The following is a 72,089-nucleotide window of genomic DNA, read 5'->3' on the forward strand; positions in this document are numbered from 1 at the left end:
TTTGAAATGGATTTGGTGAACATCCCATGGTAAATATCCCGGTCCGAAAATATCCGAACTTAGCATGGATCGGGTTACACACAACTAGGACCCACCATGGTAAAGGTTATTAAAACTCAAATCTAGGTCTAGTTTGGTTTTTAGTTTTTCAGGAATTGCTTTCACAATGTTAAAGCTCAAATGTCTTCATAAAATGTTACTTCCTTATTTACAAAATTGGTAATTATTTCACTTTATTGGCATTTTCCAATATTGAAATAACTGAAACAATGTTTAGAAAATATTATGTATTAAAATTAATACAGTGCAATTTTTTGTATTTTAATGCGTAAAATTGCCTTCTCTTTTTTCGATTTAATATTGTTCAGTTAAGTGTTCTGCATTCACTGTTGCTTTAGCATACCCTTGAAGCTTAACAAATGTCTTGCTGAGTGATATTCAATGTATCTTTGATAAAAAGTGTAGTTTATACATGTAAACATGTTTTATAGTCAATTTCATTGATGTTTTATATGCACAGTATGTAAGATTTAAACTGTGTGTTTAATTAGAACTTTGAAACTTTGAGTGTATTAAAACATGCATTAATAGCAGTTTAAAAATGTCATGTAAATGATATAAATTTTCAATGTTTTTATGTTGTTCTCTGATTTTTACCCTTTAAGAGTATGTATTGTGACTGTTTTCCTTTTTTTTTTTTTTTTTTTTTTCGACCGCCCGGTGGACATTTTTCCCAAAAATTCTTGTAAACCAAAAAATAAAAAAGGAGTGGCCTTATTAACTGATGTAATAGTATTATCTTCTTTTTTTTCCGCCATTTGGCTGAGTAGCCTCAAGCTACTTAAAATTCATCATTTTGTAACCAAAACAAAAACAAGAACGAGAAAAGTGTTTACTTAATAAACGTCCAAGTGTTGGGCAGATGCTTAGATGCTTATTAATTGAATACTACAAATGCTAAGCACGTGGAATGCTGTGATGTCACCAATTCATGTGTAAATATACGAAAGCCAATATTTAGAATGTTCATTCAGGATTTGGAAATTGTTGATGAAGAAATTTGGAAATTTTGAAGTTTTGATTCACCAGCACTTGGGGTAACTCGCAGATGCAATTCGTGACAGTGTGACACGGCCATTAAATCAAATAATAAATAGAAGTAGTTCAGGAGATGGCCTTATTGTGTTCTGAATGGTCCACAGGATATGTTTTCCATTTAACTGATTAATATTTGCAGACCGTTCTGTTGATTTATTTTAAAATACTTTTCAACCTGTATTGGTGTTCGCACTTATTTGTGGGCCACTGACAATCAAGGATTTATTCAATTTACTGTAGCTCAATTTCATGTAGAGAAGATGCGACGGTGAATTAAACATTTTTACGAAGTCATCCCAGTAAAGTTCTGTACTATGCAAAGCATGCCAAAGTTATTCTTATAATCTAAATATCAACAATATGTTGACCCCAAAAAAGTTACTTCTTTCTCGGCCTGCGCCCTTAATTGCTGCGCTCGCTGCATTTTCTGTTGATCGCAAAAATTAACTCTATCATATACATTGTAATAGACTAGTTATTCTTATTAAAAGAGTAAATCAGGGTTCATGTCATACTGCACTTGCTTTCATTTGTTTTGTTTTTTTTGCACGTCTCAAAATGTGCACAAGATGGACATTACTGTGAAGGTGATTTAATGATGCTCTTGTCAGTAAAATTGGCATTCTGAAGTAATAATAACTTTTGCCATAAAGGTATACTGTCTGCTTGTCTGAAAACATTTTATGGCCATGATGACAGTATTTGTCTACTGATGTCAAAGTTTTTCAAAATTTTAAATGACTACATAACTCAAATCTTGTCATAATCACAATATATTTAATTGGTTTGTTCGTCTTGTTACAAGAACATTCTAAATATAGCTGAACGGTGGCTGGTAGAGTATGAACTAAAAATTCAGCAAGCAAGCAAATAATGCCAGAAGACAAATATGCCATTTAACCATTTTTATGTAAACCATCAGTTTGCCTTTTATTAGACAATCCCATTAGGTATATGTTATAGAAATCTGTGAAAGTTATGAATTTATTATGTAATAGTAATGATCTGGCCTGCAGTACATCTCTGTTGTAAACCATTAACCTTTCAAAAGCATTATAAGACCAAGATGGTTATTTCGCAGGTGTTTTACATTATAGTGTAATGAGAAAGCTTGGCTTCCTTAAGGTTATCTCAGAAAAGACTTCATACGCACTCTCCTGACAGCATTATAACTGTGATGCCTTTTTACTGACCGCAAAAACTCTGTCTTAGGACTAGAAAGCAATTGGTAACAGAATGGAAATGTCTTAGGACTAGAAAGCAATTGGTAACAGAGTGGAAATGTCTTAGGACTAAAAAGCAATTGGTAACAGAGTGGAAACAATAGGTCAGCAACACATAGGGATGCAGGTTTTAACCCTTTTTATTTTACAGGGAGTCTTTTATATATAAGCCTCATCCGGTAGGAAATATGTACTAAAGTCGCATATTTCCAAGCACTCAACTTTCTGGACAATAAGAGTGTTAGTTACTCTTTTTTGCAAATACCATCCTTCTGGTAACATCAGTCTTGTCCTTACAGCTCTCATTCAGACAGCATCAACACTCAGGAGAGGTTAAGCGAGAAATCTCATCGCTCTACCACCAATGTTATAGTAAATCTTGATCAAAACTCTGCAAGGTATTCAGCATGCTGAGCCTCTTTGTCATGTTGTCACCATTAAGTTGTAGTATTTATTATATATCTGTATTGTGTTTGTTGTATTGAAGTCCCTGCACTCACATATTGCCTCCCTTTTCTCCTTGAAGTTTCATGCAATAGGTGTAGTAAAATTATGCTATTTTAAATTACACTAAGTTGAAATATTGTAAGAATTACCATTCTGTCTAGATGATACACACTAGCTTTAACAAGGTTTATGCGTAATTCCATATGTATCTAGTGTTAGTAGCCTCTTTATATTGTTACATATCAACATGTCATTCTACAATTCTTGTATGATAAAGTCAGTATGGTTATATTTAGATTTTGAATTCAATTGTTGGCCTCTGATGTGATATATGTGAAACTAATAAGCACAAGCCCAAAGTTTGCACTTTTTTCACTGATATATCTTTACATTTAGCAAAAAGAATCATCATTTTTTTTACAAACAGGTTATACATTATTGACACGCATTATATCGATAAGTGATGTGTATGTTACAGGGATGATGCAGAGTCGGACACGGTGATCGAGATGACAGAAAATAGAGGGCACATGGAAGATAAAGAGAGACCTTCCCACAATACAGCACAGCCTTTCACACGTGCCAGGTACACCAGGGATCTCAGGGATGGGATTTCAGAGGGGACGGGGTGGGTGGGGGGTCTTGCTCTGTTGACTAGGAGTTGGGTCTTGACTTGGCTGCAGGCTTGCCTCTAACTTGAGGAGTTTGAGTTGGGATTTGCTATATTGACCCACTGTTCAAAGCATGTTCTTAGGTTGGACTTGCCTCTAGGCTTGTCTTGCAGCCTTATTAATTGCTGTGGGAATTTGGGCTTGTCCTTAGCTCTGATCCTGCATTCAGGCAGATTGGACGAGATCTGACCCATGGCTTGCCTATTAAGGGTAGATTTGAAAGCTATGTTGGCACAAGTATTTGGACAGAAATTTATATGGGGTGACTTATGGTTACAAATTTTTAGCAATTTTTTCATCTTATGTTTAATTTTTGGGAAGGTATTAATCAGTCTTGTTTTTTTTTTTTAAATTAGCCACGGAGCATATAAACAATGCTTGTGCTAGCATAGTATTCAACAATGTATGCTGTTGTATAACCAGTATTTAAATATTGTAAAATGCATACGATATGTTAGCATTAGATGTTGTAACTAATATTATAGAAATATAAAGGAAGATAATTTTTATTTCTTTTTTACATGTTTTAAAAAGTAGCCAATCAACAAAAAAAATTAAACTCATCACCCAGAATATTTCTAGAAATTATTTTCTTGCATGTCTGATTTAATTTTGTGATTGTGTTGACGTGCATTCATGCCACAAGGTGTACTTTAAATGAGGAATAATTGTCTGATGGATATCTGAAAAAGCTGTAAACATAATGTGTTGTCAGAAATAGTTCATCTGGACTTTTTTTGAAAACTAGAGTTGAGTTTATTTGAATAATAAATTGCACACCAGTATTAAGTTAATATGCCTTTCAGTACAGGATGAGGAAACTTGTTTTCTTAGTGATGTTTTTATTGAAAAAAAAAATAAAGTGCTATTATATATATCTATTTTTAACCAGAATCTTGATTATATCTTGTTTTTCTCTTTGCTTGCATTGGTAAGTGGGTGCACATTCATGGCTTTGTAAGGATTTTTACCCTATTTTGTTTCTGTTTCCTATTCAAAATGTTGAAAATCTTCAGGAACTGAAAGCTTATAGAATAGTGTTTATATTTCAGTAATGTAACTGAAAATGCAGGGTCAACAGCCCTTGCTCATGCTACGTAAGTCTCAGTGAAGTGAAAATATGCTTGCAGGCTCTGGGATAAGAAATAAAGGCTCCAAACATCATCTAAGTTTTATCTCAATTTTTGCTCAGTTTTGAAGGTTTGTGGAAAATGATCTTGTTAAAAAAAAATCTTACCTTATTGAGATAAAACTTAGATGCAAGCTAATTTTTGTGATTCTTCTCATGTGTTGGCGCAAACTTAAGGCAATACTAACAAAAAATACTTGTTGCCTTTAATAATGCTTATTTCTCAATAGATCCATAGTGCTAGTCAACCCCAAAGTGTGATATTTGATTAACTTTAGCATAACATATTTCTATTGATTTCACTTTTCCAGATTTTTAAACCAAAATGTTGTTAAATGCTTGATCTTTGAGTCTTATTTCAGTGATATTCTTAATTCGGTGATGACAAATTCATAACAATGTTTTGATATAATTATAATTAATCAATGAAAAGAATAATATACAACTGCATTAAGGCTTATCATTCTGTTTTAAATGCATCTTTCTGATAAATTGTGTAACTATTTGTTTTCTTGCAAAAAGGACAAGGTAAATATATGAATACAGTAGTGCATCATAACTTCAAACTTTTTCATTTACTTTTGGCGTCTGCTGGAAGAATTACCAATGATTTAGAAAACATCACAGGCAATTTGCTAAATCATGCATTATATTCATCTTTATTTGAATCAATGTTAGTTTGTTTCCAAGAAGTACACACATCATAGAAGAAACAGGTCTCACCTTTTAGTTCACCTATTCACTTTGTAGGGGACCCATGTTTGACAAGACATGACAGAGATAACTCCTTTGTGTAAAGGGATGCATGGAAAGTTGTGTATATTGAATGGATCAAATACAACTTGAGTAGATCTAAATGAAAGCTGTAACAAATGTAGAAAGTTGTAGTCTCCAAGGCTTGTTATGAAGTAGACACCATGGTATAATCTCAAAATTCATTCTTTAAAATGTACTCCACAATTGTGTTATCTGAACAGTCACAACATGGTTATGGTTCATACTTTCTTTACTTGCTCACATTAATAATACCATACCCTGCGAAAATTTATTTAACTTTGTATACTAAGATGTAATGACAATTTTTATTATTTGTTAATATCTTAAAACTGTTCAAGATATTAAGTTCAAACCTCTTGACTTGCTCACAGTAGTGATAAGCTTTTTTTGACAAGGTATGTAATTCATGCTGAAATAGTGTCAGATCTAAGGCCCCTTGCATACTAAGAAATTCTGAACTGTTGATATTGGGTGTGTGGGACTATTTTAACTGGATTGCAGAATGTCTCAGACATTTCCATTGAACATTATTATAGATAATTGTACAAAGTTAAACGTCATTAAAGATAAATGCGCAAAGTTAAACGTCATTTTCTCATTTTGTTAACCAAGACACTGATCAGTAAAGCTTAAGTTGTCATAACGATTTGTCCATATTCACTTCACTTTAGTTTAGCATAGAAAGACCTCAAAGCCTATTTCATTTCTTGGCTTTGTTAACTATGTTTTGTGTAACTGTTTTTAATGCTCCATTTGGGTTCTTGTAGAAAGCGTTGTTTCCCACCCTATCTTAGATATGCTCTTGGGACTAAGATAGATAGATACATACATGATTGATGTGGCAGCTTAAGTATCACCACCAGACTTTAATAGTAAATCACTGTCAGCCTCTAGCTGGAAAAAAGGCTACATATCCTACAAAGATATGCTCTATGCAAAGACTTAGATACCAAAATTAGCAATTATAAATGTTATAGCACAACTTTCTTGACTTAAAATATCAAGGCATACCAAGTGATCTAATATAAAAAATGGTATGCCAACTTCATGATATATACCAACAACCAATTGACTGAGAAAAACAGGGATTTAGTAAATCCAGTCATTCTTAGTTTAATTCTATTCTAAAGAATTTGTTCATGTTTGCAGGTTCCGCCATGCTGTTGTGCGGTCACTCACGGGGCAGAAACCCAGAGGTGTGCCCAAGAAAACCATGGCAGATGTTGTACAGACAGCCATCACTCAGGAGAAGCGCAAGCAGGAGGGCAAGGCTCCAGAAGGTGGGTTCCAAACTGAGTTGTAAGAGTGAAAGTCTATGAAACACCTTTACAGACTGTATTGGCATACAGATTGGGAAACTGCCTTATAGCAGGGTTCGAATTTAACTTTGAGGAGCACTCGCAAAATTTTGCGAGTGCTTTCTGAGGCAACTCGCAAAATGAAAAATCGACTTGCAATTTTATTATTTGCTTTATTACCTTATAATAGTGTCTAACTTAAGTAGAAATTTACACCTAAGACAAGTTATGAATATTTAAACGTATCAATCTTGAGTAACTCGACTACTAGAACTTGCTGATGGCTTAATCTTTTTGGGGGGTACGGAAAGACTAATCGGATGCTGGCCGCTTTTTGATTACAAGACATTGTTTATTTTGCATATTTACCCTCGCCAGCCGGTAACATCCATACGGCAAACACGGTACAGATTTCATGAAGTCTATAAGTATTAAAAACAATAACATTATAAATTTTAAATAAATAAAAGCAATGGTAGCGAGGATGCTCTAGACCATGAAATATATCGATCGACAAAGTCTATTCACTTTGACAGTTGGCCGAAATATATTCAAAGGTTGATGGGGTTTACATATTTGTAGTGCGCGAATGCTCTAAATTTGTCACTTTGTATTATGCACGCCTCGGAGCAACCTGGAAAGATTCGAGATAAAACTTGGCATTTTCTGTATTTGTTATATTTTTATACGCCCGAAGGGTCGTATTATGTTATGGCCTCCATCGTCTGTCCGTCTGTCTGTCCGTCTGTCCGTCCGTTAGCAATTCCGTGTCTGGGCCATAACTTGGTAACTAATAAAGCGATTTTCAAATAACTTTATACAAATCATCACTACATTAAAAGGATGTGTCGCGCACAATTTCCAGGTCCATACCTCAAAGACTAGAATCACCATGGGGGTGCGTTAGCAAATCCGTGTCCGGGCCATAACTGGGTTACTTTACTACTAAAGCAATTTTCAAATAACTTTATACAAATCATCTCTACATTAAAAGGATTTGTCAAGCATGCTTTCCAGGTCCGTACCTCAAAGGCTAATTTCACTGGGGGGCATTAGCAATCCGTGTCCGGGCCATAACTTGGTAACTAATAAAGCGATTTTCAAATAACTTTATACAAATCATCACTACATTAAAAGGATGTGTCTCGCGCAATTTCCAGGTCCATACCTCAAAGACTAGAATCACCATGGGGGTGCGTTAGCAAATCCGTGTCTGGGCCACAACTTGGTCACTAATAAAGTCATTTTCAAATAACTTTATACAAAGCATCATTACATTAAAAGGATGTGTCGCGCGCAATTTCCAGGTCCATACCTCAAACACTAGAATCACCATGGGGGGGGGGACGTTAGCAATTCCATGTCCAGGCCATAACTGGGTTACTACTAAAGCAATTTTCAAATAACTTTATACAAATCATCTCTACATTAAAAGGATTTGTCAAGCATGCTTTCCAGGTCCGTACCTCAAAGGCTAATTTCACTGGGGGGCGTTAGCAATTCCGTGTCCAGGCCACAACTTTGTGTTACTACTAATAAAGGAATTTTTAGAAAACGTGTCCTAGCCACAACTTTGTAACCAATAAATCAATTTTTGGATAACTTTATACAAATTATTGCTACACAGGGCTTTTTCTATAGTACCCACGGGTCCGACTATCGAACCCATTCCCAAAGCTAAATATAAAATATATTTCCCAATCTTCAGAAAAAAATCCCAATCCAAAAAAAATATTTTTTTTTTTTTTTTTTTTTTTTTTTAGAAATTCTTTTTACCTGTAATGGTTCTTTTTCAACATCCTAATAAATTATGTGATGTGAAGTTTTTTAGTAATTGAACTCAGAAATCATTGTTTTCATCTCATTCAGAGATATGAAATATTATCTGTCATGATTTATTATGAGATATTTCAGCCATTGTGGGTCTTTTAAAGGGAAAATAAACTAATATCCTAATCATTTCCTAATTCACAGGAGACTAGAAAGCTTTTTCTTTTCACTGTAAAATTTCCCAATTTTCTTATTTTCACGACGCAAAATTTCCCAAAATGTCTAGGGTCTTTTTCCCAAAATGGGCAGAAAAAGCCCTGCTACATAAAAAGGATGTGTTGTGAGCACTTTCCAAGTCCTGCTACTTTTAAACTTAGTAAGCAGTATACTAGCATAACCTAAATGTTTATTAAAGTATTTTTATACTGGTAGTGTAAACATGCCACTTATAGGCTGTTTACACTCTAGTACGCAGCAGAGTTAAGTTCATGTTTATTCTACTTCCCTTTTCACATTTTGTGGTCTAGAAAAGGCCACTCGCACAATTTTGCGAGCTTGAATAAAGGTCACTTGCAATTTGCAAATGTCGCTCGCATTTTGTGAGTATGCGAGTCTAAATTCGAACCCTGCTTATAGTTGGTGCTATAAGTTTTTATCCATTAATACTCCATGAAGAAAAAATAACTATAACATGACATAAAAAATGAGTTAAGTCTCCTAGCTTAAGTATAGCAAGAGTCTTTGTGGAACTATTTTTAAAGCTGAAGACTTTGGGTATTATGAAAGCTTTATTTAAAACACTTAAATGCTTTGTTCATTAATTTTAGTGAGTATATATTTTTTTTTTTTAGATGAAATGACTTGGCTTACTTTACACAATGTGTTTAACTTTAATCTCATAAAAATTGTTCAGGTGATTTGCTGGGAAAGTTTACTTTCTCCTCTGATCGCTATGCTGTGCTGGAAAGTGCTGGGTTCCTTGAAGTGGACATCCTCTTCCACAGAAATATTCCGTAAGTATATATATCTAATAAGTCATTTTTAGTTTTGTATATGTGAATAGGAGTGTTAGCATCACTTGTGTAAGATGGTTTATTATTCCTCATTGAAAGATTTGGCTTCCATCCATCAGTTCGTCTATCTTTCTGTCAGTCCGACAGGTTCCATTACTATGTAACCACTCAACAGATATTAATGAAACTCATGTCAAGTATGTGTATAACCATAGTGCACTGCTGCATGGGCAAGATTCATCTTGATTAGGTCATTTGGAACACAGGAGTGATTGCCCTTAATTAATAAAAAATAGCTGAAATATGTCTGTCTGCTGCCATTTTATGTTACTCATTAACAAAAATTAATGAAACTTCTTTGATGTGTGTATAACCAAAGTACACGCTGCCTAGATTATTTCAGTTACACATGGGTAAAAAATGCCCTTTAAGTAATGAAAAATAACTAAAATAAATATCCAGAGGCATTGCCTTAAAAGTTATTGACAAAAAGAAATGAGCCATATGTAAAGAGTGTACATGTGCAAAATTCGTCCTGATCTGGTCAGCTTTGCACTAGTTATTGACCATTTAGTGAAAGCTTTGATTTGGATAGAAATTGAAGAAAATTACATGAAATATATATTGACGGTTGATGGTGCATGTGCAAGATTCACTTAAATTTGGTCAGTAACACAAGAGTTATTGCCCTTTAATGAATGAAAAAACCCATCAACTTAGACTTCTTGGAACCATAATATATAACTAATTGACAGAAGGATGTAATTGAAAGAATTTTATGAGACTTGAAATGTGTTTGTACATCCATAGGGCGGTGTTAATGACTCATATGTTGTCCTAGTACCATCAGAGTTAAGGCCCTTTAATTAATGCAATGATCATACATGAATTCATCCTTTTGAAGAGATAACTCTTGTTTTAGCTGATTTAAACTTTATGAAGCAAATATCTATCAATACTATAAAGAAATTGTTCAGATTCATAAATACTTACTATAAATCTTGGTTGTGTTTGGAGTCTTTAAATGTTTGGTTGTTTACTAATGAATCATTTGGGCGGGGGATTTCAATCTCATATTTGCTTGTTTTCGGACACCTTTAGTGTTCAACTGGCAATTAATGAATGCTGTCACTCATGGTCACATTGCATAAATTCTGGGAGTACTGCAAATTTATTTCTGGAAGGTATGAATGAAGGACATTTTATTTCTGAAGTTCTAAACCCCATTCTTAAGAGTTACCTCAAAGTTTGAAACCCATAATTTATAATAGTGCTTATAAATGTCATTGCAAAAACTTGTATGATTTAAAATCATACTGTGATCTCTATTTTAAATTATATTTTATCATTGAATGAGAACAAAAAAGAAAAGTCTATAAACTTGTCATAATGTTGTTTTACTGTTGTCAAGGAAATAATTGCCAATTTAATTGCAGATTATTTCAACTCCGCTATTTAATGTTTGTATTAATTACCATGTTATGAGGAGAACTTGAGGATTCAGAAAATGTTACAAGGAATTTATTTGCAGTATTTCTCATCAAATTTTGATAAGTACTTTTATTTTCACTTTATTACAATGACTAAGTTAATTGTCTGCATATGAAAGCACAGTATATATTTTCACTGTTTCCACAGTCATCTGTATTTGATTGCCAAAACAGCCCAGATATCATTGGTAAAAACCATTTCAGGACTTGGCTATCCTATCACAAAGATAGACCTGAGGAAAGGAAGATGGATTCAGAGTAAAACATGTTCACTTTTTCAGCACTTAACGTTGTATTTCCCACTCACTGTCTGTTTTGAATGTGCATCTCAATTTTTGGATTAAAATTTTGATAGCCCCTTTTTGTTGCATGATCCTGCTATATATGGAAGCTGATACAGTTGAATCAAGTTCCAATGTTCAAGATAGTTACAAAAGAAATGCTGGTTTCGGTTTTCCTACTCTAAATTTTAGGCAGTGCCCTAAATCTTTTGGGTAACCTTGAGATATGTTCACTCTTTGATAAATTGATGTTTTGGTCTGTCTAAATTTTGAAGTTTTAAGGTTTAAGCTGCTGCAGACTCTCACAGATTGAATGTTTTGATAAGTTTAAAATTTTTTTTTATCTTGGAATGACATTTTTGCTTAAATACATGGAAACCAATCATATAAGACTGCTGACAAAACAGACCGCAGGTTTTCATATTTATGTTCATAAATTGTTGTTTTATGCATTTTTCTTAAAACGTTAGTCACAAATTTCGCCATAAAACACTAAGTTTCGATGGAAATATGAATATATGCAATCTGATCTTTTATCAGCGGTCTTATATTGTTAGATATAATTGCAAAGATTGGCTCATTCCAAGACCAAAAAAGTTGCCAAAGCAGCAAATCTGTGAGAGTGCATAATTAAGTTACAAGTTTCATATTTCTAAACATCTTCATAGCATTTTGGTGGATATAAAATAACCCCCTCCCCCTTGAAAAACACCATAACATAAAAGAATTGAAATCAAAATAACTTGATTTAAGTTTAAGGGGCTAAGTTTAAGGGGCTAGCGACCAGAAACCAACATACTTGTATATCAATTTTATGCCTTCTAAAAACATTTAACATTATTCTGAACATTCAAAACTATTATTGTCCAAGATAATTGGCGCATTCTATGTCACAACATTTTTTTTTTTTTTTTTAAAGAGAAATAAAACTTGGTCATCTTCACTTTTGTCCAAAAAACCCAAAACAGCACGACTGCTGTGGCCAGAGAGTGGTTTTCACTAGTTTTGCTTTCTCTTTTTGGTTGTGGAGCATTGTTTACAAGGCCTAGATATGAGTATTGATTTTTGTTACCCACTTCTCCTGCACATTTCATCATCTGTACCAACAACACACAGGTACATTATAGTACTGCCATTCTAACTCTTAAGTTAATTACAGCATCCCATTTCTTCTTGGCTTCTAAAGAAATAAAAATAACTAAATTAAGCTCTCCATTTTATCACCTTTGAGGATACTGACTTGGGAGCAGTTCCTAGTAATTAGTGTCTCTACGGAGGTATTTTGCAGTGAATCTATGTAGTGTATGACTTTAAAGATGTCATTTCGTTTCTACCCTATATGTAACATTACAGACATTTTATTGTTAGCCTTAATGGAATTGGGTTTTTGTTAGAAACTCATTTCTTATTATACATGTACATAAGCTTACTTGCGAACAAACATTGTAATATTAATGAGAACTTTTCTACTGAATTAAAACTAATTGCAGAATGACTAAATCTTTATGGAAGAGCTCGCATACCAACAATCTTTAAACTTAGGTACTCAATTCTTTAAACTAAGGTACTTATACTTGCTATTTCAAAGAGATAACTATTTTCATAAAATTTTGTGTAGTTTTGGGGCAAATCTTCTTGCATTACTATGCATGGAAGTATTATGTTCTATAAGTATTAAACATTATGACTGTATAGGTTATTGTTTATATGAAGGTCTATATGAGAAACTTATCGTTCAATTCTTGCACAGCCAGACGAGTGATATACAGTCGAAACTCGATGGCTCGATATTCTATGGACCGGCCAAAGTACTTCGAGCCTCGAGAATATCGAGCCAAGCGGGATTGCTTACAGAATGTTATTTTTTCATTTGTTACACAAATCCTTATTTACCTCGTTTGTTATTGGCTACGCTATCTCCGCAAGAGAAGGAAGAGTATTTATTGGGCATAGTTACGCACCCTAAATTTCGTAATAGACTTATTCGATTATTAGAAAATATCATTTTATTTTTTATTTATAATAAAAATACATTTATGCGAAAACAAGCAATTGTAAACAGTGGGTAACACAAACATAGCTTAAAAGTTATATCAAAATGCATAGTAATTTAGGGATGGATAACAATTAGAGACATAACTTAAAGTGATGGCATGTTTATTCAAACTGTTAAACCATTTAAATTCGATAATAATTATAATATCAGTCAAGCAATTTTAATCGATTAGCGCCTTGTGCTAAATGAAGCCAATCAAACAAATCAAGGCGTGAGATTCTTAACTGAGCCCGTGAAAATGACATCGACCCAAGCAACCAAATCAAAGTGTGAAATTCTTGTTTGGGACTGCGAAAACTTGTTTGTTTTCAATTTATTTCTCAATAAATCATTTTAAAGTAAACATTCAATATATTTCTGTGTGTGTTAACTTGCGTGATTTTAACTAGGTATGTCAGTTGTTCTCTTTGGTGACGCAGTACAGATACTTACTATTACCGCGTTCTTCCCCGGTCCGATATTTTCGACCTGAAATGGACTTGGAAAAAACCCAGATGAAATTCTAATAGCATAGAAAGGACGCAGGCAATTTTTAAGACAAGAATTGGTGGTAAAAAAGTGCGTCCTATGCATGATATAATACGGTATTTGTACGGCAAGTAAAACATCGATCAGTATGAAAATTGAATGATGGATAATTTGAAAATACTGTCTGTGGGGCATTTGGACTGGAAGACATATTTATATTGTAGACTGGCAAATGCTTTTTGATCCAAAATCTGATAAAGTCATCTTTTGTAAAATTTGGTCAACTCCTTATTACCCCAAAACATGTGTTTTTAATTATCCCAAAACATCGTAAAAGATGAATTTTGTACTCATGAAAAACATCATCAAACCGAGTGACTTCACCAAAATAAAAAGAAAGTAAATTTCGCTAGAAGTAAAGTTTTAGATATCGTCATGTTGTGAATTTTTTTCTATATCATCTAATTATTCATTTTTGTCATAATCTGACTTAAAATGATAAGTTATCATCACATTTTAACCTATTTAGGGTACTACATTTCTGCAATGCATGCTACAGAATTGCTTTGTAAGTCTGTGGTATTTGGTATCATCGGGGCAGGTAAAACAAGTAGATTTTTTTGTTTTTTTTATTAGGCCTAAAAAAAATATATCTGTTTCCCGTAACATGCTGAAAAAAGATGGGTAGGTTGGTAGGGATTTTTTTTTTTTTAATGTTTTAAAATGTCAGAATGATCCAATATTCATGTTTATTTCAGGTGAATTATTTTAAAACAAATTCAGTGTGATATATAGATTCAAACTTTCTGCCATAAATAAGCTAAAACTGCTAGCTTGACAGCCGTTGTACATGTATTTCAGTTGTAGAATGCATCCTTTTGAAGGGCAAGCCATGGGTTCGACTCCCAGTGGTGGCAACATTATGTGCAATTTTTAGCATTGTCAGTATTGTTCACCAGGGAAGCAGTTCATCTTTACACTTTGCAAACCCAGTGAAAAAGTGAATCAAATAACATTTAGATAATTTATTTTGGGCAAATGTTTTAAACAAAACTTTTAAAATGCATACATTTTGTAGTAATAAAACATTATATTATTGCACAAACTATTTTAAAATAGAATGTGTATTATATGAAGTTGTATTACAATTAAATGTACATGACAACTATTATGAAATAAAATGCTGTTACAACAAGAACTGGCAAGAATCTCCACAAAACATATATAAATCAATACTTTGAATGATAAATGACTAGAATCAATGACTAAACCATTTAACTCTAATATAGAGCGCTGTCAGAATTGTACAGGTCTTTGGGACACTGGTCACTGCTTGAACACTTGAACCTTACCTACTGACTCAGCAGGGAACAGTGTAAAATGATAGATTGGACTGGAATATGTTTAAATAGACTAGAATCAGTATCAAAAAAGCTTAAACTGACTGATAAAAAATAATACCATTTTCTTTTTTAAACAGTAAAACAGCAAAACTAGTACACATACAGTACTTTCATTAAATAATTTCCACAACTTCATGTTTTTTTAACAATTTCCAGTGTTTTAAAAAGATCTGCTGTATTAGATCCACTGTTCATTCTGTAACAATCTCAAGCACTATGAAAAATAATCAATATCACTTTTAATAGAATACCTTGTCTTATTTCCTTTTCTGGACTTGGAAAAATATGTTCTGACTCTGACGAACGTATTATTCAGTTAATGTATCTTCGTTATGTTACCCAATGCATCCTTGTCAAATTCCAATAAGCACCAGCGATTGTTTAGTTGCAACGACATCTTTCTTACTTTAACTTTCAGTTTCACTTTCACGTTTATCTTTTTAGCTCACCTGTCACTTTGTGACAAGGTGAGCTTTTGTGATCGCCTTTTGTCCGGCGTCCGGCGTGCGTCGTGCGTCAACAATTTACTTAAAAGACATCTCCTCCTTAACCTATGGGCCAATATTAATAAAACTTCATAGGGATGTTCCTTGGGTGGTCTTCTATCAAAGTTGTTCAAAGAATTTAATTCCATGCAGAACTCTGCTTGCCATGGCAACCAAAAAGAAAAACTTGGACTAGAGCTTAGATATCTGGCATGATTCATCGTCTAGTGGACCTCTACAAAGATTGTTCAAATTATGGCCTTGGGGTCAAAATTGGCCCCGCCCCGGAGGGTCATGGGTTTTCTCTATATGTTTATAGTGAAAACTTCAAAAATCATCTCCTTTGAACTTATGTGGCTTAGAGCTTAGATATTTGGCATGATTCATCGTCTAGTGGACCTCTACAAAGTTTGTTCAAATTATGGCCCTGGGGTCAAAATTGGCCACACCCCGGGGCTGATGGGTTTTCTCTATATGTGTTATAGTGAAAACTTAAAAAATCTTCTCCGAACTCACAAAGACAAGTTACATCTTAATTTAAACTGGATAACATATTTAGTACACATACCAATTTTCAATATGGGCCACATACAACCGTTAATAACAAATATACATATATGGATACACACGTAAAATCAAGTAGTGACAAGAACAGACATATTTATTTTTTAGGCCTTACTGGAAAAAAAAGCATTTAATAAAAAGAATCTCATCCTCATCAAACAGTACACAATTTCATTCAACTTATCCAGGCAATATATAATCACCTGGTCAAAGGCACCCTTTCTAACAAATTTTCCGAAATGGGTGAATAAGATAGTGCTTTTAATATGTCATTTGTGATAGATCCTATATTTATAAAGTAATAAGACCGTCTGTCTGTCTGTTCAAAGGTCTTTGGGTTAAAGGTCGTTTTTACCTCCAGCTGATAATCTGTTTCTGTATTAAAAAAGTTACTGAAGAATCCTTCGGCTGAGAAACCTCAAACTGGGTAGGTAGGTTGGTAGTGAGCAGCAGCTGAACCCAAATGATTTTAAGGACAGTGGGTCAAAGGCAAGGTAGTGGTGACCTCGATCTAAAAACTGTATCTAATCAAAAACTTAAGTATGCTTAGGCTCATAGACCTCAAACTTGGTGGGAAGGTTGATAACCAACACATGAATCCATTTGATTTTGAGGTCAGTGGTTTAAAGTGCAAGGTTATGGTGACCTTAAGCTTTAAATATGTTTCTGATCAATAACTGAAGAACCTTACATGTAGGTAGAGAGACCATAAACTTTGTTGTCAGGTTGGAAATGACCAGCAAACGAACCCTGTTTATTTTGTAGATCAGTGGGTCAAAGGTGTAGTGACCTTTAGCTTCTAATCAATAACTGCAGAATGCTTAGGCCCAGTTGACATCCACTGCAGGGACTTATACTTTCCATGTATATACTTTGCTCATTTAAATGTTTCAGATTGATATTCCAAACATTATGAGAGGTAGCGTAGGTCATCATGAAAATATGTTACAAGTCTTTCAGGGGAATTTGTCATATTTTCTTGGTAAAAATTTGCCTTTTTTAACCTTATTCTGACAATGACCAAAATATGGAGATGGTTTTGGCTTGTTTATATATTGTTAATAACCGTTAAATAAAGCAATTCTGTTGTGTTTACCTATAAAAGAAACATTGTTGTATTATCAAGGGAATGCACTGTTCAAACAATTTTCCTTCCTATGTCTCTTTTCCTCATTTTGATACTTTTGGAGTGGCCTTAACAGCATCAGTTGTTATGCTATTAACACCACTACAAGAAATACTATTTCCCCTTTGAACATGCATGTAACTTCTATATGAAACAAAAGTTGTTTGTTAAGCACTGTTGTTTTTTAGAAACAAGTATTTACAACTGAGTAGGAGAAACAATCATTCGGCTTTCATTATTTGCTAGACTTTTTCACAGTCTTATAAGCATGGTTATGCCATAGCATAGTTTTGATTAATATTTACCCGATTTCCAAAAGGATATTCAATTCCAAAGGGATATTACTGATTTTTGTCTTTATTCTTACAGGCAAGCTGGAGCAGCAAATGCTGCAACATCCAAAAATGTTCCTGTAAGTTGTTTTTATTATGTTCTGTTTACTTAATTTGTTGTTGATATTAATATCTCAGAAAAATGTTAAAGCAGATATTTGTATAAGCATACTTTTTTACTTAATAATATATACAAATTGTCGAAAGTGATCCAGATGCTTATGGATCCAAAGAAAAATTAACTAATTTTTATTCACATGTTTTTAAATATTCATACCACAAACTGTGCAAACAATTGAAACCTAACTGAATAATTAACGAATAAAAACAAAAAACATTGAATTTTTGTTTAGTATACTGATATCTGTTTGTTTTCTCTGAGTAATAGTTAATTTCCAACTTGCATGTCCAAGAACACAAACATGTTTCAGCAAATTGATATAAGAAAACTGCTTTTTATATGCAATTTTGAATAAGTATGCATCGTATTATTGGTGTATATCAATTATGTATAGTATTCTTTTTATAATTGGTAATGCATGTAATTATTTATAATATGACTCTTATAGTTGATGATTGCATTTCAGTAACATTATATATGTAAATGCATCTTATAAATTTAATATATATCAAACACTTTTTGTATGTACAATTTTGGTGATGCAGTTGAATGATGATTATGAAATTATTTGATAAACATTGATTTTTCTCACAATTTGTGTTCCATATCATTTTTTTATATAATAATGCACAATATTATTGATGATGAATTTAAATAATTGTATGTTTGCTTCTTATAATTATGATAATATTATCTAATAGTATTACATGCCCTTTAATTGCTGATGCATATTTAGAGTTTTATATATTTTAATAATGTGCTTCATTATTTTTACAGAATGGGAATGCAGGGTTAGGAAACGGGAAAGTGCTTCCAAACTTGGACGCCGTACCTGGAATTGTGAGCATCGAGTATGAAACACGGGAGGCCTCGGCAAGGGCTGGAAAAGACTTCAGATTCATCGGTGACTCTCTGGTACTAAACTTAATAGAACCTTGTATACGCTAGGGGTGATGAAAGGCTTGATAAAAAAGAGACTTTATTTTTTATTTGTATCGTCCTAGTCCCTAAAATCGCGACCAACCTTGATTCGCGGCCATCTTTGTTTTTACCTGGTTATCACGTGAAATGCACGTATCTGCAAAGCTATGACGTCATTTTTACTACAAACTATTTACAAGAGTAGATGCTTTCCAACTCACGATAAAATATCTTTAAAACAGATAAATTCACTTGAAACAATGGTTAACACTGCAAACAACGTAGTTTTACTAATCCCAAATTAATTGCCATAGAAACCAATCATATTTGCCACATAACATCCTTAAAAATTCGCTGGTTATTTCGTCTGCTTTGTATACATTTTATCAATGACGGTCACGTGACCTAAATTCTTGTAGGAAGGCAAAACAAACTTATAATATGTGTTTTCATGACCCATAGTCTTAGTGTCAAAATAAAGAAATTAGTGAGTGTTAATTTCTGTTTTAGGTGCATCCCTAAGCAGTGATAAAGCAGTACATAATTTATTTCCATCTGCCCTTAAACATGCTTATGTACAAAATGATCAGAGAGGAAGGCACTTATGTCCTCATCTAGAATGTTTAGTGTTCCTGAAAATACACTTAAAGAGACAGTTTTATCTTTGGGTTAAATTATACTTTCCCCCACTACGAGTAATTTGACATGATTTAATGTTTTATGTTTACAAAATACTGTAAATCTTTTATTACAAGTTGAAATTTTGAAATTAACATTTTTAAAGATATGTTTGACTGTTTTTCTCAAAAAACAATTGATCAAAATAGTGTTGGCCTAATTAAAACGTGCTGACCTAGATTACGTCAGAGCTCGCGAATCAAGGTACTAGAATCAAGATGGCGGCCTAGTTTCAGTGTCTGTACTCTGTTGACATTATTTACGTGATCTTTTGACCGTTTGTTCTTAAATACTTGTGGAAATATGGATAAATAAATGGCATGTCTGACAAAAGTAGTTAAATTATTTCATTGTTTTGCTCAACTTTATTATTTTTTATTTATTCCTTACATCCGCGTATCATGGTTAGTCGAGGATATACTTGTTGAATGGTTGCTAAGGAACAGTCATGTATCTTTTAGTGCTAGAATTTGGTAAAGGTTTTTAAATACTGCCATTCATGGTTTTAATGTTTAAAATTTAAAACTGTTTTTTTATTTGATAGTAATTGTATATCTTTGAAATCAACTGGCCTCAAATGTTACCTTACCATACTTATTTGAGCATTGATAATTTTGCTTATTCCCTTTTTTATGAACTTATTGCTTTGATTATAACAAGAATGAATTTCAAAATATTGTCTGTTAAAGGTTTTTAAAGAGTCAGAGTACAAGAAGACAATATCAGTCCCCATCATAAATGACAACCAGTTTGAAAATGATGTGACATTCTACATCGTCTTGAAAAACCCAACCGGAGGAGCAGGCATTGGTGACCCAAGTGTTGCCACAGTCACGATTGTGGATGATGATGGTAACTGACCACTGTCTTTAAAGCAATTTAGCCTGCTCTTTTTGAACGTTGTTGTGAAACTTCCAGAAACTAACATTTTCTGATGTTTGAGAGTTTTGGTATAGCAATGTTTATGTAACAAATGGAAAGTATGTCCATGGTAGATTTAGAACCTTGCACATTTTCCAGAAATAACCCTTTTGTCATTGGTATTTTGGCATGAAATGATATCCAAAGTGTGATTCTATGTGACTTTCTTTCATCCTTGCTACCCCGCACATTGTATTAAAAAATCATATCAATTACAAAATCTCCATTACTTTACAAAGAGAAATGCCATTAATGTCTTAATGTAACATGTTCTAAGATTTGACTACCGTACATTTAATGTTCTGTAGAATAAATTCAAACTTTAGTACTTTTACTTTTAATTCAAAAAGTCGCCATTGTATAAGATGCAAGTATCATTAACTAAAAACTAGAATACTTCAGTTTAGTTATGTTACACTTATGGAATGAAGTGGGTACAGCTGTTCCTTTGCACAAAAAGAGGCCCAATTACAACTAAGTGGGCAACACTTGACTAACATATATCTTTGAAATTAATACATAATAGTGCATCTTTTAGTTGGTGTGGTGTCTAAATACACATTGGTTGTGAACTATGTCTCATATATGTCTCTTTAATTGTTACAGGTAGTAAAGGTAATGTAAATTGGTACACCTAGAAATAGTTCAGTAGTTGAAATGTTATTTTAGACAAGGCCTATGTCACTGAAATCAGGCTCTTTATTGAAAAGGATATTTTCATGATTTCAAATTCACTTTTTTTTTATATATCCAAATTATTTCATATTTTTGTCACAGGCAGCTTTATGTATGTTATTTACCTACCTTATGCTTATCTTTACTGTTCTTTTTAGTGGCAGTTTCAAAATGTTTTTCATAATTGACTATTGGAGTTTTAAGTCTGTAACTCAGAACAATCCATGCGCACATAGCCAATTTCAGTAACATTATGGTTTGTCAATCTAGTTTTCAGTTACATTTTATGGAATTTTGGCAAAGACAAAATGTCTTTAACTCTCCTGACACAATTTATTTTCTACTGTTCCCAAGATATATATATTTTCCTGATTTCGTTAAAATGCTATTGCATTTTTTCCAAAACATTTTTAAAATACTATTGGTTATTTTTGTGCTCCACCTTATGTTTGTAGTAAACTAGGTGTGGGTATTTGTAAAACTTCACCCATATGTAAGCCTAAATGTGTAAATCTGTGCTTTGACATTCACTTATTCAAAATATGCAAAACATATAAATATTATCTTAACAGAGTTTTACCTTTTTCAAGTATCAAATTAGTAAACATATATATATATATATATATATATATATATATATATATATATATATATATATATATATATATATATATATATAAACCATTTTCACAGTCAAAATTACCTAGTGTAGGTTTATACATAAGCAACTTTGAGGAAGTCATTGCAATTAATATGAGTTAAGCAATTAACTGTTAAGTAAATTGTACTTTTCTGCAAAAAAGTGTTCAGAAAAGATTTTTTTACACTAGATATTTTAAAATGCAATTAAATATCACACAACCATATCTCAACAAAGCATGGCTTCATGCATGCATTTCACTTACATAAATTATGTTCTTAACTTGATGAAAGTTTTGGAATCCTAACTCAGTCTTTAAAGTGTTAAATTTGTATAGTTTTAAGCGTATTTTTTGTTGTCTGTTTATATGTTTTCTATCTTTCTATCTTTTTTTTAAACTTTACTTTCAGAACCTGGGGAATTTCAGTTTGAACAGGATCACTGTATGGCTGACCTAAGTGCAGGAAAACTCAATACCAAAGTCACCCGAGAGCATGGTTTTGATGGCAATGTCAAAATAGAGTACCATACAATGTAAGATTTTTTTTAGGGGGGGGGGGGGAATTCATAGAAATATTTACATGAAAAACTACAGAAACAAGCCCAGTAGCCAAAAGTTTAAACATAAACCCATTTTAATTGCGCAGAGTTAAGGACAAAGACATAGAACACACAAACAAAAAATCTCAAACAAGAAACATGGGACAACAGCTTAAAACTCAACAAACAACACAGTGCATATACACTATATAAAAGCTTGATGTGTTTATCAAAGATTGTTAGACTTCATGTTTTATCAGAAAAGGTAAAATTTATTTGAAACTGAGTTACTGCAGATGTGTATAGTTTGGAAAAAAAACAGTTATTTTGTAATTATATAAGTAAGTACAGTCACATTTTTTGTTTTGCAACAAATACCTTGAAGGACAAATAATGCTGTAGACATTGATATTGTCACTAAAAGATTTACTGATGTTTTTGCAAATATCTACCTCAGAGATGGGACAGCTACTGGAGGGGAAAACCTCGCTAAGAATTGTGATTATGTGCACCAGAAAGGCTTCCTCGAGTTCTGTCATGCTGAAACTTCAAAAGTCTTATCCATTGATATCAACAAAAATGCCAAAGTAAGTAGAGGATAAGAGATCTTAGATCACACTTTCATTAAAAAACATCTATTTGTAATCTAAACTTCTGTTTTTGTTTAAGATATAAACCTATATACAATACTATATAAACAATTGACCCTTGTTTGCAAGTCTTATATTGATGAATCTCCATAAACAACTAGAAAGCATACATACTAAAATGCATTGCTTTTAGTTAGGATGTTGTACATTCACATCTTGCTGTATGAGTCCTTCAATTTAAAGGATGCATATGCCAATATGAAAAATGCTTATGTATGTCTTGTTATTTGGAAACATTATCTTCTTTCACATGTCTTTTCAATGTTTGAATCAGTTTGTAAATAACAACAGTGTACCCTTTTTGTACAAAAATAGCTAGTATGAATTTGCATTTTTGATAAAGGTGTCCTCGGTATTGTATAATGTTAAAACATTTCTTTTGTTTATGATTTGCAAGTCATTATACTTTTGCTTGAACTTATTGATAAAGCATTACATTTGTTTATTCCTTTAATATGATTCATGCATGTTGTGTTAGGGTAGAGATCATGTCATGAACAATACCTAGTCAACAGAGCAACAACACCATTCTTCAAGGGTAAAGATAATGATTGTCAATAAGTAAATGAGCTGCAACAAACTGTTTCATGTAAAACAGTTTCCAATTTAAAACAATTGCTTTCTCCCTATCTACACTATTATGGAGGATAGTGCTACTGTAATAAGTGTTCTGTATTTTTTTTTAAATCAATGTAGATTATTACAAGATATCTATTATTGTAATAGCTATGAACTGAGCCATGTACTTTTTATTGTCTGATAATGGTTTTGTTTGCCAACAGCTGATTGATATTAACAACAAAGACTATCAAGTAATGTATTATAATTTTGTTGTGATGGTATTTCATGTCAAATATTGCTAACACTGAAATTTCTTCTGATTTAATAACCTAATTCCTATGTTTTTATCTATGATGGACTAAACTGACATTTGCTTTATTTATTATAGTACTGTTTGCTCACTTGCCTCTATGGATGTGCGTATGATACTTACATTAACATTTGTCTTTGCCCATGTATGCTTTAAGTTGCCCTTTTTTAGACCAAATACACATAATAAAGGATTGTCTGGGTATCAGTGTAAAATGAACTTCTATGTCTTATGGTTGTCATAATGGCTGAACAAAATATGAAATAATGCAGAGTGCTCTGTTTATTGACCAAGCGGGTACTAAACAAGCTTATTCTTGTACTTCTTTCAGATAGAGGTAAGTTAAGATATGGTAGAGGTCTTTGTTTTAGTACACAGAACATATTTTGCTCTAGGTTTCCAGATTTGTGTTGGAGCATGCTATTGTGGATGCACACTGTTAAGTCTGTCTCTCTGCATGAATTACATGTACATGTACATAAAGATATTATCTTCAGACCACGGATTGTCATTAACAGCAGGATTTGCTATTTACAAAACTCAATTTATTGTAAACCAAGTACATTTTGTAGAAGCAATGAATTTAATCGTTTGAAGGTCTACACTGTTTAAATATTTTAAAAAAGGTCATTTATTCCCTGTTTTTAAAAAGAAGTCGCAAACTATCAGTGTTATTTTTAGCAGCTGATACTGTACTATTAGAATATTCCCAAAATTAACACACAAACAACAAAGCATGTAAGCGTGTAACTGTTGTGATGCAACTTTGTCATCTTCATGTGGTTAATTTGTCTTTGCATTTATTCTGAATCTAACACTTTTTTCTATAAATACATTTAATAGACACTTAACTTTTGCCAATTCAAATTATTGCATTTATATTTTGATTAAACAAATGTGAACACATTAACTAATTCCGTTTTCTAAATGAGTTGGATACATGACAGTATAATGCTTTTAGTTGATTTAGTTTCTTTTATCTAAATTTATACACATGCACATTCTATACATGTTTGCTTAAACTGCGTTTATGTTGCTTCGAATGACAATGTTGACAATTTAACTATTAGCAGATTTAATACTAATTATAGTATTTTTTTGCATGGTTTTCGTAACTATTGGTGTCTTATCATTCTTTTTTGTTTTGGTTAAAAAGAACTGTTATGTCTTATTGTTTTGGCTTTGTCATCCATTGTCTTGATAAGCCTGTTGTTTGCTTTCCAGGGACCAAAAAACTTCATCATCGTTCTGAAGAACCCGAGCCTTGGTGCCAAAATTGGCACCCGAAGTGCAATTGTTTGTAACATAACGAAAGGTAAACTGTTTTTCTATATTATATAAGCAAGCATTATATTGACAAAGCATTTATTCCATTAACATACTGCTCTGACTCAAGTTACCAGTTGAAGAGAACAAAGATGTTTCGAAACCTAACAGAAAAGTGAGTTTTACAATAAGGCATAGAAACAACGTGCTCCATATCTGATGATTGCTCTTCACTCTTTCTATACATGCTTCATGTTTTGTTTCTTCAGATGAGCTTGGAGACAGGTTGGCTGATGTTGTCTCTGAGGCAGAAGAAGAAACAACCTGGAGGGGACAGTTTGTGAGGTCAGTACATAATTTAATAATTTTGATCATTATCTATGTACATGCTTTCAAATAACTAATCTAGTTTGTGATGATTTCCCATGACGAAATTGTTATTTCACATTTCATTATTCAATGCATTGAATTGTTTCAGTGCTATGACCGTTGGAGGTGGTTCAGATGATGATGGTAATGACACAGACCCTACATGGTTTGACTACTTCATGCATTTTCTGACCTTCTTCTGGAAGCTCATGGGAGCATGTGTACCACCTACGTAAGCTATCAAGTCTCTGTTATTTGTCGAAGTATAAATGTTGAAATTAAATTTGAGTTATCTTATGATAGGACTTTACACCTTGACCTTTAAAATTGCATCATGTTACACAAAATTCGTACCGGTATGTTAAAGAATTATTTACTCATTTTGATTTATTTACATTTATGTTACAGAAAGTACTTTGGTGCCTGGCCAACCTTTTGTTTATCTCTGTTGTACATCGGGCTGTTAGTGATAGTTGTAGAACAGGTATACCACTTTTTCTCAATTATTCTATATTCATGTATCTCAATAAAATGTGACAATCAGATTTTCATTATTGTATCATACCATGCAACACCAGTAATGAGTGTATCTCTAAAACCAATTAAATCTATGTAAAATATTGTTATTGGAATCAAAACATATTCAATTAGCGGTATGACTAAAATACGAAAATATTACTAAAGCATATTTTAGTCATACCCTTCAATTAGGATATTTTTATTGTTTTACCAAATTCATTAACCTACTAGTATATCACGTATGAAATGATTTATTTCCAGTTGGGTCATTTAATTGGTTGCGTCATAGGCCTACCAACAAGTATAACTGGCATCACAATAATTGCTCTTGGAACCAGTTTACCGGACACCTTTGCTAGTCGTTCTGCTGCTCAACAGGATGAGAATGCTGACGCAGCGGTTGGCAATGTCACTGGTTGGCTATTTATTATTGTAGTCGACTTGTAGTTGTGTACTGTTTGGATAATTCACTCTAAAGACTGTAAATTATATTGCATGACTTATTGCTATACATACAATTTCTTTATTAAATATGACGTACATTTTGTAAATGAATTTTAGAAGGTGGCAATGAACTGCAGATTCAGTTCATATTGATTTCTTTTTGACAAGAGTGTTACGTTTAGTCGTCATTGTAGACACAAAAACAATGCAGAAACAACTTGGTCAGGAACTAAATATTCCCGCTATGATACATTTATACTAGTATCTACCATCAACTATTGCAATAATGTAAACTAATTACTTCAGGGAGCAACTGTGTGAACGTGTTTCTTGGTTTGGGCATTCCATGGGTGATGAGCACGATGTACCATTTAGCTAAGGGCACCGAGTTTAGGGTGCAGTCCGATAACCTTACACAGAGCGTTATCGTCTTCAGTACTGTTGGTGCTATCTGCATTATTGTGCTGCTGCTCAGAAGAAAGGTAATGGTTTAGATGAGATATCATAAGGCTGGTATATTTCTCTACCTTTAAGATAACTCCCACCATGGAAGAGGTGTTTGCATTTTATAAAAACTATATAAAAACTACATTTTCGAGGAATTATGAAGGTTTTGCTGGTTAATTTTAAGATAAAACGGTATTATATCAGCTTCATGCTCTTCAGAGCAAATTTACTTCCGAGCATGCTTTTGGGTATGACATATGTTAAATATCTGCCCTAAAGAGCATGAAGCGAACCTTTTCGGCAAATAAAATCGATCCATTTACAGTATTTTTTCCTGTAAAAATGTAAATTCTAACAAAAAATGTGCTTCACAAGGGTTTTAAATACCCATACTCACAATATCTGTTCAGCTTCAAAAAACAAATAGTACTGCTTTAAAGCAAATCTTGGAGCTTTCGCATGTTTACTGGTTGGATTAAACATTGATGGTTTGAATCGACTTTTAATATCATTTTAAAATAACAATTAGCAGAAATATCATGAAAAAACTAACCTGTTGCATACATAAATATTGCCATATCGTGTTGTTTACGTCTCTCTATGGCAACCATTTCTGGTGTACGCTGATCGACCTTCATACATGTTGATTAATAACAATGACATTCCTTTATTCCAGTTTGTTGGAGGTGAACTTGGCGGCAAGAACCCATTCGTTCGCTGGGGAACTAGTATTTTCTTGTTTCTGTTGTGGGTTTTGTATATCATAATTGTAAGCCTTAAAGCCACTGACAGACTTAAGTGGGAAGTATAAAACATCTGATAATTTATAAAGCAGGGTGTGGACTGTTGCATGACTTAGTGCACTGTAAGATGTTTTTGTCAATTTGGGTATGGATGAAACTGTAGAGCTCGTTTTGGACGATCAAGTCAGCCATTTTGTGATGGAGGCCTGGTGGTTTACATTCACATGCCTTTACCTGAATGATGTGCTTTTCTTGATAGAATCGCAGTTAGAACATACTTGTGATCATACTAATCAAGCAGATACCTATTGTAGATCTTTTAGAATAATTTAGACAAAAACAAATGGTGAGTTTGAGTTTATGTTTGTGTAGATGATGTACTTTATTTAATGGAAGGACGATTGTTTATTTTTTAAGTTTGAATTGTTTTCCTTTTTACTCAAAATATTGTGTTTTGCATTTACGTTATATTCAGTTGTTATTTTGCTCAATTCTAAGTTTCCCATTTACTTTATTTCATAAACATGGGCGAAATTAAAGATTCTAGGATGTCTATTAGTTTGGTTTGAAAAAGTAAAACTATATTTACACAGCAAAGTATAATTGTGTATAAATGACATGTATAGGAAATAACCATGTTCATATGAAAATGTATGCACAATATTTGAAAACGTTTTACATTTACAACATTACATTTTCCGAGCAATAGATGGGTAAAACTTCTATGCTATAATTATCTAAATAATACAAGGTCGTCCAGAATTACTATGCAAAAACATGAACATTGTTTATCTTTTGTTGTTGTATTAACTGAAGAACATTGTTTCTCTTGGTATTCAACTTAAGCATTACTGTTAATGGCACTACATACTTTTTGGGTCGGTTCTTTTGTTTTCGTGATTAAACTGACTTATGGCTGCAAACGTCATAAGTCTTACTTAAATGGGTGTTCGTATGAGTGAACATCTTTTATCAGTATTAGGAGGAAGTGCTTGTTTCAAGGAACTACAGAAGTTCTGAAAATTTCCGTTATGTTTTGTGCTAGATACTGAATATAACATTTGTGAATTCCTCTACCTTATCTCGCCTGTTTGTGTACTAGACATATTAGTTGCATTTGTAGTGCTAACTTTTTGATCCGGAGGCTTTCTGTCTCCAGCAAAACCATCTGTGATACTGTTGTTTGTTATTGTTATGTACCTGTTTTTTGTAGTTGGTTGATAAATTGTCATCAACTTTACTTCAAAGTATTGAATAAGCATGTCGAAACCTGAAGAGGAATATATTTGCTCTTATAAGACGAGGTTCAAAACATCGACATGAATCCTAACTTTTCTAGTTATAGAGTAAATTAATCGTGATTACACAACTCTCAACATTTCATATATTTTTTGCAGTAATTTGGTAGTAATTTGAGTGGTTGTTTCCTTTGTCCTTATATTAAACAATAGTGGAATTTTCTGACAAATAAACAGAGCAGTAATTTCTTTTTCATGTTTTTGTTGTTGATTTTATCAACTGTCTCAACCAAAATATCATTTGAGTTGTGATATCATATCTTGTTTTATTTGAATTGTTTTTGAATTATTGATATCAAATTTTGATAATTTGTATTTGTCAATAAAGCAATTTCATGACTGTTATATCTGTTTATTATGTTTTTGTGTGAAACGCTTTAACAGCTTCAACGTAATATGTATTGTAACCATACTCAAGCAGGTAATAATGAAATAATAATTTATCACTTTGGAGCCGCGGCTTGTGCATTTCGCAAGACTACAAGGTCGATTTGATTAATACCAACGGCGGGCATACAACGTTCTTAAAAGTCACCAGAAAGACCATGCACGAAGACTACTCAACCTAATTCCTTAAAAGTCACCAGAAAGACCATGCACGAAGACTACTCAACCTAATTCCTACCTGCATATTTACTATGGCTGAAGAATTCAATTTCAAACTAGAACGTTGCAGGTTTATAGCATGAATTAAATGACATAGTTTAAAACCGAGGAGTATATTCTATTGTTTAATTTACTTGGTTATTGAGTTGATTGAAACTTCAAGTAATCAGTGCATTAAGACAAGTTAACAAGGAGTTTGTTGAATAAAATAAAATAAAAATACGTATTGCATTGATTTTCAATTTCACGGACACATGTAAGAGGAGCAATTTGTTTTTAAACTAGGTACATACATCGAGATTAGATAAGAGTTATGGGTCGTTTTGACATTAAAAGAAGATTAGCCCAATCGATCCCGTAAATAGATGCGTTTAGATTCAAATACGTATATATTATTAATCCTGATGTATTGACGTTTTATTTTGTAAAACATCTTTTTAAGCACATTGGATGAGTGTTTCCTATATGTGTATTTAGTTTTTAATGTAGATTGCCATTAAAAGCTTTCGTCAGTTAGCGACAAGTACAATTGGCATTTAAAGTGAAATATATAGGCATCAACGCGGCAAAGAGTTCAATTACTATTGGGATTTATCTTACTAAAATACATAAATACTTTCCTCATGTTCTATGCAATTGCTTGACGTTAAAACCTTCTGATATTACGTTTAAGTAGCAGTTTGTGCTAAAATATATTTTTGCCTCCCCCCCCAAAAAAACGGATTCTCATTTTAGCTTTACTTCAATGTTAAAACAAATACAACCTATTACCGAAGCAGAATTTGTCTTATCAATTGTCTAAATAAGCTTAAAAGGAAATTTGATGCAAATAAACAAGATTTTCAAGATTTATTGATAAGTGATGGCTCACATGAGCATATATGAGATTATGTCGTAAAGCCAACAGTGGCGGCTCTACCGAGGGGCCCCAGAGAGCCCGTGCCCCCCCCCCTCCCTTCAGCGGGCCGGCAAGCAATGTTTTGGGAGCACATCTTTATTGATTTAACTGTACAAATAAGTTGTTTTGTCACAATTTAATTTTTATATAAGCATTTGAGCAAATAAACAATTGAACCTGATTATAGAGTTTAATACAGTATACGACACGAAAAAGTCTCTTGAAAATGACATCGTGGCTCGAGCATGCGATAATGAATAATCGGCGCCGCATTTTACACAGACAGCTGATCAAAAGTAGACAAATATGGCTGCAGTTATACGCATAAGTTTTCAGAATATATCATATACCAGAAATATAAGTTGTTTTAAACTGTTAACATGTGCACATTATATGTTCGCCATTCCTTTTAATAATGTCACTGTGTAAAAAAGATGTGTGTGCCTGACGTGCATTTAACAAAAAATTAAATTCAAAACGTTGCTGCCTTGAAACTTTCCATTTTAGCCTTTATTATCGTCTAGTTCTCGGAATTATGCTAGAGCCTTTATAACTTAATACATAATAATTTATTTGAAACCCTTTTTGGAATTTGTTGTCAAGTTGTTTTTACTTCAGTTAACTTAAATGACAATGACATCCGAAGTACCTACAGTATCGCTGAATGCATCAATATACTGTAGGTTTATATAGCATTTATTTTACGGCATATACGTATATGTGCGTCTCAGGTGGACGAGTGCTTAACGACTTAGCCTGTTAATCCGTCGACCCTGACGATACCCCCAAACCGGCATGATATCGTTGTTGTTTTTGAAAGGTTTATCTTAGATCAGTAAATGCTATCTTTTTAATTCAATTGATATGCCAAATATCATTGACAGTGAAGACAAATGTTAATTCCATGTCACTATATAATTGAAATAATGCATTCAAAAAAGTTAGATATGTTTATAACTAGTTGTGCCCCCCCCCCATTTAGAAAGTCATGGATCCGCCACTGAGCCAATTATGTTCTAGCGACATTAACTTATTTTTTGGTATGTTTATGCAAATGGCTTTGCTTAACCTTTTTGAACTTTTTAACGCCCAGACTAATAAAAAATGCAATTACAAAATGCAACAAAACCGAAAGTATAATCTAAGTGTAATCTTAATTTAGCGCGCAATATCTCATCACTTTTGGAGCCGCGGCATTTCGCAAGACTACGATAATTCATCATTTTATGAGTCTTTAATAATCCTAAGTGGCACTGGGGCTTTAAGCAAAATTCAAATATGGTACTATATTCTCAATGTTTGTTTATTTTAAAGGAATACTAGAACATAAAGAATCGTCCAAAAGTTACACTTACATTATAAGCACTGAAATGAAAATTATAACCACGTGAAACTGAGTAAGTGGTAAAATAATCCACATTACCACAACATACTTGTCATTTCCGTAACGCTAAGTCATTGCCGCAACAGGAATGTTTTCTTCTTTTAATTTTTTAAGTCAAATAAATAGTGTATTTAATGAAAGAATATTTTTTTCTCTATGGTGTTACCAATAACCGTATACACACAGTGGATGTTAAGGAAAACCATTGCTTGAATATTTAACATAAAAACTCTGACTTTAAATGATATAGTTTTGACATTGTCAAAATTTAAAAAAAAGAGTTAGTGTTAGACAATTTATTTTGAATATGCCAGTTATGAGCAATTTAAGGTACCATATTTAACGTATCATTGCTGTTTGTAACGACATAATTAAGTTACAATATTATTTTTGAGTCTTTGTTCAAATCGTTGTGGAAATGACAAATGCTATTACCCATACATATTCCTTTTGCAATATTATCAATATGGTTCTTCCTAAAATTATGCACTAGTGACAGTTTGTTTCCGGAGAGTTGCTATGTGGTCTTATTAGAAAAAAAAAAAAAAAACTAATACTACATTTCGGTTCATGCTTCTGACAAATCCTATTTGTCCATATTTTGTAGAAATAACCGACTATACAATTGCGAAATAAGGCATGAAATATTCTTTTTAGTTTAAAAAAAGCAAAAAAGCATAACACTGTTTTTCATGAGTTGACCAAACACAAAAAATATGTTTATTTTGTACAGTTGAAATTAATTCCTGAACAACATATGACGTGGATAATAACTAAAACATGTTGCACCAAGGGTAATGGTTTATGTGCACTTCTAAAGTTTGAAGTTTAGTTTGTGAGTTTGAAGTAAATACATTAAAGTAATGCTACAGACCAAAGAAATTATGAAAAAAAAAAACAAAGGACAATAACTGAAAAATACTGCAGTAAGAGTAATAAAGTTATGATTCCTGTGCATTGCACATCTCAATATTTACAACTCAAATTTCATTTCATAAATGAACTGCCTTTCGGCAATTGCGGTTATCATCCGCTGAATGCAACATCTCTGGATACGTTCGGATCGCGAATTATTGCATTACAATGTACAAGGAAATTGTTTATCTTGTTATCGTTTGTATTTTGGCAGAAGGTCCCGTTAAAACATCAACATTTAGAAAGAGCTTATTTATGATATGTTAAATGTATTGTTGTCGTTAGTGTTTCAATTTTACGTTTACGCGCTCTCAAGTGGTTGATTTTTTCTCCGCGTTATTGTGACGTCATTTGATAAAATGTTTCAGTCGGGTCGTTCTATTTACAGAATGGGCTTTCTTAAATGAAATAAAGTATTTTTTATAACAATTCTTGAAAGAAATAATGAACTATTGGTGTAAATATAAGTAAAGGATTGCGGGATTGATGTCATTATCGGTGATATGAACGCAATTGGGCTTTGTCAAAGTACACGTGGAGTCCTTCGGACTCAACACACTTTAACCAACCCATCTGCGTTCATATCTCAATAATGACATCAATCCCGCAAGTCCTTAAATGAGATGTATATGTATATGAAGCTTGAAGTCAATACCGCATAGACTTTTCAAGTTAAGCTCCAGAAAATAAGCATGAAAATTAACAAGGGACAATAACTGAATGAACAACAAAAACACTGCACAAAGAGTAATGTTTCTTGTGCACTGCGCAGCCCAATGATTTCTATCTGTATATGAAGTTAAAAGTAAATAACTGAAACGTCTTTCAAGTTTTGCTCCGGACAGAAAGTACGGAAATTAACAAAAGATAATTACCCAAAAAGTACTGCAGCCACAGTTACTGTTTCTGTGCACAGCATTCTCTTCAATGATATTTATCTTTATATGAAGTTTAAAATGAAGTCCTCAAAGACTTTTCATGTTTTGATCCGAGCAAAAAATAATTATGAACATTAACAAAGGTCAATAACTAAAAACAATACGGCAACCTAAGCTATGGTTTCTGTACATTGCACCTCTCCTCAATAAGATCTATCTGTATATGAAGATTGAAGTTAAAAACCCCAACCTCTTCATGTTATGCTCCGGATAACAAATAACAAAGGGCAATCACTCAAAATAAACTGCACCCAAAGTTATGTTTTTGTTCACGGCAATTCTCTTCAATGAAATATAACTGTATATGAACTTTGAACTAAATACCTGACAAGTTGTTTAAGCCTGATCCGGACAAAAAATAAGTATGAAATTTAACAAGGACCAGTAACTAAACAACACTGCACACATAGTTATAGTTCTTCGATCTATCCGTATATCAAGTCAATATTTGTATGAATAACTACAGAACAAGCTCAGTAGCTGAAAGCCTAAACATAAACATAAATACTTCAAAAACTTCAATTGATGCTTCAGACAAAATAAATATGAAAATTTACAAAATCAATAGAAACTATTGCAGCCTGAGTAATGGTTCCTGTGCACTGCACTTTTCTACGATGAGATCTATCTGTATATGTAGTTTGAAAACAAACTACGCAAAAAAAACAACTCAATTTATGCTCAGGGCAAATATAAGTATAAAAGTTAACAAAGGGCAATAAATCAAACAATACTGCACCCATATAGTTATATGGTTCCTAAGCACTGCACCTCTCCTCAATGACATCCACCTGTGTATGAAGTTTGAAGAAAACAACACACCTCAAATACTTTAAAGTTACTCCAGACAAAAAATGAGTATGAAACAAATAAAGGTAAATTACTTAAACAAAACTGCACCAACAGTTATGGTTCTTGTGCAATGCATTTCCCCTTAATCTGATCGATCTGTATATCACGTTTAAAGACAATATCTCAAAGGCATGTCAATTTATGCTCCAGACAGAAATTATTATGAACATTAACAAAAGTACTCAAAATATACTGCACCATGAAATATGGTTCTTCTACAATGCATTACCTCTGAATCTGATTCATCTGCAGCCACATGTATTGTTCCTGTATACTGTACTTTTCCTCAATGAGATGTAGTTTAAAGTCAATACCCCAAAAAGACATGGAGTAGTGTTGAAAAGTAGACTGGTCCTAATGTCCAAGGACGGTCGGACAGACGTTCTCACATATCCACCTTTACCTCAACCATTAAGCACTTCATAACACATTTATTTTCTATAAGAGATGAAGGAATTAGTACCTAATATATATCCATTCGCGTGTGCGGACATACGGTTCGAGGGATGGGACATGGTTATACCTATATAGCATTCACCAATACGTGACATTATGAACAGTACAGACAAATGATAAACGTATACATAAATACTGTTTTCGAATACAGTTACAAACTTTTTTGAACTACCTACACTCGGACATAATTGCAACCAAAGGGCTAATTGTCAATACTAAGCATTCCTATCATAGCTAACGATAACACGACACGTTGATAAACAAAGTGTACAAATTGGTCTTCAAGACCAACGAAAAAAGAAACTATTTTATTTTTTCCAGTCGCTTAAATAATTTTAAATTACTAAATGTAAACAGAAATACATAAGTATATATATGTTCATATTTTTCTAATTTAAAAAAAGCTAAATTTTGAACATGTAAAAGCTAATTGCTCATAATTATTATTATCAACGGTGAATTATAGTTGAACACAAAGGCAATGAATTTAAATTTAAATGAATCTGTTAGATAAGTGCAGAAGCATATCAAAACTATCTTGCACATTTTGAAACATAGAACCATCGGGAGCTCTTAAGAAGTAGTGCACACACTTATATCAATGGGAAAAGGACATATCTTAAGTATATGTTATTTGATTCCGGTACGGATCGCCAAATCAGACCCGCGGACACACGCGTAAGCCAGTAACTAGGCTTGCCAAGTTACCGGTCACGCAGTGTGCCCGAGGGTCGGATTTTTCGATCCGGACCGGAAACACATAACATATACTTAAGATTATATAACATGATTGATATTTTTTTCTTGGATATATAAAATTATCAATTTGTGGAAAAATTGACGTAAAAAACGCACCTTTGTACATTTCATCAAAAAGCGCGTTCGACGTTGTTTACTAACGTCATATCGCACAGTAATTTTAAATCACTACTGAGGTCAAAAAGTTCCTCAAAAGATAGCGATTTTACGCTTATCAATTTTAAATTTTATTTAAAAGGCTTGCACACTCATAAATTAGATTACGCTTTCTTGAAAAGGCATACTATACCTTTCATAAACCATAAAATAATAGAAAGTGGCGCGTTGTTGCTCGTAACTCATCATACATGACGGTTTAAGACAGGGTTTTCCCGCACTGGTCACCTGACTGGAAACACACGTGCAAGAATAGCAATAATGTACCAAGGGATTTCACCTCATGATAAACCGACTCTAATCGAAAATAACTCAATACTCATTTGGCAAAAGGATATCATGTTTAAGTTTAAATTTGTAGGAAAAGTTAAATAGCTGTACAATGTTTAGGTATCATAAGTATCTATCATGTTTTTCCGGTACGGATAGAACAAGAGCGGTCACAGACAGCTATATCCCCCGCCTCATGGGGGCATCTTTTGTAACGAAAGCTAATCAATGGTAAGGGTAGTTTCTCAGGAACATAAGAAATGCGTTAAATTAAGAAAGGGCAATAACTCTTTCAAAAAAGATCAAATTGCAAAAGCCTGACAATATGCGCTGCGTCACTATATAGTCATAAACGTAAGAGGAGTTGCGAAGAAACCAATTTCAAATGTAAAATAAAGAAAGGGCAATAACTCTTTCAAAAATGGTCGAATCGCGAAAGCCGGACAATATGCGCTGCGTCACTATATAGTCATCAATCTGTGAAAGTTTGGTAGAAATTGCATGAAAAACGTAAGAGGAATTGCGACGAAACCAATTTTAAATGTAAAAAAGGGCAATAACTCTTTCAAAAATGGCGAATCGCGAAAGCCCGAAAATATGCGCTGCGTCACTATATAGTCATCAATCAGTCAAAGTTTGGTAAAAATCGCATGAAAAACGTAAGAGGATTTGCGAAGAAACCAATTTTAAATGTAAAATAAACAAAGGGCTATAACTCTTTCAAAAATTAGTGAATCGCAAAAGCCCGACAATATGCGCTGCGTCACTATATAGTCATCAATCTGTGAAAGTTTGGTAGAAATCGCATGAAAAACGTAAGAGGAGTTGCGAAGAAACCAATTTTAAATGTAAAATAAGCAAATGGCAATAACTCTTTCAAAAATGGTCGAATCGGGAAAGCCCGACAACATGAGCTGCTTCACTTTATGATCATCAATCTGTGAAAGTTTGGTAGAAATCGCATGAGAAATGTAAGAGGAGATACAAAGAAATGAATGTGGGACGGACGGACGCACAAAGGCACGCACGCACGGAAGCGCGCCTACCATTACTATATCCCCTCGCCTTTTCAAGGTGGGGGATTTTTCGATCCGGACCGGAAATAAATGATTGATATTTTTTCTTGCATATCTAAAATTATCAATTCGTGGAAAAATTGACGTAAAAAACGCACTTATGTACATTTCACCAAAAAGCGCGAGCAACACTTTTAACTGACGCCATAAAGAGCAGTCATTTTAATTCACTATTGACGACAAGAAAAATTGCGGTTTTCCAATTATTAATTTTCAATTTTAATTAAAAGGCTTGCACACGCATATCTTATATTACGCTTTACTGAAAAGGCATAATTTACCTTTCATACACCACAAGTATAATAAAAATGGCGCGTTGTTGCTCGTGACTCATCTCACATGGAGGTGTAGGACGGGGTTTCTAGCACTGGTCACCTGACTGGAAACACACGTGCAAGAATAGCATAGCAATAGTGTACCCAGGGATTTCACCTCATGATAAACCAACCGACACTTATCGAAATTAACTCAATAATAAATTGACAAAAGGATATTTTTTTTAAGTATAAATTTATAGGAAGAGTTAAACAGCTGTACACTGTGTAACATATATTTTTGGAAGGTATTTTTTTCGCAAGCTTAAAAGTAACGGAATAAAAAAGGTTTAATTGGTTTTCATCATGAATGGTGTGAGCCACATAAAGAAAACAAGTTTATTAATAAAATTTATATTGTTGTTTTCACCTCTCCAGGCTGCCAAACAACGCAGTTTAAATGAACAAACCATTGTCGCAAATAATATGGATCTGAATATATACAGGTTAACTCAAAGCACGTTTTCAAGACAAAAGTGAAAATATTCCAACTTGACTTCAAAGATTTCAAAGACCCCCACGTACCTGAAATATGATCTCAATGTACGTCTCAACGTGAGATTGTTTCATTCATATGACTCAATCGGAACTCCTCGGCTAGTATCAAGATATGGCCTCGGATATAATACGGGTCGTAAGAAAATAGTCCATCATGGCCGACCAAGAAGATGTTCAAACAACCAAGAGATATGTTAGTCCAAAGACAGAATGAGGAGCGAATTTTTACCACTTATTTGTGTGTAAGTGTTATTTTTATACTTATTGTATTTTAATAAAATACAAAAATAGTTTTAAAAGAGCCCTAATGAGAAACTAATTGGAAATGTCATTAATTCTTAGTGGGTGGGGTAAAGTATTCTTTCATTTGACAGATTCTAATTTAGTAAATAACAATTTTGAAGCTCCAGTGATCAGTGGCAAAAATTAAGAAAATAAATACTCTATTTTTTTTTTTTTTTTAATAACAAATAAGTCTGAATCTGACTTTACTTAGATCGATAATAGGTTAGACTTTCTTTCTCAGTGTATTTATCTCATACATTTCATATCATTAACTTTAATTTTTTATAATTAAAATTTACATTCTTTTAACCAAGGATGTATGGTTTATATGTCCGTGAGTTTTGGTAGCAAACAACTTAATGTAATGGCACAATTGAATACCTCGGCCCTGTTCACTAATATAGTTCTCTAAATAAATTTGATCTTCATTCTATTGGTTTAACAAAATAAGTTTGAACGCATAAACCAGCACACATTTCTTTCAAGACTAAATTCTTTGATATCCACCAGTGGTGGTGATGCAGAAACATTGAAAAATGTTGACATTTTTACTGTGCCAATGAAATGCAGACATTTAATATTTAATCTTAATCTCATTTTCAGAGAAGAGTATGGTACCAGGGGTGCAGCTGACTCTGATTCCCGGCTTCTTCTAATGAAAAAAGGCAGATGAGGTAATGGTTTTGCTATTTTCGAAATTCGGACAATAATTTAACAGTCAAGTATCCTTTTGGTTTAAGCCCAAAAGTACCTGCATGTTTGTACAATTAACCAACAAGGATTGACAGTATTAAAATATCAACATTGTAGATGAATTTAAACATGATAACAAGTTCATTTCATATTTTTTAATTAACCAGCAGTCCAGAGCTAAAAGCTGCTCTCTCACAGATTGACAGTTCTTCTTGGTCATTCTTCAAAAGCCCAAAGGAGTAATTAAATTAAATTTACACATATAATTAATTATACGGCTTAAAGCGATAGCAAAAAAATATTTTCCAATCAATTGAAATCTGTTCTATTATGTGTGACCTTATATGACTAGTTGGAGGAATTTTTACCAATTTTTCAAACTTGTATATGAAAGACTGTGATCTGATATTATGTCAGCAGTCTAATATCACTGGTTTCCATACATTTGCACAATAATTGCCAATTGGCTTGTTTAAAGACAAAAATAAAAAAAGGTGTCAGAACAGTAAAACTGTGAGGATGCAGCTTTAAATTGGTGTTGCACTTAATGTTTAATGAATACTTTTCTGTTGTTGTACAGGCTTTTAAAATAATTGATCTGAAAATATAATTCCTATTATTGTTGTATTTTCTGTTTTCTATTTCAGGCTTTGGAATCCGAATGTAATAAAAATGCCATTGTATGAGGATTGACCTGCAATGCATGGCAATCATCTTAACACAACTGCAACGCCTTCCTTGGAAAAATGAGTGCAAGATGGAAACAAAGCGTTCAGTGGAACATCTTGTCATCTCAAATATTTGATGACTTACATACTGATGTGAAGTTGAAGATAAAAGTCATCTGTTGGTCCGTGATTATTAAATAAATCTGAACATATATTTTAAAAGGGTAAAATGATAAAGGATTTATATACGCTTTAAGTGGTTTTCCTATATTATGGAGGGAAGATAACTACAAAAACAGAAACAGATGGCATCGGCAGACCAAATAAAGGAGAACTATTTTGTTCAGTTCAATTTTTAAGACTTCAGAAAATCTGTTAATAGAGCACATCTTTGCAAATGCCATAATGTAAACTGGGCTCTTTAAAATGTGAAAAGGTGAAAGTGGTCTAGAGGATAAGCCCCAAATTCAAGGTTGTGAGTTCAAGACCTCCAAGATACTTTCTCTTGACCTCAGGAAAAGGATGTCCATACTTGTTTCTTCTTAGGCAACATAAGAGTGATTTTGTAAGCTTCCAGCTTGCATAGCAATCTGATAAGGCATAAAATAAGTACTAGCTGACTTGCAAACAGTTTTTCCATTTGTGTTGATTTATTTTTCAGTCTGTTGGAATGTTTATTAGAAGTGATGCGCATTGCTTACTGCAACCAATATTTATTTTCTTTATTAAGTTGAATTTAACGAACACATAACATGACTTGTGCTTTTACAGATGCATTTTTATTTCGTTGATTGTATGAGTTTATTTTCTCAAATGATGTAATAAAAGTTATTCTGAATGACTGTCCTTTTTTGTTTGAAGAAAATGTGTTGAGGTTTTGGCATAGCATAGTGTCATCATCATCATCATCATTGTTGTGTACAAATAAAACATTCAAAACAATGTATTAAAAACCCAACTGTCAAGCCAAGTACTCAAAGAGGCACAAGGATATTGCTAAAGAGACCGGTAATACAATTAGACAAATAAAATGTAAAGAAAGATAATCCTATAATTCTGACACATGGTAATGCTTTAAATAGTCCTCTCATTGTGTGTTTATGGTTAAAGTGGAGACATACAGTATATTTTGTAATGAAGACTTAAATTTGTAGGGCAACTTAAAGCCATATATGGGGATTAAGCGCCAGAAATATTGTGAAGTCTCCCAAAAGACTCAATGCACTTAAAAGGGCTTGGCACAGAAATGAAAGTAAAAATGGGAGCAAAATCTAATTTATCATTAGTTTTACATTGGATTGCATACACATGGCTCTGTTATTACTTGACTAATATTAAAAATAAAATTAAGAGACATGTTGATCCAAACTGTAATTATTCTTGTTTGCATTTTATGGAGTTGGACATAAAAGAGTCATTTGGTGAAGAGTGATCTAAAGGCTAATTATTCAAAATAGATTAAGTATTATTGAAAAAAGTCTGGTATACATTGCTGAAAAGCTTAGCAACCTGTTTAAATATTTGTTTAAGGCTTTTATTTACAAAAAAAATGAATCAGTTGAGTATCTTATCAGTTACTCATTTGGTGTTGTTTTTAATAAAAAATGACAATTTACTCAAAGATATTGAGACTAATAATTATAGATTTAGACAAGTATAATGTGTAAGAAAACTTCTAATGAGTGGTTTTTATCCACAGCCTAGGAGGTAAAGTGAAGAATGATCTGCCTTGAACAAATACAATTTTAAGACAACATCTGTCAACTTAGTGCACCAGTCAATTGTACCCCCCCCACCCCAGGTCCGGGGGAATACTGGGGTTAACCAGGGGATATGGGCCGTGTTTTTACCTATCAGGTGGCCCTGCAGTGCTGGTTGAATGCAGTGGTTTTATCTTCGCTTAAAATATAGAGGGGAATGGACCTTACCTAGAGTCCTTTGGGTGTGGGGGCATTTGGCAGGGATTTTGCCATTGGATCGTCCGCGCAGGGTGGGGATTTTAGCCGGGGTTGGCTGTACTGAAAGTCAAAGTCCCCACTATTCCCGAGACCTGGGGAGGCCGTGGTTACAATTGTCTGGTGCATATCCACATGAACGTTGTATTGGTACTCTTACAATTGAGCTTACTGCGTGGATAGTCACCGCCCCACCTCAACCTCACAGAACTGTTTACACAAAAAAAATCTGCAGCCCAAACCCAATAATGCTGAAGTAAAAGCATGCATAGATTTCAGCTGGTAAAGCTGACTGGGTGCCAAGCTCACACCCATCCTACCACAATCCACAAAAGTCTGCACAATATGCAATCAATGATTTTACAGAATAGTAATGTTGTTTTAATGGCAAGGCATGGTGTGAAAAATAACACGGCAAAGTATGACTTAAAACTTACATTTCATAGGGTATTCCTATAACTGTTGAGAAAATGTTGACATTTAGTCCATGCATGCATTTAATCCGATGTAATGATTCATGCATGCCATGAACCGTATGATCATTTCAATGACTGTCAAGTACATTTTCTGTGTGCTCACGATTTTTCTAGAGGAAATAGAGTGCTTCAACTATAAGAAAACATCTAAATATTCATAAAACGAACATTTTTTGAGGTTAAAATAAATATTTTCTCTTAAACAAGCACATTTAATTAAACACAATCCATTTCCTTGTTGTTACAATGGGCCTTCTTTACGCGGATTGAAAACGATGTTAATCGCCGGCAGCCGCATCGCACTTTCGTATATCCTTACTACTATTTACGAGGTCTATCTCGAAGCTTGCCGGAGATGGCCGAGTTGTTACGATTGTCATATGACTATGTCAATACTAACTAAACTCGCTCGGACACCTGGATGTACGCGCATTAACATTGTCGTCCTAGCCGTTTATTGTTGAGATTTGCTTTTGAAATAATACCATTGTTGTTAAAACTATTTCCAGGGTAGGTAAACTTATCTTTAACTTTTCAATTTACCTCTAGGAAACTTAATTATCTGGGTTTTTTACATTCTTAAGGTACAGATATCTTTCATAGCATTACGTACTTTCCGATTAAGCAAACATGGCTGAGCCATCTATGTATATCAACACATTAAAGTTGAAAACATGTTCAAATATGTTTTCCATAAAAACCGGGTTATACGATGTTGTCTACGGGCGGGCGTCCCGACTTCCTGCGTTTTTTAAAACGTTTTTCTCTCGATAACTATAAGCCTTAAAGGGACTGTACACCAGATTGGCACCCAAAAAAGTTTTTCATGGAACGGATCTCAGGACAATTATCTAATGAAGTGTTTTACCTTTTGATATCATAATTGTAAAAAAAATACCAAACTGTAAATAAACATCGAGTCGGAGACCGAAACGGTGTCGCCAAAATTGCATCCCAGTGTTGAATCCACTGTGCTACGAAGGCTTACCCTAAACGGTTGGAATTTTTAAGATATATACCTAACTTGGTAATATCACGTGATAACATCGACTAGCCAATCACGCATAAGGAATGAATTCTACTAGGTAGACATACCTAGTAATCTTTTTTAATGGAAAAATACGAACGAATTGCGAAAAATAAATCAATTGTAAACTATGTGGTACTTCAGTTAGTAAGATTCAGTGCATTGCACACATCGATACCAAGTTAATGTCATTTTTCGACATTTTTTTTTCACTATTTCATCATACGGAGTACAGCCCCTTTAAATGATAATTATGAAGCTGCGGATTGCTTTTGACGATGGTGAGGTCAAGACAACTTATTTTAAAGTTCTATAAATGTATAATGATTCTGCTCATTATCCCCATTAGAAAAAAATCTATTTCATTCCATTATAAGCCAAACATAGATTATTATTTACCTTAAGGATAATAATACACAATGAACACATTTATAGATGTGCCCGAGACGAGATACTTTGATCGGGCTTGTTATTGACAGTACATATCTATTACACAAAATATTTAAGCGCTTTACGTTAATATTGCATATAAACTACATTAATGAACGTGGTGAGTAAAAACTTAAGAAATGCACGTATACATTGTACAGCACAATTTATATTACACCTGAACGAAATAATTTCACGTCAACTAGTCGACCATGATATAGACATTAAATTTTAAATTATCCATTCTAATGTCCTCATACCCTAGGAAACTATCCAAATATATTGTAAATGCCTACCCGAAAAAACGAACTATTATGTACTCTTAATGTGATATTTGATCATTAATCTATCGCTCCTAGAACTCACATTGTATCTGTAATACCAACTTTGTTATGCTACTAGTCAATTTATGTTATATACCTTATGTTACTTACATTACACTTTACATATGGTGACCTATAGACCCAACGGGTCGGGTGCAAATGTTTGTATATATGTTATTACTACTTTGTTTGAATTGCACATATCACAATAATAAACAATTTACCTACTTACTTACTTATATTTGCGTAAGCAATTTCTTTTCATACGTGAATACGTATTCATTCAATATTTCATTTAAATTATCGACAAATGAGTAGTAAGCCTAATTCGGCAATCAAACATCACAACCGCTCACAAATATATGCTAGGCCAGAGTAAACACCAGAGATAAAACTTCAGCTCAAATATGTACTGTATAAAGCTCTGGAAAACTGTACCCACCAAACCTTGCAACAGGTATGAACAACGAACGCACTTATGCCGTGTATGTTCAATTTTAACATCTTCAGAGCCACACCAAATTTTATGCATGTCGATACATAAAGTCCATACATATTTTCGAACTGTTAATGTTTTAGCACACCCAAACGATTGAATGTTTGAAAATCGCAATCGAAGTCCTAAATAATGGCAATGTGAATGTGAATGGTTGGTTTAACTGAAATGAAACTAATTAACCATTGAGACACTTGTTTTAAACGATTCGTTTGAACTGTGCCGACATGTCGATTTCTTCCTCAGTACAATTTACTGGTTCCTTATAAATATCGGAAGAAACAACAACAACAACAACACATTTATGACTCAGGGACCTCATGGAGCAATCTTGTGCGTTCTGGGCGATCTGAGGTACTGGAAAATGGACAGTGTTAGGATCATGTTGTCAAGTACGCAAACTGCAACTTTGGCTGTTTTTTGTTGTTGTTGTTTTGTCAGAATCATGTGGATTCAGCCGCTTACTGGCATATAGGCAGGTACGCGCCTGAATGTTTTATTAATGTTGCTTACAAACATGTATGCAACATAACCATAATTCTTTTTTTTAAACTTTTCTAAAATATCCTCTTAGTAACTTATCAACATTTATGGCATTTTAATAAATTCCCGTTTTTCATTCAACCGGTGTTTGTTTCCCTTCAATCCATACTAGTTCGACTTTCCTGTACATGTGTAAATTTGACCTTGGACAATACATTAATTCCATGTATCGACATTCAAATTTAGAGAAAATGGGACAATTCTGAGTACGATGTTTATTTAATCCCGACTGATCGTCGAATGACCAATTCAATTCATCCACGAGAAAATTCCTAATTTCCCCCCGAATAACCAAACCATTTATAATCCTATACCGCTGATATACTAAATACATTTATACAACCTGATGTACAGTTATGTTATATGTAGTGTTTGCGCTACATTGTCAGCCAATCAGGAGCGCTAGATTTTTAAAAAAGTTTCGTTTCTTATACGTGAAGAATCGTTACTTATTTGTGAAGACGACTCTTCAGGACACAGGCGCTAGTCACATAATCAAATATTTTACAAAATCGGCCTATATATGTATATTAAAATATAAGGCCCCCAATGGAACAAAAAAACATCATGCGGAACAAACAAGAACACTGCTGCATGAAACGACCAGATCACGGTTATCTCTTTGTGGTCGCCATTTGAAAGCATCAATCCAAGCGTTAACGCTTTTTATTTCATTAAAATCCCTCAAAAAGAAAAGAAATGAGATTTTTTTTCACAAAATGCCATTATTTTCAATCCATGTCTTTTTCGACGTCCATTCTATTCATGTATACAAACACGATCTCTGGTCGATTCCTACGAAATAAACAAAAAAGGGCTAGAATATCCACGTACGTTCCATAAACAAACTATTTTCCTATCGATCTGCGAAATCTCAACTGAACGAAAGCCTTCTACATACGTTATTCTTTTGAAAAAGTACACAAGGTGACAGTATTTTATCGCCATGTATATCGCATGTATACTGTTCCGCACTGTGTATTATTCTAGGATTTGATTGGTTAAGATATGAATCGGAATAGTTCGCATTACACCGCTGACGGATTTTGACATTTGCGCGAAACAAAAGCGGAATTTCTCGGTTATCTTCATACTAGCAACACAGCGCAAAATGAAAAAAGAACAAAAAAAGCCTGAACGTTGTCAAGGAAGGTCATAACGTGTATATAGGGGGTTGTGCAGGCACTGGTAAATCATTTCTAGTTACAGAGATAGTTTCCTGGGCGATGAGCTCCGACAGGCAAGCGGCGTTAACGTGGAGAACAGGTGTGGCATGCTGTCTATATCCGCAGGTATTAATATTGCAAAATGCTCATTTCTTTCCGAGTTTGTAAATAAAATTAAAAAAAATAGATATTAATAAATAGCTTAAAATTATATAAAGCTTAAGACCTTAACTTAAGAGCTAAACATTTATTGTTAGATCTCTTTCATTTTTCTGCAGCTCTTAAACTGTTAAAGGTCTTAAAGGTCACAGTTGCTAGACACATACTAAAATATTTCACTTAAATATAGACTCATTAAACAAATATTTGATTATCTGTCAAGCACCTGTGGTCTATTAATTATGAATGACAGGATGACAACAGACCAGCTTACAAAATCGATTAACCTTTACACTGCTGAATTTCTAAAATGGACTAGTCCATCATTCAATTGGGCAGTACCATATTTTATTTGATGGGGTGTTCATTGAAAATTTATTGAATTAGTTGCAAACAGTGATGACCATGATCAGAATACACAGATTTGTAAAATGTAGCCATGTTTATATGTTTTTTTTTTACTGTTCAACAATTGTAATTAAGGTATTAGCCGTGTAATACACACTTTTATAAAAGCTTTAACCGACAACATAGTTTTAATCATAGTACACTATGGGACTTTTATCCAAATGTTGAAGATTTCTTACCGTGAATTAAAAAAGTTATTTATGTTTCATTACACCCACCCCAGAGCGACAAGTAAATCTTTTGACTATATTTGATTTTTTTTCGCATTTTCCGAGATTATGAAATAAACACAACAGTTTCTAGTAGAATAAACTTCAGTAAACTAAAGTTCAAACGAACACATTATTGATACACGTGGGAAAAAAATCATTTTGATTGATCTTGTGAGTCTTCGGAACAGAGCAGTTTTTCGATGTTTGAAAATATATAGCAGTTTTATAAAATTCATAAAAATACTGTAATATAAGGCAAGCTGCTGAAATCATTTTAAATATTATCTATGGTGTCTATTGAACAATTTAAAAGACAATTAATGATTGTTTACCGTCCAGTTGTGGAAAGTGTTAAAAATCACACTTTTTATTTTTATCATTTTGCAGTGTATCTTGTTGAGTAGTATACCAGTTTGTTTTCAAAGCCGTATTGAACCCTTTTAGTCAATATTTTTATGTTCATTGTTCATATCTCAAAATCATTATCTGATGTTCTTATTTTGTTGTTCAGTCTTGTTAATTTTTATTTCCAAGAGAGCAAGCAACATCTTGGAAATTTGTTCTACATGATTACCCGAATTTATGCTAATAAAGTGAAAACTCAATTTCCTTTTGGAATGATGTATGTGTATATTTAGCTGGTTTTCATAAGCGTAATTGACAAACGTGAAAGAACACTGAACAATACACATCTGACATACATATTGTAGCCAATTATACAAAACTTTGAAATGAATATGTTATGGTATAGTTTATGTAATAAATTAATAATACTTCATAAATACACAAATATCAAAATGAGCATGTTGCCTGCAATACATTGGCAATCTTAATTATTTGTATCTAATCATGTGTCCAAATCTGCCACGGGGATTTTACTCTAAACGTTAAACATAGCATTTGACAGACACAGTTTGAATAAAGAAATGAAATAGAATGTTAACACAGCAGCTATTTTGCAGAAACTTGCTGTTGAAAAGGGCGGGTAAATAACAAGTGGTCCATGTACTGATATTGTTTTCATAGTAGATCTTTTAAATATTTAATTTTCATTTTAATAATCATATGTTGTCACTTACCGAACATTCACTGTTGACAAACATGAAGTGATGCCTGGAATGGAGTCTTCATAGACTTCATCTGTTGCTTCACATGTTGAACTAGAGTCAGCTAAGTTCGCAGCACTGATTTCAGATTCGTCGTCAAAACAGGTGACGATGTCTTGTGGTACTTCATACGCACGCGACTTGAACGTCTTCATTAGAAACGATCTATAAACAAAACAACAGTGATTTTCAATGGTCACCTTCACTATTTAATAGCAACTTAGAATGAAATACACATTTTATTTTAATGTTATAAGTTCTCAATAAAAAGCACGAGTCTTCAAAAAATAGGGATATTTGAGGTGTATGGTGTTATTCATGAACTCTTGGAAAAAAGTACCTATTCGGGTTCATCCTCATGCAATGAAGCATGAAATTTTCTTCATGTCTGTTGGTAAGGTACTGCCAGATGGTACTCCGTGGTTATTCTGTGAGCGTTCCGCCAGTTCTCCCATGAAGTTCTCTGCGTTGACAATGAGAGCCAGTTGTATGATCCACCCTTTACCATTGCATAGAGGAGTATGTGGGCATCAATACTGCTAACCAGACCTTCAAACGTTACTCTCGGAATTCCACGAATATAAAATGAAGCTGGTGGAAATTTGCCAAAGTCAAATCCTTGCAAAAGCCAATCCCGAAATCGGAGACTTCTTTTAACCCTATCTTCTGCTGATAAACCAGCTTTGTCCTCTGCTTAGTGCCACTTTCTTTATCTTCAAATTCAAGTATTTGATCACGGGAATAAGCTCTTGTCCAGTGAGCTGCTTATTCATTTCTTCTGCACTAGTAAACAAAACTTAATATCGGCTAAAGTTACATTTTTCAATTTTTGCCGCTTTGCATTCCGCAACATCAAACACAGTACATTGTAGTCATTCTTATCCAGTTGTAATCGTGTTTGATTGTCTGTATTTGGGAGATTTGAACGACTTGTTGATTCGTCTCCTTTACTATTGGCGTTGCCTGGCTCTGCATTGATATGTTCTAAAACAGAGACAACCTCTTGCTCTAAGCCAGATTCGTCTATCAATTCTGCTTCATTGATCGAATGGTCTACTTTCTCATCTGTGTGGTTAGGGTTCACAGTTAATTTGATCAATGCTGTCTCAATTGGCAAACATCTGCCATTTCTGTTTTGCACAAGTTTGCATTTCTTGTCTACTTCTAGGAAACCTGTTATTTAAGTGCGCATCCGTTACAACGGCCCATTCTGGCACTTTGTACAGGCCCATGATCTTGTTGATCAGCTATCGCTTTGTATTCTTCTGTACTTCTGACCAGGTTTCTGTTGTAGAGCGAATAACGTCAAAGGCTGATCCTTCAGATCAAAGTATTTCAGTCTTGCAAACTGACCATCGAAACACACGCATGGAACATGGGCTTTACATTTGTAACATGCATTTAACACCTCTTCAAGAACTTGTCGAGCGGCTGCCATTGTGAGACTGTATCCTTTGAAGAGATACGTGATTGGGAGTCCGAGACCAATCTCCCTATTCCAGGACCTGTCCATGTCGCTCATCAAATAAACTTGAACTTCAGATGCAATTGGCTTTTGAAAGACATATGCTTCAGTCATTTGATTTAACCCTTTCAGGAGGAATTGACAAATCCTTTCCAATGATAGGGACTGAATCTGCTGCTCAGTTGCTTCGGGTCTTTTCTCATAAGAAGCATTTGCATTTGAGTTTAAATCAGGAAATCCTGTACATTGTGCAGCAAATACAGATTGAAATTCGCCGAGAAATTCTGCCTTTTCAGATTCTTCACTTACTGCCTGTTTAAGCATTTTTGACATATCTGTTGTTTTTGTTGGTACAGTAGGATATTTTCCATGGTATGTTTTTTCCACTGCATCGACAATTACTTTTACCAAGTCATCGTTCGGTCTCATTCTAAAGACAGTCGTTGTGTCTTTACTCCAGCTCAAGTAGAGTTGTTCATTTGCATGTAGCACATGTGATTCAAGATGGCACTGAACGATGTGTCTTGGTTTGACATGATAGAATACCGGTGTGCTACCCGTGTATGCTGCAAATGGACATTTAATTTCAATGGAAACGGTGTCTTTGCCGTTATTCAAACTTCCATCCGGCGACACAATCAACACAGTTGTACCAGCTTCGGTTTTTATTTGATACGCACCTTCTTCGTAATAAATGTAGCCTGGATAGTACATCGGCCTAATTTTCGAGACAAGAGTTGCAATAGCGTGTATTTCATGTTTGGAACCATTTGTTCATTGCGCGTTGTTGTTGTTCAGTTGGCTCTGGGTGAGGAACATTGCTAAATACCGACTCAATGAATACCTTTTGTTTGTTTAATGACTCTAATCCCAACGCTATATGCGCAACACTTCCTGTGACTTTAGTTGTTTTTCTCATTTCAAACCATTCCTCACTTCGTTGTTTTAAAAACGGTCCCGGAATAGTATCGCATTCAAGAGCTAATCTCATTTCTTCTGGAGACTTTAGCTCTCGTTATGACTTGTGCTCTGACAAGTTGCACACTTTTCCCCTAAATTGCTGTAGGACTCCATTAAGTTCGGCACACAATTTTCACAAAACATCTGCAACTTCCATGAGATCCTCAATGCATATCTTCAGTTTGTACATCAGTGTTTTGATCTTATTACTGGCAAATTTCAGTTTCTCATTGTTTTCCAACAGGTTTTATTGCAGGGACTCTTAAGTACAAGGACTTCCTTGCGTAACATTCGCGAAGAACTTTCACAACAGTTCCAATTGTCTTGTTTGCGTCATTGCTCTCCTGAAGAAGCGTTTGCCTCTTATTGCCAATTAAATCACTAACAAAGCTGACTCCCATGTCCATCAACCTTTCTACATGAGTTAAAATGTGATTAACACACCCTTTCTGTTACTCGTGTAACGTTTTTAATGTTAAGAGATTTGGTACCTCTTTATCAAGCAAATATATGTCAGCTGAATTAGGAATAATTTTCTTTCCGTCGAACATAACAACATGCGATACACAAGGCATTGCGTTTGCTGTCATTTCTATGTTCTTGTGTAAAATACCTGGCTTCATTTATGTTTCATCGATATCGCCAACGTAAGACGGCTTAAAACTCGCTCAACACTGTATCACAGGGAACCTCAAAGTTGATATTTGTGTCCATTGGGTTGAATTTACCCATTGGTGACTTGCCTTCTGAAACAAGACCTTGATGAGCAAAGCATCGCATGGAACGGACAAATTGACCTCCAAGAAAGCGCTTCCCGGTCCAAAACAGTTCCTTTGTCTCATCAGAATACCGCATACCAGAAGTGTTGTCTGATGCATGCCAACGTAGAGTGCCAAGGAATAGTTTGAATGATATATTAGCCGTGGAAAAGCGTCCATCTTTTACAAGGCTATTTAACAGACGCTGTGCCGTAGCCAGACTTAGAAGAACACCGAGGCAGAATGGTCTATAGGGGTCCGGGGGCATGCCCCCTCCCCTCTACCCGGAATTTTGTTTTTGCATGTATCGATTTCCTGCATTCTGGAGTATCTTTGGTCGATGATTTGTGTACAGTGAGGCAAATGAAGTAAGTTGAAAAAAATATTTTTAGAGCTATAGAAATTGTTATATGCACCCAAAAACATCGAGGCAGCTCGGTGTGCCTCAGTGTAGCTACGGCACTGAGACGGACAACTTCCCGAACTTCTCCTGGCTCATTTTTCCCCTCGTTGTTAGAATTGTCAGAATTTTTTTTACCTTCCCTTTCTTCAAAGAGAAAGAGTCGGGATATTCGGACAGAGAGTTTGATTGGGGTTGCAACAGATATGTCTGACGCTATATCCTGTATATTGTATTTAAGACGTTTCGAGCTTCTGTTTGGTGTGAAACTGAAACTCTTTTGGAGTGTGACGGTAACTTTTAATTTCTTGAATTGTCTGGTACAGGGACTGTCCGTTTTCCGTTTTCTAGAGCGGTATACACTCAGAGATGATTTCTTTTTGTATCTCGGAATATCGATGGCCCTACAAATAGGAACATGACGTTAATTCCATTGTTAACAGTAATCTGAATTTTCATTTGATTTTTGGTTCCTCTCATGTAACCATTATGAAGTAGCAAATATAAAAATAACCATCTACTGTAATGGTAAGATTGCCTATCCTATAGGGTCACCAGGCATTTGACTCATTGTAGAACCGAAACCTTATACAGATACCTTAGTGTTTTTTTTATAATAGGTTGTTTTAATTTCTACTTTTTTCAGTTGGTTATAAGTACTTATAATGTGAGAAAAAGAAAATTAGACAGTAAAGAAAAGACAAATAAATCGCTTTAAAATATTTTTATAGAAATTATTCAACACGTGATAGTATTATATAATGGAAAGTTTGCTTTGTCACACAGTTTGTTTTCATTTATAAAAACTTCTCATTGTCTTTCATTTCAGATGCCAAAATATGCTTGAACTATTTTCAGCACACATTTAGGTGGTTAAACCAAAAAAATATTGACTATGAAGGCTCTTGTACAGTAAAGGCATTGTCAGGAAATTAAAAGACCACATTTAAATAATGTTAAAGCAGAAACCATTGCAAAAATATGTGTTTTTGGAGCTTAAACGTCCTAAAAAGTATCAAATTCTCGCTTCCCACATTTGTAAACAACAGACTGGCCGAAGTTTTAAAAAGTATAACTTTTTTATTTCGTAACCTAGAAGCATGAAATAAAAAGCCGAGTGAGACATGGTAATTGTTTTGCCGAATGCGCGTCATGATATTTTGGAAATTATACTTTTAACATGTTGTACTACTTACCAGGCGAAATCAGGTCCCAAAAATCCTATTTCTTCATGGTTTCGCCGCCATCTTGCATATCAAGCTCCAAAACCCCACTTAAACCCTTGCAGATTCGGAATACGTGTATTCCCCTACTGCATATCATTTCAGATGTATCAGCCAATGACAGTGCACAAATGGAGTGGCTTAGGGGATGGGAGGTTGACAGCACAACAACTCAACACACTCATAGATGCATCAGATGACCACTATGTGGCAGCTGCAGAAAGAATGAAAAATGTTGACATTTTAATCATAGATGAAATTTCAATGCTCAGCAAATGTATTCTTGATACATTAGAGGCTGTGATGAGACATGTAAGAGGAAGCAGTCAGGTATTTGATGGTGCACAGCGTGTTGTTGTTGGAGATTTTCTGCACCCCCCCCCCCCCCCCGTTATGAATTCAAGGTACAAGGATCAAGGAGAATTTTCTTTCCAGTCTGAGGTTTTTCCACTACACATAATTTTTCTGTCACATTTTATGAGGCAGAAAGATGAACAGCTGATCAAAGTAGTACACAACCTTGCTATTGGAAAAGTTGACCAGGAAACTACAGCTTATGTGAAACATTTAAGTAAGCCTTTAACACTGGCAGGTCGAGAGACAAGAAGTCTTTCTTCTGTCAATATATTGGCAGATATTTACAACAGAGACTGCCTAATGAGAGTCAATGGTGATGTCTACCAATTTGAAGCAATTAATGAAGGGGAGGAGAGGCACTTTGACAGTTCAGAAGACACTTTGGTTAAAGAAAAATGCAAAGGTAAATATAGCATCGATGCTTTCCAAGTATCCTCTTACTGAACACAAAGTATTTTTACATGTAAGCCATTCAATGTTTATTTTTTCTACTAACATTATTAATAGGGTTGAGGCATACACTTTTATAAATTGGCAGTATTTGATCCAGCCTCTAACCGAAACTTGGCAGTGAGAAAGCAGGTGCCTCTGAAGTTGTGCTATTCAATTACGGTGCACAAAGCTCAAGGAATGACACTTGATAGGTATCTCAAACTTGTTTATGTAATATGGTTTACTTTTGCAGCTCATGATATCAGAATTAATTGTTAAAGGAATAACAGATTTATTTATATAAACATTTGAATAAATTGCCTGATACCATTTTTTTCATGATGCTAGGGAGACTGTTATATGTTGGCAGTTTTTCTATTCTATTGTTTTTCTCATGAATGTCATAGTGAATGTTGTAGAGAACATTTCACAGAAAAGTATTTAAATATCAATCTATATATCAACATTATGTATTTCATTTGATAAATGTTACAAGTATACATACTAAAGAGATACTACTTACATTTAGGACTAGTAGACTACAGACAGATGTTTCAATCTGGACAGCTAGTGATGTCACCCGATGGTCTGCGGGTGGTGAACTTTACTAAAGATGCTGTTATCCCACAACCTTCACTGGTGTTGGATTTCTTGAACAGCCAATGGATACCAACAGAGGTTGATAGATCCTGCTGCCACATAAGGTAAGAATCTTGTATATTATTCTGTTTAATATCCTAAAAATCCCATTGTGTCACATTTTTTCAGGTTTATGAAAGTTTGCTGTCATTTAATAACTGTAATGACATCACTTATCAACAATAGTTAGTTTTCCTAGTCTTGAACTCAATGTTGTAAGGAATTTATGTCTTTGGTGAACATGTTGACAATACAATGCTCTCTGTATAACTGTGTATATAAGAAGTCCACTGAAACATGTGCTCTGAGACATGAGAGGATTACCACATTTCATGAACTCTTCAATATATAAATCTAGGACACATGTACTGCAATTAGAATTTGTTTATTATTTTGCTTGGTTGCGTTCTATGCTTCCATACTTAGCACTCATTCTCATGAGAATTGGGAAATTGATGTCGCCGTACACTATGTGGCCTAAGTGCATGTAATAGTTAATATTTTTTTAAACATAATAACAATACAGGATCCAACCACCACATCGGGTCAATAAAATTGACTCAATATTAATTCATGCGTAAGAATTTGAAGCATTACTCTGCGAAATGTAATGTACGAGACTGTCGCTTTTTTCTTTGCTCGACTTTAAGAATATATATAGACATACCATTGGACATTTCATGAGCATATCTATCTTTGTTGCGAATATTAACATCTTACAAACAGAAGCATAGATCGTCTCTTTAAAGAAAGTAATGAAATAGTTTAAGAAAACGTCAAAACATAATGTCGCAAAATTTCAAATTGCGTTGTAATGTCCGCGATCAGTTAGTTTTTTTATCACACAGTTTATTATATAAACACAATAGAGTTACGAATTTCTTCACAAAATATAGTAAAATGATATGATATAACAAAATAAAGAACAATGAAACATTACACTGAAGTCTGTTGAACAAATTAGCAGTAACAAAAAACGGTATGTAATGTTCGCGATTGTAATGTTCAATACTGTACTAATTAAATTGCAATTAAAAGACAACATAAACACATGTTAATGACGTCATCAGATGTGATGTCATACTTCTGTTCCTAGAATGTGTTTATCGTTTGAAAAATTCCTCTGGCGGCCATTTTTGCGATGTTTTGGCAACACAAATAAACTCGACTTGGTAAGTTAAATCTTTTCTTTATTTGCGAAGTAACATACAGGCATACATATTTTTGTATTTTAGAATCTTATAACCATATTAAACGGGTAAGTCATGAAAATATAAACCATGAATATATATGATTAAATACATGTTTTGTATGATGTGTTATGTACGCGATATTTGGTATCGAACATTACAAACTTATATATTCTTAGAAACGCTTAAAATGTTGGTTTATTTCGTGATATTTATTAGATTAAATAACATTCCCTCCCTTTTTAATGATTTATCTAATAGTTTAACAATTAATAACTTTTTTGTATATAAAATCCAAGTATCAATCAATATACTGTATAAGTAATAAAACAGCGTTATTTTCGGTGTCCTGCTCTAGTATTTGTTTTATTATATAACTCAAAAGGGGAGATTCTTAAAGCAATTAAATACAATTTTGCTAAACACCAAGCATTGGTCTTGCATTTCATAACTTTAATTAGCGTATGTCTAGGTGCCTTCATTGTAAAACTTAGTCTCAAACATTACATTTTAATGTATCGAACATTTCATTGTAAACGATAATGTAAATCGTCTATATTTCAGGTAAAAATGGTTAAATCGCGTTCGGAAATCTGTAAAGTTAACAGAAAAAGGCTTAAAGAAACGTATGACGAGACATATCTAAGAAAAGAACGAGAAAGGCGTCGAAAGAACTATGTCCACTCTGCTGTACTTAGCACAGCCGAACGAGCTGTAAGACGATATAAAGTACGCGAGGCCGTAAAACGCTGTCGCGAGAAGAAAAAGCGGATAGCACTAGAAAGGGACAGGACTGCTCAAAGCGAATCATTAAACACAAGTGGATATGGAAGTGTAGGTGGGTCAGCTGAAAATAGCGAGAATCTCGTTGTTGCGATGCAATTTCCGAACAGAGCAGTCGGACCAAGGAACCGAGTAACACAGGAGTTAAAACGCGCTAACCAACAACTGAAAGAACTGAAAATGGCTAACTTAAATCTAACAAGAAAGTTAAAAACTGCACAGCGGCGACGACAAAGAATGACCTAAATACTTTTCAAGATTCTCCAAAAAAACCAAGAAGCAGCACAGAGAAACTGATGAATCGAGCTGGACTTGCTACTATTCAGAAGAATAAGGTCAGAAAAGAGATTGTTTTTGGAAATGCAGTAGCTGCTCAGCTGCAAGCAAAGGCAAAGGAATGAAAATTTTGCCAAGTGTTCTCAATAAATTAAAAAAATCGGGACTTTTTACACCCTTCTGCGATTTTCTTCGATTAGTTAACACTGACAAGTTTTCTCTGAACAATATATCACTTTTGCTATTTCTTGATGTTGTCAAGTGGTACTTTGTAGATAAAACCTCTCAGATGTATTACTCCAAAGATTGTTTAAAATTCTGGAAGGTGTTGTATCGACTATTTTACGGCAAAGCACTACGTTTTATGGCTGGAATGAAAACACCAACCGAAAAGTTGGATATCGGTTAAGGACAAATCTCGGTTGTGTCTTTCATTAAACCTAGGTAGGTAAACATTTATGTTTTCAAACTATCAATATGTGATAAGTAGTAATTATCGCTAAAAATATAAAGTCGAACCCCATTGGCTCGAACTCGCTTGGCTCGAACCTCTCGTTGATTTGAATTGGATGTTATGGACCGATTTCCAATACTGAAGGTAAGTATTACCGCTTGGTTCGAATTTTCAGGGACTCGAGGTATTTTCGCCGGTATCTCGGAGTTCGAGCCATCGGGGTTCGAATGTAGTTTCTTTATGCAGTATTAAGAATAGTTATAGAAATAACGATTATAAGTGTAAAAACTCTGATACCCTCTCATTATTGTGCTAACACAAATATTATACACAAATATCATATTTTTACAGGAATCATTTGTTCGATAACCCACAACAGTACGGCAAAAACAGCGCAAATCAAAACGCTCTGACGTGTCAAAACCTCATGAAGTGGCGAGAGGATGCTTGCCGGTGAGGTTTCACCATAAAAACGACGAAACAAAGATCCTGGCAACAACAAGATTGGGAATTCCACTTGAAGTTGGTGAACAAAGCAACACGTGCTAAAGCTAAAAAGTGTATTTTGCTTATAAAGTATTTTTTTATAACGGACAATGTTTTAAGAGAACGTTGATTTATATTATTGTTTTGAAGCTATGTCTTTGTGTGAAAATGATCAACGCGTTTCTCACATACACCACCCGAAGTGAATTATATCATAATCGATTTGAATGTGATCATTTTTAAAGTCAAGGTTTGATACTCTACCTTTACCTATACCTTTTATATTTCAAAAGGCTTGTTTTTATTCATTAACATGCAAAAAATACAACAAATAAAATATATTGTAACTTTTTATGTCAATATTATGCCCCTGGCTTTTCATGTGTGTATTGTCTTTACATACACGTGAACCAAGTTGCATGTATATACTTTTGAGTTTTGGCCAATGTTAAAATAAACCCGTCCAAAAAGGAGAACAACTCAAATAGTATTGATGCAAGAGTTATGTCCCTTTCTATTCGTGTGTCAATGTGTGAAAATAAGTTGAATTTGAACATCTTGTACTTTTTTGTGATACCAAGATTAACATTTTTGCATAAAACAGAAACCAACGACGCTAAAGCTAAGCCATAGTCCGTCTTTTTTGATGAGCTATACACGGAACAATTAAATTATCAATTTTTATTTCAGTCTAACCGACTTCAATGTATGTGAAAATATAACACAAAGATATCGTGCTTGTTGAACAAATAGTCGTGCAATTACAGGTACATGTACTTTTCAGTGTTATGTTTTCATAACATAAGTAAACACATTAAAAAAAGTTTTTTAACAGACAAAACTCAAACGTTTCACATACCATGTGGTTTCAAAATGTATCTAACAAGAGCTGTCACTGAGACGCTCGACTATTCCACCGCTTTTCAGTGAAAGGATTGAAATTTTGGCGAAACATGGACCACTGTAAAATTAGATTAGATTTCAATGCAATACATAATGTATTTGCCGAGATGTTAACATAAATGCTGTTACATGCAAATAAATATTCAACCAGAATTTCTAAGTCCAATAATAAAGGGCTAATTTTGCAAAATTCATTTATCTAACTTGGTTATTCAAGTAGGTTGTGTGGTTGAGTACCATTGTATAAGGCATCAATGCAATACATCAAGTAGTTCCTGATATAATAACCCATGTGTGCATACATGCATAACCTTAACTAGAATTTCTAAGTCGCATAATAAAGGGGCAAAACTTACATAATATGCACGATAGAGATATCTTTCCAGACTTGTTATGAAAGTTGAATGGTTGGGAGCCCGTGTATAAAGTTTCAATGCAATAGATGATGTATTCAAATTTCTATGTCGAATAAAAAGGGCCCTAATTTGAGTTTAATGAAAACTAGACTTATCTTAATTGGTTATTTAAGTACGTGTAGATTGGATGGTTGAGTACCATTGTATAAAGTCTCAATGCAATACATCAAGTAGTCGATGAGATATTAACCTATGTGTGCTTAAATGCAAAACCTGAACCAGTATTTCTAAGTCAAATAATAAAGGTCCATAATTTGCATTATATTCAAAAAGTTGTTATCTAACTTCTTTAATTTAGTAGGTTAGATACTTAGGAATACATATCTAAAGTTTCAATGCAACACATGATGTATTTACTGAGATAATGACTCGAAGGTGCTTACATGCAAAACCTTAACCAAGTTGTGACACCGACGCCGACGCTTGGGTGAGTAGTATAGCTCTCCTTTTTTATAGTCGAGCTAAAAACAAACATTCTGTAACAGTGAAAACAAAAATCAACATAACTCACAAGCTGAGCGTATAAAACATTTACATGATACCACCTAGGCATTTTTATAAAGGGAAATAATAAAGAGAAAACATAAGATTGCTGCAATAGATGAAGGCTTTGTTTCCTGACTGGCTCACCTTGACGTACGATAATAAATGTTGTGGTTCCAGTTACCCCATCTACTTTGTTTTTAGTGAAATCGCTCAAATCTGTATGAACATTGCATGGACCAAAACAAAAACGAATGTACTAATAACACAATCAATAATTCCTAAAATGAATTGGTTTCACTTCACCGAAACCACAGCATTATTTTGTTCAGCCATAACAAGGTACTCTTGAAAATTATTTATGTAAGCTATACATGATCAGTTTTAACAAAGAAACATCCGCCTTTATTCAAAGTTGAACTCCTGTCAATTAATTATGTCCTGTGCGTTTCTTATGCTTGTAAAAAGTCCCTCTGTATTTAAAGAATATACCACATATTGCACACTGGTAGCGTTCCGGGTTAGTATGTCCCATTTCATGCTCCTTCAGATAGCGCTGGGATTTAAAGTTCTTTTCACAATATTTACACGGAACTCGGTCAATAGTATAACCGCACTTATGTCTTGCAAGATAAGGTTGATATGAATACGCACGGTCGCAGGAATTACACTTGAATGTTTTTTCCCTTTGAATGGGTTGCCTTATGTCACTCAAAATGGGATTTATAGTTAAAACATTTACCACAGCTTTCACAAATGTACTTAAACCCTTATGTTTCTTTTTGTGAGTACTTAACCCCCCTCTTGTATTGAATGATTTTCCATATGAACACATGAATGGTTTCTAATGAAAGTGTATCTTCTGATGTTCTTTCAATTCGTAATTATCAAAAAACGTTTTCAAACAAAAGCGGCAATTTTGGCCTTCAGAGTGAGTATTTACATGAGGTCTGAATGCTCTCTTCGACGAACATAATGCACAAATAGAACATGTTAAACTAATGTTAACGCTCTTATCCAATGTTTGATTCTCATTGCTGTCGTTGTTGTTGCTGCAGTTATTGTTGTTGGCATCCTGTGGTTCACTTCTCCCTCCAACCCCGGTTTCACAAATGGAGCAGTTAACGTCCATGTTCTTATCCAAGGTATTTGTGTTGTCGCTTTTGATGTCATCCCCGATTTTACTCGTCCCTGCAACCTCGATTTCGGTCAATTCAAACCCAAAAAATTCAGTTCGTCTTCGAGGTCCTGAAAGAAAAAGAAAAAAAATCTACATCATGTAATCATTTCTTTTAATCCATAATGTCATAATATGAACAGGGTTCCCACATTTTTCTGCAAGTAAAATTCCAGACTTTTTCCAGGTTTTTTTTTGCAAATTTCAGACTTTCTCTCAACCTTTTTCACAGTTATTACAACGAAACATTTCAGTGAAATAACTTATTTGCCATTTTTAACATTTATTAAACAACTTGTTAAATAACATCAAATGTCATTTTCAAAGGGTTTTATTCTCAAAAACAAAACCTTTCACTTTCAAAACATCTTAGACATTTATTGAACAACATGATTAACCTGTTGGCCTCTGTGAACACTGTCGACACGGATCAGCTGGCATGATCAGGGTCTAGGCTATTTGTATTTGCTACTTGGAAACTTAAAGGCTTACCTACTATCTGTGCATAGAACAGTGTGGACCCTGATCAGCCAGCATGTTTTGGTGCCGGTTGATCTCCGTATACAATACCAATTTTCGTAATTGGTGGATAAATGCATGCTTAAGGTAAATATAATCAAATATCACATAAAAAAAAGTTTTACTCTCTGAACAAAAACTTACTTTTTGAACATTTTTAAAGCTGCAATCTCATAGATACTATTTTAACAACTTAGTTCATTTTTGTCTGAGATAGATCAACTTTTGACGTAAATAATGTATCTGCAAACCAACGATAAAAGATTGTCGACAAAAGATCAGCTCGCTGATTTTCATATTTATGTTCGAAAATTTATGTTTTATGGTTTATTAACGGTTAAAAAGAAATGCATAAAATCCCAATTTTTGATATTAAACATAAATATATGTGATCTATCTTTTTGCCAGCAGTCTTAAATAATTGGTTTTCATGGATTTTTGCCAAAATTGGCTCGTTCCATGACAAAAGTAAAAAAGTTGTCGAATTGTTCAATCCGTGAGAGGGAGGCTTTAAACATTTATTGAACAACTTGAACTCATAACATCTAGTGCCATTTTAAAAGAGTTTAACTCTCTTTAAAAAAATCTACTTGCATCAGTGAGCATGCAATTCAGCTATGTCTGAACATCAATCTTCATCAATCCATGGGTGAAAATGCAAAATAAGTGACTTTTTTGCATAAGTTTAAAACTATTATGATGTCTACAGGCCAAAGAACTGTGGTCTTCTAAATGTCTATAAATACGAGCAAGGTCAGTCTAAAGGCATGATAATTCATAGATTCACACTTGAAGCAAATATTTGTCAGGCTGTGTAGCACTTCGCAGACTAGTAAAATCATTGCAATAAACATTCATGTATGTTATTGACAGCGTATCTCAAGTATATTTTAATGAACTATGGCCAATTTCACGTATTAAAATATATTTCGATGAATGCAGGGATCGCTAATTATCCATGATCTATTAGCATACTGTAGATTAAAAATATCGTTGTATATAGCACCCACGATTCTTACTGACAGCGTATATAAAGCGAATCCCGACAAACTGCGGCCAATTTCTCGTTTAAAATAACTTTTAAATGCAGACGGCAGTGCAGACACAGCTACTATGACAAATAAACGCTTGCATGTGGTAACGGAAACCTACTTAGTCTCGATCAGTCAGCCGCTCTGATCAGAGTCAATTCAATACAGAACAGTGTCAGATGCAAGCGTCTAGATGATCGAGAGTACTTACTTTTACTACTTTCGTACCCAAAACAGTTCGAACTTTAAATATTACTTTTCCCGGCTTTTTCCCGATTTAAACCTATAATCGCAAAATTCAAGGCATTTTCACGACCGGGAACAGACTTTTCGATATTCCCGACTTTTTCCCGTTTTCCCGGTAGCGTGGGAACCCTGTATGAATATCATAATTCCTTTTAAATACCAAACTGACCAAATGTGTGAAGCTGTAACAATTAAGGATTGGGGATTTTATAATTTAAATAGTACTTCTGCAAACTAAAATCAACATTTCTAATCAAGCCTTATGCAAAATAATACTTCCATAGATGTAAATACACTAGCGGTGATAAGTTATTTTAAGTTGATCTGCATTAAAATCTTATTCATCAGACAGAGCGCAGCAAGCGAGCCCTTCTTAATCATTAAGATTCTAATTCAGGTCATCTTACATATTTGAAAAACAACCTTATTGGCACTTTGTCATTGCAAAATCTGTTGCAGGGTTTTGTATCGAATGAGTTGCAGTGGGCGAACCTTAAAATACCCAAAGCTGCACTCTCACAGATTGAACGTTTTGACAACCTTTTCTTTTTTTGGCTTGGAACGAACCAATTTATGCGAAAATGTATGTAAACCAACCATATAGACTGCTGACAATAACTTTGTCACAGAGTTTTCAGTTTAAGCTCAAAAATTGAGGATTTCCACAACATAAGTTTTTTTTAGGTTTTTGCTACATATGTATTCATACCTATCCGGTATACCTAGGAGTCACTAGTGCCTAATGCGATAATAATCCCTGTATTTGCTCGTATGAGATGTGATTTTTGTTTTATAGACAGTTACTATAAACACAGATTTTTTTTTGGTTTTGCCCTTTTTATATTCAACCCCTTTATTCAGTCGAGCGTGCCAGAGTATGTCCTTATTAAATACACATAAAATCCTCTAGCATTAACTAGTTACAGACTCCATAACAATAACATGTAACTTTTCTAAACCAGTACTGTAGAATCCGGTAATCACAATGGCTAGATTCCGTTGCCGAGTAAAACATAAAAATAGTCCTTAAAACACGATTAAACGACGAATCTAGATAAAATTGAAGCATGGTTCTTATGGTGAAACTCTAGTGCCTGTATTTCTTATGATAAAATAAGTCATAATTCAAAAATAGATACGAAAACACAGTTTATGCTTGTCGACTACCTTTTTCATGTAAAATTTCTTCTTTTTTGTCATTTTAAAACGATCGTTAAACGGCATCTCTTAAATACCAATGAACTAATAGTTAGTAATAATATTGTCATTCTTTAAAATAAAAATATTTGCAGAAACGCTATAAGATAACACTAAAAAGGCGAAGAAATGCTGAGGTGTACTCACCTTTGTGATTTTCACGGATAGAATCCGCACCGGTGCCGGATAGAACCAGCAAATGAAAAATGTGGACGGAAAGAATCCGCTATGCATCATCACCGTGAAATTTCTCTCCATACTTTTGTTGTTTATGTAAAAGATAAGATGCTGTCCTACTGTACACTATCTGACAACACTCAACATGGACCAGGGGCTAACTGGGCACACATGCAACCAATCCTGAAATCCCTGAAGGAAGATCATCCAAATGTGAAAAATATACATTTTGTGAGTGTTGGACCAAGCACTCGATATACATCCAAAAACAATTTTTATCTTTTTCTATAGGGTGATCATAGAAAACTACGGATTCGAAAGTGTCACATGGAATTTCACAGAAACAGGGCACGGCAAAAGTGCAGCAGATGGTGTAGGGGGGACGGTAAAGCGTACTGCTGACAGAATTGTTGCAAATGGAAAGGACATAAATGATGTCACGGCGCTTTTTGAGAATGTACGTGGAGAACTGAAAAATGTCCGTCTCTTTACAATTGAAGGATCCGTCATTGAGTAATACTCAAATCGCATACCGGGGTCACTGAAGACAGTAAAAGGTACAATGAAGCTTCATCAAGTACTTATCAGCACTCAACATGGCAGCATTTTGCGGCTGAAGCTACTGTCATGCTTCTGTAAATGGCCAAATCCATGTAGATGTTTTATTGGTGAAGCTGGCGAACATGAGCTGCAACAAGTAACTGCATCGCCAGGTATATACGCCATTTAAACAAAATTTAAATATAATAATACAATATAAACTACAGGGAGAGCCCAGAAGTCAAACGTTTATCATATACCTCTTTTTAATGGCAAAGAGATACATGTAACAGGACGAACAAACAATCACAAACATATAAAAACTGGCATTTAAAAGTAAATACCGGGTACCGCCTTGTACACAACCTCGCTCTTATCCCGGCATTTAATATTAAATTTAAAATGAAATGTTAAAAACTTTACAGAACGAAGAACCACTTGAGAAAAAATTGTACCTGAACAGTTCTGTTTAAGTCAAAATATGCATTATCATAATAATATTAATAATACAAAGACATGTAGTAAGTCAACCGAACAACATACATATATTAACTTGTTAATTGGCATATTTGACTGATACCTTACTTTATATACATGCAAAATTGCAGCAGTTGTGCAGGAAACTGAAGACCAATCACAAACTGATGATAGCAAATACGCAATCGGTTCCTGGTGCGCATTTTCGTATGAAGGGCATGTGTATCCGGGAATTATACAGGCATGTTTTGTCATAAGTTTAACATGCATTTTACGTGTTAGTCACTGACGAAAATGTTGAACGGAATTCAACATTGAAAAATGTTCAATGTTTATATCTTAACTTACAGTAGTGTGATAGTATGAATTTAAAAATGACGTTAATAACTTTTAATGTGTAGCAAATGTCGATGTAAAATGTTACCAATTCAAAATGTATAAGCCCATCCCTTATATTTGTGTTCCAACAATTTGACATCCGTGCATTTTATTATACTTCAGGACCTAGACGCTAGGAATAAAACGATGATCGAGTATTGTCGAAAGTCGATTATTTGTATCCGATGTCGGCGATAATCGATTTCATTATTCCATAATTGATTACCGCTTATGTACGGCAAAGGGAAGTAACCGTGTTGTGTATGTACTAATTTTCTTTAAAACGGGAAACGGTACGGACTTGTTCGGGATTATACGGCAATCAGAACTCAGGGGAGCTAACTCTCGCAACATCCTTGTCAAAATGTCAGCTCCAATGGGCGAACGTGTCTCTTTTAAAAGTAAAAAATCTTCTTCATTGTAATATCAAACATATATTTTTTTATCAAGTAAAATGATTATTTATTCAGCATTTCCCCATGTATTTCATGTAAAAGATTGGAACATTTTTTAAAATGCTGTATGTAAATACATTTTGTACTACATTTTTGTTCCAAATTATGTAATATCTGTTTTAAAGTGATGAAAATGCTGATAATTATGTAAATAATTAATCAGTTTATGGTTGATCTTTTTAATCAATATAAAACTACTGTCTGGTATATCCTTGTAGTGTGGAAAAATATTTTTTTTATTCTCAATTATTTGAGAATTAAGTTATCTCCTAATTTTTTTTACTAAATTATCAATTGTAACCTGGAATGTATAACAAAACAGCATATAAAACATAACTGATTGTAATATGTTTATTCATTTAAAGACATGTATGTACAAACCAATATAGTTTTGGATGTATTTGTAATATATTCACTTGTTCCGTTTCGATTATATAATCGATGATTGGTCGAAATGTATCGTCAGATTATTTTCGATGATCGATTATGACTTTGGTCCGATTTTCAATCCCTACTAGACGCTGAATCGGTTGAGGTGAAATGCATGGCTCGTATAGGCCACAACAGATACTTCTGGCCACGCATTGACGACATTATCTGGTATACCTGTTATAATGCCTATCCCGGAGCCAAGCCACGTGACAGGAAGGCACTGCCAGATAGACCCAGAGAAATCTAAAGCAATAGAGGCTATTGTGAATTAATAAAATGTTCATAGTTTATGATACTCATGCAAAACACTTGACTGACTTCTTAAACACTACCTTTAAATGTGTTCATATCATGATAAGACATACCGATTTCTAGTGTTAAATTAAGTTTTGGTTAATTCAGTTCAAGTTTTCTGTTTGTTATACCGGTAAGCCAACAGAAGAAGAGTTACTTGTTATAACGTAAATATATTCTACCAATGATGTATTCACAGCAGCAACTCGTTCGTTTCTATGACTTAAGTTGTTTGTTAGATGAATTTATTGGTTTATTAAATAAATGTTTCACAATGCATATGTATTATTCATAGTTAAACACATGTACGTTCTAATTTGTCACCCACCGTCACATTATCATCTCCGCCGTCACTAAAAGTCTTCTCCATAACGGCATAGTTTTTTAAAAATTTCTACAATAATATCAACATGATGTAGTTAATATTATCGTTACTTAATGCTTAATGTAAGTGAATAATAATGTTTTAGGATCTATTCGTCGATTTAAATACATACACTTCTTATGTACAATTCAATATTATATAATCAATAGCCAATTTAAACACTGAATCATGTATAAATTATTTTAAAATTTTGATAAATATGATTTTTATGGATATTATATAATATCAGCATTAAGATAAAAGACAAAAGAAAAAAATCATTTAAAAAAAATAAATTAACATGTTTAAGTTTATTTTCCATTGTGTGACGGAGGATACAAATGTAAGGATGCTCCCAAAAGGTCAAGGTCATTTAACTGTATAGAAAGGACCCAAATGTGGGTCAGATGTCAACTAATAAAAGCAAACAGGTTCCCTTAGTATATTACTGACTTTAAACTGCTGTCATTAGAAATATATTTTTTAAAGAATAGTGAACATAAAAAATTCAAGTGAGAAAATGGCCCTGATAAGAGATCCCCACTCTATCTGCAGACGGAGGAATACAATTCAGAGCACCTAATGCAAACAGATAAGACGCAGTCATTGTTTGAAACTATGAGCATCACACAGTCTGTCTTATAAAATAAAAGGCTTAAAACTTTGTGATCATAGAATTCATAATAAAAAGCATCATTGTACTAAAGCTTGGAACAAATCAAGAAAACATTAAATAAAAGCGACAGATATTAGCTATTTTTTTTCTTCATAATGATTACCTATGTAAAATATTTGAAAAAAATTACGTAACATGTCAAAACACTCCCAGCCAGAATCTGCAAAATTTTCATAAAATCGAAGGTCTGATAAGCTTAGTAGAGTCAGCCAAGGACGGTTTTAAAGATAACATGAATTTTCAAAAGTTTCATAAATTAAATAAAAGGACTGAGAGCAAGTACTCTTCAAAGTATTGCCTTTATATCCACGGTTTAATTATAATCCAAGTAATTCATTGAGTCTATCTGCCCAACTACTAGTCTAAACTAATAGACGTCAGGGGCGGTTCCAGGAATCAACGTTAGAGGGGGCGTAGCTTAGGGGCGCAACCTTTTGACATGCACCCCTCCCTCTGAACCGAAAGTGTATGGCATAAACTGTTTGCAGATGGATTGGGGTTTAGCAATCAAGAAAAATTAACAATTTGTAGTTGGAAATGATGCATTATGGGCGTATTTTATTATTTTTTATCTCCTAAATTGACATAAAAAGTAACCTTTGACGATTTTAGAGGGGGCGCGCGCCGGATGCGCCCCCCCTCTAAATCCGCTAGTGGACGTGTTACACGGGATTCTTTCAATTCCTAACGTCTAAACGGGTTTGTGCAAACACCGGGGGGGGGGGGGGTGAAAAATATTGATAATTATAAAAATAATTGTATTTAGTAAAGTATTTTATGTTTGAAATGGGTAATAAAGGTTTATATCAATATTTTACCATGTAAGTGCAAAGTTATTTTGCACAAAACAAGCATTAAATGCTTTAATACACATGATTTACCTTTCCAATAAAACTTGACTGTCACAGACAACAATTATGCCAAGCGGAACAACTCGAACCAATCGTAATAACTCGGCCAACTCCGAGAAGCTTCGAGATAGATCTCGTAAATACAAAAGTATCAACTCGGCCATTGCCGAATGGTTCGAATGTTGTAAAACTGCAGCCTTGCAGTTATGTTTTGACAGAATGAAATGAAGAAAACCGCATCAAACTCATAATTATTCGTTGGATATTTATTTATTGTGTACGGAAATAATATAAAATAACATTATCTAGTAATATTTCTTGTTTTTCTGATATTTTATGGACGCAATATGCTTGAACCCGGAATCCCAATCGAAAAAACTATCAATTTTTGGTACAAAACAATTTGTACTTGAAGGATTTGCCATATCAAAAATCGTAAAGAAAAATCCGTCAACGTACAATTATTTGGACTACCGTACTACCTGCTGGAAACATTTTAATTTTACGAATTTTCTTTCTTTCAATAAAAATCCGGATGAGCAATACTAGCAATCAGCGATTTAAGACTACTTTTGTTCTTTGATATAAGTTTATAATGACCATTAATAATTTTTGAAAAAGTTTTCCTTAATTTATAATATCTGAAACCCTGTATTAGATGTTTTTCCGCCATAAGTTTACTGCGAGAGCTGAAATTTTTGACATCTGTACATATTCTAGCAAATCTTATCAACTGTGCAATAAGTCGACCATAATTATGTCGGTAAACTAGGAACACCTCCATCTAAAGAAGGGTAATTATTTTAAAATTAAATTCCTCAGGTTTTTCATTAAGATTATACTCAATATATCTTCCTTTATTTCGAGTAGCAGATCTTAATAGGATGCTTTTAAATCGGATGTATTATAATTATTAAGTTGCACTTGTGAAGGGTCTAACGACTGAATAACAGATTCGGTCTTATTCAGCTGTCAGGGCAGTCCGAAATTGTATCAGACCACAAGCGATGAGATCCAAAGACATTAACGACATAAACTCAGTCGTGGCAGTAACAATTATATGAAAAACTTCAGAAACAAGCCCAGAAGTCCAAAGTTCAAACATTAGCACCGTTTAATTGCACAGGATACGCCTAAGAAATAGGACACAAAATTAAACAATCGCAAACCAGAAACATAGATCAACAACACAACACTCCACAAACAAATTGCAACACTGTACATATATGCTTTATATGAAAAACAAACACAAGGCCACACCAAATTGATATTTCGTTCCGCGGATTTACCGCTCCTATTTTTTTGATAATGTAAAAAAATTTTTTTTTTTTTTTTTTTTGTGCGCCCGCACCTCCATTTTGATCGCCAAGCATATTTTTTTGAGGTAATAATTTATTGAAAGGCTAAAACTAATCAAGTATAATTTTTCTACGCTAGTTTTCGTGTTTTTGTAAAGGGAAGTTATCGATGCGTAGTGTTTTTATACTGTATATCGATCGGTTTAGCATGGGTTTCAATAAATTCAATCAAAAACGCGGCTTCCGGTATAAACAATGTGGCTCGAAGTTTGGAAATTAAATCTTATTTTTGACAATAAATATGTTTTGAGCATGCTTGAAGTCATTGTTGATCATCTCATGCACTAAACGATCATTATTTAAAGCAATCATTATGCAATAAAGCATGTGTATCTGAGACTGGTAGCGATTATATTGCGTAATTAGTGACTCGTTTTGAATGGAAATTGGACAGGTCAACTTAACTGGAACATGAGTCATTGTTTGGTCCAAATTGATGTATCAAGCTCATTTTTGATCAAATTCTGACAAAACAACATTTTGGAACAGATATCTTTTCACAAGTAGCGATATAAACACTGGTCTGGATATACCTCAACATAAGTAAGCCCAAGTTTATCACGTTATATTTTGTTTTTATTTGCAGCATAATCCGGGATTGTAATGCACTTGTCAATTGTAACCACTGCCCCGCCCAACCCTCGCCCTTGTTCCAGGGGTATACTGGGGACAGCAGAGGCAATGGGCTGTGTTTTTACCTTTTAGGTGGCCCCGCAGTGCCTAGTGAATGTGGTTTTGTCTTCATACTGAAAATAGTCGGGAATGAGCCTCACATAGGTATTCGGGGTTGCGGGACCATTTGGCAGGGATTTTACCAGCAGGGTTTTGAGAGACCGGAAGTCAAAGTCCCCGCTATTCCGGACTTGGGGGGAGGCATATACAATTGGCTGGTGCATAAAAACATCTAAATAACCAAAAAAAAAAATACCCTTGTTCTTTGTTTTAATAAGCACATGTCATTGCATTTCCTGTGATAATAAAACAAAATTTAGTCTATGTCATATGGAGTCTGATGTTTGATGATGCCTGTGTAAGTGATCATTTTTTACAAATCCAAAATCAGTCCTATGTTATATCTAAATACAGTTGCATATGATGTTAAACTGATTCAGGTAGATTTATATAAGTCGTTTCAAACTTTTTACTAAAAGCAGGGTTATTTATTATTATGAATGATCGTCATATTAAAGTACGTTTTAATTATATAAGAAATTATATTTATCAATATAATGTTTGTACTAAACACTGATGAACAAATAGTATGTATTCCGACATTATCCCAATGTCCATTAGAGGTTCAGTTCAAGATGGCATTAAAATGGGTTTAAGGGCAATTATTTTGAACAATCTTTCTTATTTATGTTGAATATAAGGAAAAATATAATTTTCGCTCTTCGCTCGCTTCGGTTTTTATGAAAACTGACAAAAAAATTATTTTATTTTTTTCGCTCGCTCGCTCCATTTTTTGGGGGCAAAAATCCGAGGAACTAAACATTGATTTGGTGTGGCCTAAGGGGTGTTTAAAGGATTGTTAGGGACCGTCTTGGAACGGGTAAATTGACTGGGGGTTTAAACCAGTTTTTGTGCAAAACTTCACTCTCTTTCCTCTTTTCACTCATATCCAAACAATCACGAATAAAGTGAAAACGTAAACGGTTAATCTTATCGTAGTTTGCATTAACTTGAGGAAACTTAATAATAAAACAAATAATAAAGTAATATGTAATCCCCCAAGTAAATCTTATTAGGGATCCCGACTCTTATCCGCAGCCGAAGGAATAGAAAAAAAACTATTGAAACCATAACATCACAAACAGTATAGTCTGCCTTTGCAAACAAAAGGTTCAAAACTGTGTGATAATCGAGTTTCATGATGAAAAACATCATTGTACTAAATAAAACCGGGATCAAACACAAAAAGACAACCATATTTAAAATCAATACATACACATGCATAACAAACTTAAATTTTGACTCATAAACCTTGAACTACTTACTGATTACAAGATTGTAACTGTGTATTGAAAAGCAGAAAGCGCAACACTATAAAATGATTGGTGAATGCTAAGAGATTCACTGTGGTCATATTTAGATTTTAAGGTTAAAAATACATGTATTTATTATTATTGCGGTATAGGATTATTAAAGTACTATTAGGTATAGGTCTGGTTACTCGTGCGTAAATCAGAAGTTTTCCTCGTGCATTTACTGAATTGAATTGGTTATTCGACGCTCAGACGGTATAGAGAAAACATTGCAAAATCTCGAGTTTTTTCTTAATCTTTGGTATTCACTTCGGGAAGATGTCATTTGACTCTGCGGGAATAAATGACCAAGATCAGCTTGAGTTTAGCCATAGGCAGCTTTCGTCTATTTCCTTGGGCCAGTCTATCCAGCCGGAAGACCGTAGCAGGAGACCGGAAGTACAACGTGGCAAGGAGCCGGTTTGCACATCTCGTGGCAGGGACTCGGAGACCTTGAATGATAGAGACCCTGGAGCAAGTTACAGCGGAGATAAAGGTAGGCCTGGGCCCTCGGGGGATAGAAGAGATTTGTTTGGAGCTTTTGATTTATTCAGATCTTATTTTGACACGAAACTTTCAACATTAAAACAAGAGCTAACGAGTACAAGTTGCAAACAAAAGGAAAAAGATAGCATTCCTTATTTCAAGAATACCTCCTGCAAAATTCAGTTTCAGTTCAATACTGACATTTCAAACTTGTTACACTTTATCGTGGATTCTGACAGCCTTGATTCAAATAAAGAAAATCCTAAAGAAGCGCTAAGGAAAATTAAATATAGAAACAAACTTATTCGTTTGGCGGACAATTCCCCTGGGGGCTGGGCCACGGTCAAAGAAAATGAAACCCCAGAATTGGGCTCTGATAG

The 72,089-nt window shown here is 33.9% G+C and overlaps 1 protein-coding gene across 1 annotated transcript; it reads left to right on the forward strand.

The window, feature by feature from the left end:
• Positions 1-1,017: 1,017 nt before the first annotated feature.
• LOC128226659 (sodium/calcium exchanger 3-like) lies at positions 1,018-29,079 on the forward strand. Its single transcript, XM_052936630.1, has 19 exons — positions 1,018-1,097; positions 3,247-3,354; positions 4,492-4,536; positions 6,495-6,625; positions 9,327-9,426; positions 11,121-11,174; positions 17,669-17,711; positions 18,530-18,667; positions 20,041-20,203; positions 21,998-22,121; positions 22,585-22,714; positions 23,560-23,589; positions 24,873-24,963; positions 25,184-25,259; positions 25,393-25,515; positions 25,692-25,767; positions 26,064-26,217; positions 26,553-26,728; positions 27,370-29,079. Exons 1-19 carry the CDS (start codon positions 1,051-1,053, stop codon positions 27,502-27,504), a joined length of 1,944 nt encoding a protein of 647 aa, XP_052792590.1. The 5' UTR covers positions 1,018-1,050; the 3' UTR covers positions 27,505-29,079.
• The last annotated feature ends 43,010 nt before the right edge of the window (positions 29,080-72,089 follow it).

The sequence above is a fragment of the Mya arenaria genome, chromosome 3 (genome assembly GCF_026914265.1).
Source record: "Mya arenaria isolate MELC-2E11 chromosome 3, ASM2691426v1".
Lineage (NCBI taxonomy): Eukaryota > Metazoa > Mollusca > Bivalvia > Myida > Myidae > Mya > Mya arenaria.

Excerpts from the sequence above, each read along its gene's own strand:
- LOC128226659 (XM_052936630.1), top strand. The coding sequence starts at position 1,051 with ATGAAGAAATTTGGAAATTTTGAAGTTTTGATTCACCAGCACTTGGG. Across the intron at positions 4,537-6,494 it reads ACAGCCCTTGCTCATGCTAC|GTTCCGCCATGCTGTTGTGC; the intron begins GTAAGTCTCAGT and ends TCATGTTTGCAG. Across the intron at positions 22,715-23,559 it reads ATATCAACAAAAATGCCAAA|CTGATTGATATTAACAACAA; the intron begins GTAAGTAGAGGA and ends GTTTGCCAACAG.